Source organism: Zingiber officinale, chromosome 11A (assembly GCF_018446385.1).
Source record: "Zingiber officinale cultivar Zhangliang chromosome 11A, Zo_v1.1, whole genome shotgun sequence".
Classification (NCBI taxonomy): domain Eukaryota; kingdom Viridiplantae; phylum Streptophyta; class Magnoliopsida; order Zingiberales; family Zingiberaceae; genus Zingiber; species Zingiber officinale.
The window spans coordinates 23,819,606-23,891,694 of record NC_056006.1 but is presented as its reverse complement, the minus strand read 5'-3'; the positions used below and the strand labels follow the sequence as shown (position 1 = coordinate 23,891,694).

Here is a 72,089-nt window from a genome sequence, read left to right as displayed (position 1 = left end):
TTCTTCTCTGCCGAGGTCACACGGTCGTGTGGATTCACACGGCCGTGACCTTTCTCTCCTCTGGATCGTTGGCACGGCCGTGCCATTTGGCGCGACCGTGTGTTACTTGGCCACGGGGATAATGGCACGACCGTGTGGGGGCACACGGTCGTGGCTTTCTTTGCATCAGGTGCTGGCACGGCCAAGGCATGATAATGGCCACATAGTCGTGTGGCCTACACGGCCCAAGCTCCTGTGTGCATTTTTACTCCATTTTCTCTCCAAATAGCGTCCTATCAATCAAAACAAGTAAAGAGTAGATCTCCGAACAAAATATAATGGAAGTATGACATTATAATGAAATATGGTGCAATAAACAAAGATTATGTTAATGAAATATAAGTAGATGTGTGTCAAAGCATGCATAAATGATCATATAATCTACGCACATCACCCCCCAACCCCCCCCCTCCCGACCCCCCCCCCCTTCCAGACTTAAACCTTTGCTTGTCCTCAAGCAAAACCCGCAATCTAGATTCATGTGGTTAAATAGTGCATCATAATCTCTAGCAAATCAATCTAATTCTATCAGATGATTTCATTGGTGAGCAATATATAAAAATAGTTTGAGTATGACCTAAGTAGTAGCCCTCCATGCTCAGTGCGAAAGTGACCTAAATTTATCAAGTTTCAATCCCTAAGTCTAGTCAAGTCATCATAAAATTGTGTTCCTTATGCTTCCGACGATAGGCACTTACCTGCCACATGCAAGGTTCGTTCCCCACAAAAATGTTATGCATCATCTACATAAGGTCTCAAAGGTATACTCAGTATCAAGAGAAACATAGCATTCATTTTCCCAGTAACCTAACTCGGTCTCAAAGGGGTGAATTGCTAGTTTCTACTCACGACAACTATTTTTTTATCCCTTATTTTTTTTTCTTTGAATGTTTGCAAAGTATCAAACTTGAACAAACCTTCATTTTTTTTTATTTTTTTTTTATTTTTGGGATTGATTTTTCCAAATGAGCTTACATGATCTGAGTTTATCCAGTAACCAAAATGTAGTTGAGAGGTCACCATAGAAGCACAAGTACTAGTCCAATTCTATGAATCATGACTATTTTAGAGTTATCAACCATTAAAAATAGGCATAATGTATAGAGATCCTAAAATAAGGCCAATACTTAAAATCTTGTAGTAAAAACATTGCTCACTTCATGCTATCATAGATAGAAAAAGATAGATCACTAAACATAATAGCACCATAAGTAGCCAATAAATCACATGGAATCTAGAATAAACGTGCTAGTATTTGTAAAAAGGAACAAACAATCATGATGTGATGTAAGATGCAACTAGCAAAAATTTTATTAAGCAAAAATAAATAAGCAAAAATGGAACTAAACTAAATGCACCTAATGCATCCCCCTAGAATTAAACTTTTCATTGTTCCAATGAAAACTAAAAACAACGTGGAGGAGATAAAAAATAAGAGAAGTTACCAAATGATGTGTGCCAAATGCCCATGTCATTAACTTCTCCACCATGTGGTTGCCCTCCTCCTAATCTTTGAATCCTATAAAAGAAAGTAGACAACAAAAATTAAGTAGAGGATACATGTTTATTATAAAGAAATGAAACTAGAAAGAACTAAAGGCATGAATGAAAATGAAGAAAATTAACTTAGGTTGCCTCCTAAGAAGCGCTTGTTTAAAGTCATTAGCTCGACCACCTCATTAGATTCATCTAAATCTCGCTCATGGAGGGGTAAGATATTTCATCACCCTCTTACCAAGGGCTCTTATTATGGAGGGAGCTTTCATCAAAGGAGCTACAGAGTAAAGTATAACTCTCTCCATCTTCGTCTTCTATGAAGTTCTTTCAGGTGGTCGAAGATGGTTCAGATCGAGCTTCCAATTATAGGTCCCATGAAAATCTGCACACCCAAAAGAAAAACATACCTCTCCCAAGCATGCTATATTAGATAGAACTAGAACCTTATTAAGATGAACTAAGTATGTATCACAAATTGAATCACATCCAATAAAATCAATTATAGGTATCTATATAAAATTTTCCAAAAGATCACAAAGGATACTAACCTTGCTTTGCTGAGAGATACTTGAAAGTTCTAAACATGTGGATGTGACTTCTGAATCTTGTATTGGCTCTAGCTCTAGCTCAAGTAGTGGTGCCTCTAAAAGCGGTGATTCTTGGGGCTTTGCTTCTATTACACAAGTCCCTATACATTTATCATCAACCAATTCCATTCTTACAACTTCCCTAGCATCAATTGGTTGTGTCATCAAAGTAGGTGATTCTTGGGGTGTTTCCTCCATAGTACATGTCCCTACACTTTTATCCACCATATTACCATCAAAAGAATTGAAGACTCCACTAACATCAATAGCATCAATAGAGGAATCAACAACTTTATTAGAAATTTGTAGTAATAGTTGTAAAGCTAGCATCCCTTGTTGCACCATTAGCTCTTCAGAATCATGTGTTGTGGTCTTCATTTGACTTGGAGCAGGAATATTTAGGTTTCGAGAGTCCTCCAAGTCAATCAGCTCATTTGGTTGTGAATGATGTGGTCTGTCCAATGAAAAGTCATCCTGAAATTCTGACGAACTATGATACACATGGGAAGAATGCTCAACATTTTGTATGTATTTGTAATCCAAATCTTGATGGTTCACCCAAAATTGATTGTAATGTTGAGACGGGCCAGAGATCTGCTGCTGGAATAATAACTGCTCACTCTGCTCTTGAATTAGCTGAGGTTGAAGGTTCTGGATTTGATAATCTCCCCAGTCATAATCATAAGTATCAGGAGCTTTCTCATATGTATCTTGATGTTGAGGTTGGAATAAGTGCTGAAGTTCCGTGGAAGAGCTAGCAATATTTTGGAAGAAGTGACATAAAGCAGTTGGATGGAATGGACTGCCACAAGCCTTGCATATATTATCAGTCGGTTCTATGGGAGGACCATCTTCCTTTTGAAATAGGTGACATATGGCAGACGGATGAGACGTGCTACCACACACTCCACAAAGGAACTCAAATTCATCATCTTCTGAGTCATAATATTCATCAATGGAAGATCTTGCTCTTGCACTCATGGGTAGGAAAAATTCTCTTAAAGCCCTGCTTGACATGTTAGTGCTAAAATATCTAAAAAAAAAAGAAACAAAATGTAGAATTTAAATTGCAAGAAAAAAATGCAGAATTTAAAGACAAGAAAGAAAATGTAGGTTTTTTTTATTATGTATATGGAAAACAAATTGCAATAATTTTTTTTTGAATTATGAAAATAGAAAAATAAGAACTATTCACAAGTCTAGATTAACTAAATTGCTAATCTACTAATGTTAATGTGAACAATCCCCAGCAACGGCGCCAAAAACTTGTTATGATTCTACAAGTGCACGGATTCATCGTCAGTAATATATAAGATTGTCAAACCACATGGACTGTTGATTATGCACTAGAGATGTCGTAAAGTAAGTTGTCTAGACGGTCGAAAGTTAGCTTTGGCGCTTGCAAACTAATGAGAGTGATCGAAAAGAGGAAGAGAAGGATGAGAGAATCGATCTTGGAGAGAATTGAGCTTTGAGAAATGGATTCTAGGATTTCGGTTTCGTTCTGGTGGAACCTGATACATCATGTTCTATCTTTTACTCATCGTCAATCAATATACCGTCGCCGGAAGTTAAAGCTACTATCCTTAAGTACTAATAAGAGAAGATCCCTGTGAAATCCTGTTACGGTTAACCCCTATCACTAGGGTGCCTCGGTAGATCATAAGAATACAAATCTAATCGGTAACATTAGGGATAGAGATAGGGGTTTGGTTTGGTCTCTTACTTCCTTGTGGAGAAGTTGCTTCTCCTTTCAAGGGAATATCCTAGAAGTCCGTAAACGGGTTACCCCTGTCACTAGGACCCCTCGAGTGTACAATATAAGATCCTCTCTTTACGAAATTAGCAATTCCTACACAATCAATTAACATGACAAGGCAACAAGTCTCATACATATCAAATATAAACGAAGCAAGAGAAATCATCCAACGAGTAAAGGTACAAACATGAGTCTTACATCAAACCCTATCCAAAACTACTCCCTACATCCATAGAAAAGGAGATCTACTCCATTGTGAGGGAAGAACAACCCCAAAACATAAAGTAGAGCATATTTACTATTAGAGTGTATACTAAAAGTCTAGTTTTTTGTATAAACATATAAGAATCACATTGGTCAAATGCCTACAATTATGCTTAGTGTAGTTGTCCATTTAATTTATATTGTAGATAATATGGTGTGAGGTGACACACAGAAGATCATGTTATCAGATCCTTATAAATTATAAACAGTTGCTCACAACCAAGATGGAATGGGGTAAACCATTGAAGTGGTTGTAGTGTAATTAGATATTAGTTTATCTTGACTAATAAATTACACTAGTACACTATGAGTGTATTGAGCAGGACCAATTGAGGTTGTATCTTTTTATACTGACTATATAAAAGAATAATACCTCTGTTATTATGGAAGTGTGTACTCTTAATCATGATATAATAACAAGCACATATACTTAGTATTTATTTCTTTGATTTATCAAAGGGTGCGATTTAGCTCGTTAAATCAATAGGCCCGATAAGTTAGGAAATGATATTATTTATATGGTGTGTTATTGATTATAGAATAAAACTGTGTCCTAGTAATTTAGGTTGATGATGTCCCCTTGAGGAGCTCATAAGGATTGTCATGTAAACGCTGTAGGTGGACTTAGTCCGACATGATGATAAAGTTGAGTGGTACTACTCTTGGAGCTAGATATTAATTAAGTGAGTTGTCAGTAACTCATTTAATTAGTGGGCATTCAGTATCTTAAACACAGGGAGACTAACACACTCATGATAAGAAGAAGCTCATATAGTAATATGGGATTGGTGCGGTAGTGCAATAATAACTCTTTAGTGGAATGAGATATTATTGATGAACTTGAGTTAGGTGTTCGGGGCGAACATGAGAAGCTCAAGCTCATCAGGAGACCAAAACCAATTCCTCCTCTCGGTCCCTATTGTAGCCTCTTATTTATAAAGTCTTATATCCACCCAAACCCAACTTCTTACCCACCTTAAGGTGGCCGGCCAAGCCAAGCTTGGAGCCCAAGCTAGGGTCAGCCAAACCAAGGTTAGATGGGTTCAAGTTATGGCCGGCCCTAGCTTGGAGCCCAAGCAAGGGTGGCCGGCAACATTGAATTCAAAAGGAAGTTTTATTTTGTAAAATCTTTCCTTTTATAGAGGTCCATTAAAAGGATTTAAAAGGATGATTTTAATATAAAACTTTCCTTTTTTAGATCGGTCATAAAAGGAAACAAAAGGGAGTTTTTATTTTGTTGAAAACTTTCCTTTTATGTTGGTTTAAAAGAGAGTTTTAAATTTTAAAATCTTTCCTTTTATAGCTTTCTACAAAGGAATAAAAGAGATATTTGAAATCTTTCCTTATTTGTAGTTATCTATAATGTGAAAGAAATATTTTAATTTTTTGATAAAACTTTCCTTTCTTGAAACCATGTTTTATTTTAAATCTTATCTTTTATAGATATCCATAAAAGGATTTAAAAGAGAGAGATTTTAATTTATAAAATATTTCTTTTAGAACTATCCACAAAAGGGATTTTTAAAAGAGAGATTTTAATTTTTGTTTAAAATCTTTCATTGCTTGGAGAACAAGCATGTGGCCGGTCATTACAAGAAGAAAAGGAAGTTTTAATTTTTTGTTTTAAAACTTTCCTTTTTAGTCATTGGCAAGGAATATAAGGAAGTTTTAATTATGTTTAAAACTTTCCTTATTTGTCAAGACCAAGGAATATAAAAGAGATGGTAGAGGTGTCTCACCTCACAAGAATACATCTTTTATTCCTCTCCTCTCTTCCTTGGCGGTGGTCAGCCCTTACTCTTTCTCTCTTCTCCTTTGTTTTCCCTCTTGGTGGCCAGCGGCATATTGGTGTGGAGATCCATTGATGGTCGGTTGCTTGAAGGAGAAGAAGAAGAGAAGGAGGTTCTCTTGTCTAGCATCCATTGGAGAAAAGTTGGTGGCCAAACTTCATCATCTCTTGGAGAAAGTTGGTGACCAAAACTTGACAGGAAGAAGAAGGCTTGGGTAGATTCTCGTCTTAGTAGATCGTCGCCCACACGACGTCCAAGATAAGAAGAGGAATACAATAGAAGATCAAGAGGTCTATAAGTTACAAGAGGTATAACTAATTATTAGTTTCTGCATCATAACTAGTTCATCTTTTGTATAGATCTTGAAAAACCAAACACAAGAAGTTATCGATTTTAATTATCATTTTTGTTATTGATTTTTGTTTCAATTTCATATTTCGATAATGTATTTCTATTGAGATCTCTATTGTTAAACCTTGTTTACTGTGAGAAGTTTAAATATCCGATTTCTTTGAAAGACTTTGTCTAGGAAGTGGTGGATGATCTCATACCCAAGAAGGCCTAGTGTCTCACCACATTTGACTTGGAAGTCGATCCTTGAAATAGATATTTGATCAAATTCTGTAATATAGTTTAACTTAGGAAGATCACATCGGTTGAACTTGAAGTAAGAATGTTAAGTTTCATTACCAATTCAAGTTTAACTCCTAAAGGAAAAATTTGGATTAATAATGTTAAGCATCGTTTGCAATCCAAATTTAACTTTAGTAGAACACATGGGTAGCTAGGATAGTTTTATGTTTGTATAAATTTTTATACAGGAGAACTAGGATGGTATTCCGAGTAGCAACCAACACTTACAACCCTTGACGTGAGAAGAAGGGGAAGAAGAGATGTTTGCCGAGGTCTTCGATGTCTTGGGGATGCCTCCTTGCTCTGGAGATGGATGAAACATCAAGGGATGGCAGTGGATGAAGCTCTAGGGTTTCCCCCAAAGGGGAGAACCCTTTCCCAAGGAGAGGAACGAAGTCCCGAACCAAAGATGATCTAAGAATAGAGTTCTTGACCCTTTTATAACTCCTCCAAGCTGTCCAGGAAAACCAAGATTATAGGGGTCCGGTAAACTGAGTTCTTCACCCATTAAACCAGGTTTTCTTGTCATTTACCCTAAAACAAAGTTGTAGCTCTTGAAATTATCTTCAATATGATACCTAGATCGAGCCCTGTCTTCAACTGAGCCGAAAGTTATGGTGGTTCAAAGTTTGGTCTGCGGTCTGGGCGGAGGTCCAGTTGAACCCGTGGTTGGGAGGCATGGCCGTGCCATTTATCATGGGTAGACAATGCTTTCTCTCTGTTGGATTTGAAGAAAAGTTATAGATCTTGAAGTCAGCTACATTTCAGAATAAAGAACATCCTGAAACTCCAACGGAGCGCAAAATTATGGCCAAATTACGAACGGTCTGCAATCTGCCCAGGATTCAACACAACCCTGTTTTGGCGTGGGGCGGCCCGTGTTCTTCGTCACACGGCCATGTGGAATCCACACGGCCTCACACGGCTTCTTCTCGGGTTGAGCCACATGGCCATGTGGCACTCACACGGTCGTGGCCTTTTTCTTCTCTGTCGAGGTCACACGGTCGTGTGGATTCACACGGCCGTGACCTTTCTCTCCACTAGATCGTTGTGTTGGGTTTTTCGCGTCGCGAAAACCCCGAAACCCCCGCCACCGGATCTGTGCGAAGATAAAACTTTCGAAAAACTTATGAGTACGAGTTTCTAAACCTCGATCTACAATAGATCTATAAAGAAGAAAGGTTATACCCTTGATGCGAAGCCCTTCGCAATCCCGCTCGTCCTCGGTTCGCCGGATCTCGAAAGTGTCAAAGTAGACACTTCTCTATGTGTATCCACACAAGAAAGAGATGGAGAAAAATCTCTAAGAATGTGCTAGAAACCTTAGAGATCAGTAATGGAGGAGAGGGAGAGCAAGAAGAAAGCTAGAGAGGAAGAAGATGGGAGTTACCACAAAAAAAATGAAACTCACCACATGAAATCAAAGTGGTCGGCCACTTTAGTGGAGGTTGTAACCTCCATGGGATACCAAGAGTCACAACTCTTGGTAACTCCGATGAGGTGACATCTCACTTAAGTAACCATGATGATGTGGAGCATCATCATTGGCCCACTCAATGCCAACTCACCAATGAGGTGGCATAAAGTCAAGTCAAACTTGATTCTTCATCTTCCTCTCAAGTCAAGTCAAACTTGACCACTTCTCTCCCATGGTTGATCAAATCTAACCATTGGTTCAAGTCAATTTTAATTTAATGAATCTCTATTCATTGAATTAAATTGATTCAATGAGTCTAAGTCCAAATTAGGCTCACTTAACACATGAACTAAATTGAGTCCAACTCAATTAGCAAAATTTGGATTACTCTTAATTCAATTTGGTTCATCACATGAACCTAATCCTTTAGGTTCATCAAATGAACCTAATCTCCATCTAATTGCCCTTTGTGTGTGACCCTATAGGTTCTTATAACATTGGCAATGCTCCTAAACCCATTTAGAAGCATAAGTAATGAGCGGTATCTAGCAACACATCATTACTACCCAAGTTATAAGAATGTTGAGATCCAACATCACCTTGTGACTACTAATTATGACTCCTCACAATATATGACAAGTGTCTTTCTATCCAAGACATCTAGATTGATCAATGTGAGGCATAGACCGTGTCATCCTCTAATCAATCTAAATCTTGAACTCCAAGTAGACTCACTAAATCAAATGAGCTCAATATCTCATATTGACTCATTTGGGCATGACCATGCACTTCGTGGTCTCACTCTATCAAGAATATCGATGTCACTCCCATCATATAGGAGGAATATATCCCATCTACATCACTCACATCCCTCTGCATAATTCGTTACATATCCAGTAATCGCCTTTATAGTCCACTCAGTTACGTGTGATGTTTGACGAAACCAAAGTACATAATTCCTTATGTAGTGATCCATGGTGACTTCAGGTCTAAGGACTAGTAGTCATACTAATAGCCACATGAGAAAGTATATGACACTCATATAACGATCCATGATACTTTCTCATGGTGGGTCATTCAGTATACATTCTCTAATGCATACTCATGTGTCAACTTGATATCTCTATATCCATGACTTGTGAGATCAAGTGTCACGCCCTGGAGGAGTCCCTGTCCGAAGAAATTTCGGCAGCATCTCCCCTATATGGCGGACAATCTGAAACTTTTCTACAAGCACTATATACCTCAGCCACATGCGGCTGGAATAATAACAAAAATAAAACAATCATCACGCAGTTTAATAGTAGACAAACAGAGCAGTAATAAGATGACTCGAAAACAACCCTACTCAACTACACTCGTAAAGCTCAAAACATATTTCTACTCCACTACACTTGTAAAGCTCAAAACCGGTGATAAAACCAACTTACCTCTTCTGCCATCTAGGCAGGCATGTAGTAAAAGCAAATCCAAATAAAAGTCATCACAAGTAAACAATCCATACAAGATCCAAAGTATCCAAAACATAACAAGTTCAAAACATGGTCTAGTAAAGAAGAAAACCAAAAGATCCAAAAGACCCTCGTGGTCTGCAGGGGACTAGCAACTGGAACTCTCTCCTGACAGCATCAACCTGAAAAATAACAACAATGGAGGCGGGGTGAGTCCAACACTCAGCAGGTACAACTGATATGCAAAGTAAGGAAATAACACCTAACACTAATCATGCGTACAATCTCCTGATAAAAATAAAGATAAATGCAAACCGAAGTAGACAGGAGAGAATCTGTACTAACCAGGACCCGGTATAAGGACAAACAGTCCGAAAGGTATAGAAGACTTGTATGCATGTCAAACATAGGTATCCAAACAATATGCAGCATATAAATGCAGCAAACACAATCACAAACAATAAATGCATCATGCATATGATGCCAATGTCATGGTCACCCCTGACGCCAGTCAGCCAACTCATAACAAAAGTGGGACCGAGTGGGTAGAGCTGTGACAACCGTGCACTCTACATCACTACCCCTGATGAGTGACCGAGTGGACGGGATGCTGTCGGAGTACACACGTACTCCTACCCCAAATCATAAATGGGGGAGCGAAATGCTCTCATCTCCCAGTACGCTATGACGGGGAGGGATCTCTAACGTGCTACACGCTGCGTCACACTACCCATGAGCGGACCAACGGAGCACCGGAAGAGCCAAACTGACGTGCTACCCATGAGCGTCACAACGGAGCACCGAACAGTGATGAAACTGGCAATGTGCTCAACAATAATGGAGCAATCTATCGCACAGCATGCGATCATGCAAATGGTGCATGTCACTAAGCATGGTAATATACTAAACCAACCTCTGGACATATAACAATGGGCACCATATGTAACGCCCCGGCCCGGGCGGGCCCCACCCGGACCGAACCAGGAACGACACCAGAATTACCTATCGGTTTGATGACTAGCTCCACAGACCACCGGAGGTCCTTTCAACGTGCTTTGTCCTCACTCACACGCACCCTGGAAAACTTCCCAGGAGGTCACCAATCCTCAGATTTCTCCAAGCCAAGCACGCTTAATTTTGGAGTTCTTAAGTTTGGGCTTCCGAAAAGGAAGGTGCACCTTGGTGATATGGATAGTACCATCTAACCTTTTAAGTCATACTTAACCAGAATCTCATAACCGGGGTATTACAATCACCCCCACTTAAAGACACAACGTCCTCGTTGTGTAACCACAAATCACACCATAAACAAATCCCAGAATCTCCCTCGCTAGGTGGTGCCCTGGGTGCTCCTACCACAGGCGCACTCACGGTCGCAAGGTCGCTCTGATACCACTAAATTGTCACGCCCCAGAGGAGTCCCTGTCCGAAGAAATTTCGGCAGCACCTCCCCTGTACCGGTGACAATCTGAAGCATTTCTACAGACATAATATACCTCAGCCACATGCGGCTGGAATCATAACAATAAAAGAAAATAAACACCACGCAGTTAATATCAAATTCAGCCTCTGGCTGTCACAACCACGTAGTTAAAAGTAAAGCAGCCCACTAGGCTGTACCAAAACCAAAACACAACAAAAATTGACAGAAACCAAATACAACCAAACACAAAACTGCTAGCCGGCTAGGCTTACACAACCAACAACATAACACCCGGAAACAAAAATCAGAACACCAATCGAAATACAGAAATTTCATATACCAAGATAAAACAACAGAAAGGCAGCGAAATGTCTTCTGATGTGACGCGGGGACCAGCAGACAGGATGCTCCAAGCGACATCATAAATAACCTGGTACCTGAAAAGATAGTGTCAACGGGGGTGAGTTCAACAACTCAGCGAATACCAATGGACATGAGTAGTAAGATATATCTAACAACAACAAACATGGAATACAGCTTCCTAATCATAAATAGGGAATACGCAAAACTGAAAGGTAACTGAGGAAGCTGTACTCACCAGGAACTCCTATCCAGACAAAAGGGTCGTCAAACCGAAAGTGTCAATAATCCTGTATGTAGGTCAAAAGTATGTATCCAACCAAAATGCAGCAACCAAATGCAGCAAACACAATCATAAAAATATAAATGCATCAATGCATATGATGCTAATGATGCGTCCTGGTCACCCCTGACACCAGTCAGTCATCTCACACACAAATGGTGAGACCGAGTGGGTAGGGCTGTGACAACCGTGCACTCTGTCATCACTACTCCTGATGAGTGACCGAGTGGACGGGATGCTGTCGGAGTACTCCTGTCCTATGACCCCAAATCATAAATGGGGGAGCTCAATGCTCTCATCTCCCGGTACACGATGACGGGGAGGAAATCTCTGCCGGCTACCACGCTGAGTCACCTGACCAACGGAGCCAAACAGAGTCCACCGTCTGCCGGCTACTACACTGCTACACTAAATGCCAGCGGAGCCAAACAGAGCGGAACTGACTGTCGGCTACCACGCTAAGTCATATGACCAACGGAGCCAAACAGCAGAACCGCCACACACCTGCCTGATATACCACTAAACCATGAGTGGGGGTGTGTGCAGTACATGTAACTGGCGATGGGCTCAACCATAGTGGAGCCGACAATCGCACAGCATGCAATCATGATGCATGTCACTACGCCTAACAAAAACTGATCAACATAACCATATCCATATATACAAAATGGGTACTGTAAAAGCGATGGTCACATACCAAAATCTAGAATACACAGGTCAGATAGAATATAAAAAAAAACCTATATCCTGAACATAATAAGTATGGAATATCCTGATCAGCATAGAAAAATCCATATATACATAATATGGGTACCATAGTATCAGTAGGTCAATCCACGGATCTAGGGCATACAGGCCCTCTATGGTATAGCAACCTAGATCCTAAACATATCTCCTTCCATAACATATGTACCAACAATATGCACATATCAAGAATCAAGGTCTAGGTACACGAATCATATATGACATACAAATAGAGGTACACAAGCCAGTCATGGCATAAAACCTAAGTATCAGATAATCTCGATACACATGACTGAAACCAAAAGTCCAGAACCTAGTCCTAACCTCAGTAAAACATGGTATGTCACTTATTCTAGAAACTAAGATACTTATGGTAATACAGTACTCATGGCAATAAATCACATGATATAAGCACGGATACGTCACAGGCGATAAACCTAACATGCTATGGATATCAAACAGTGACATACCAAAGACAAACATGTTCATTGCTTGTAGTTATAAAATACTATGCATATCCAAAGACAATATCATAAAAGATAAGTCAAGAGGTACCCGCCTCAAATATCAGGTAGTATCACACCAAATCCAACGTCGAGACGCCTGTCTCGAATCCGAGTCCTGTATCAAACAATATATATATATTATTTAGCTAAATCCAAAAGAATAGCTAAATAAAATCCCTAATAACCAATTAGGGCAAAACCCTAATCACGTCACCATTATCCTTTCTAAACTAATCTAACAATTAATTAGGGTTAGTTGTCTAACCCCTAATCATCCATTAGATTAGATACAATCAACATCTACTACAACCTCTAATCAAACCTACACATAAACCCAATTCCATGCATTTACATCAAGTATCAACATCCCTTCACATACCTCGATTCACAACACCTATTGACTGTTGGATCAAAGATTGCTGTTAGGAATCACCTCACGATCACACTTCCAACACCACAGCAGCAGAACCTCACTGCTTTACTCAAGTTGCTGTTGAAACAAGGATGTTGCCGGATCAAAGAGCAATCCACAGCACTCAAATTGAAATCCACAAAACAGGTCCTCACTGGATTCAATCCTTCCCACTTCTGATGCAATAAACATCTCAAAGCGATCAAGAATCAACACCACAGAATAGAACAGAACAGAATAGAGCAACTTACTGAAATCAACCGGTTCAAGTAGGGATCAAGAGATCACAATCAAACAACACCCTTCAAGCCTCTGCCCGACAGCTAAAGAACACCACCATCATCAACCGAATCTCCCAATCCACCACAAGAATAGGAGGTGCAAGATCTGCTCAAGAGGAAATACCAGCACCAGAAGGATCAATGCCGGAAGAACTCTAACCTAACGAACCTTTTAATCCACCAAAGATCCAACGATGCCTTACCTCCAAGATCGCTGCTCGGTGGCGTCTCCCGATCCAAATCCGGCAAATGAAGGGGTGGATCGCACTGTGAGCAACGCGAGGAGAAGAAAGGGAAGGTCGATTGGCTAGGAGATGACACGAATCAAGCCCCCCGCCGTGCCCTAGTTGCCGTATCGCCGACGATCGGTCGCTGAATCCACCGAACCGCAACCCCTCGACCGAAGGAGATCTGTACTCCACCAGTCCCGTCGTGCTCCAGCAAGCTCCGGTGACTCCACTGGTTTCCGTCGAGGTCGACAGCCGCCGGAACCGTCGGCTTGCTTCGTCCGCAAGAGAGAACAGAGGAAGGGAGAGGGGAGGTCGCGTCGGGGAAGAGAGGAATAAGGGTCGGGATCGGCGTTTGGGGAAAATAAAAAGAAAAGGAAAATGTTTTATAAATAAAACATTTCCTCCATTAAACGGGTATCCCAAACAGGTTTAAATCCGAACCCGAAACAAAACCTGTCTTACGAACTCCGAAAAATTCCCAAAAAATTTCTAAACATTCCGAAAAATTCCCTTATCATTATTCGCCATTTTTTCGGTATTTTACACCATAGTGAATAAATCATATCAAGATATACTGATCAATAAGGTATCAAACCTAGGTCCTGAACATGTGAAACATGGTTATATCACTACCCATGAGCATGAAAATCAGGTACGAGATCAATACGAGATGCAAACAAACAACCAATCAAATAGGTAACATGTATTGGGCAGTGATTAACCGAAACAAATAAGAAACACAATTAATGCAACATGTTAATTTCATTACCAAGCATATCAAAGACAATAAATCAAAAGTACCCGCCTCCGAAAATAGAAATGTCCAATCTGACTCCAAGATACTCGTCTCGCGTCAAAGTCCTGTGTTAAATCACACAGTTTAGCTTATTTAATTATAAACAAATAGCTAAACTAATTTCTAATCCACTGACCAGTTAGGGTTAGTTTCATTAACCCCAACTACACTGTTATACAACTTCTAAACCTAAATCAATAATTATTGCTAACACAACTAGCAATAATCTAACACAAAGATCAAAACCATAAACCTTACCTCAATTCAACCGCTACTGGAAGTCACAAAGTTGTTGCCCAATTAGGATTGTTTACAGCCAGCAAAGATAAATTGCTGCTGGAACAAAACGAACAAACCAAAATAGTAATTAATCCACATTCTTAAACATACAGAATTTCCAACCAAGCTACACCTCACCGTGGAGTTGACCAAGGCAGAGAGCACTAGGGCAGTGGCGTCTGCTGGCACAGAAGTAGTGGCAACCGGCGCTAGGGCAGAAGCGATCGGAAAACTAGGGCTTGGATGTACTAGCTTCGTGCGAAAAGTAGGAACTCGGTCGACGGCAGATTAGGGCAGAGAGGAGTACACTGAGTGAGAACCAAGAGAAGCAACAAACTCGCACTCGGAAGTGGCACACCAAGGAAGAAATCGGCACCTAGGTCTCGGCTAGAGCACAAGCGTTTGGGGGTGAGCTTGGCTCACGCGACGTCGGTGCATGGACAGGAAGGAAAAAGAGAGGCACTGCTCCGTGCGTCGCCGACGGCTAGGGCACGAAGGAGGTCACTCGGCTGCGGAGAGGGAGAAAGGAAGTGCCGACTTCCCTTGGTCCGGGCTTATGCACGCGTGGGAGAGGCGGTTGGTGCTCCAGCGATTAGGGCTCGGAGGAGTCGGCGCGCGAAGGAGGAGTCGGGCACGCGAGGTTTCGGCGAGGCAGAGAAGAAAAATAGAAAATAAAGAAAATAAAAGAAAAAGGAAAAAGGGAAAAGAAATTAAAACTTTTCCTCATTAAAACAGGGTAGCCTAAACAGGCGTTTTCCTGGCCCCGTTTTTATCCCCGTTAACTCGTCCGTACAAGCTCCGGAAAATTTTCGAAAAATATCCAAAAATTCTGGAAAATTCCCTTATTAATATTCGCCTATTTTCGGTATTTTACATCAAGTCATCGAGTTGACCTACATGCTAGTCTTATTGCATTAACATTGTCCCTGAATGTTAATACTCGACTAGGAATGATTAAGAGTAGTGTTCCCTATATCATCTCACTATCGGTTCAACTAACCGATTGATATAGGTGAGAACCTTCTACTCAAGGACGCTATTATACTTAGTTTATTTGGCACCAATACAAGTAAGTATAATAACCAAAACATATGCCTTTATTTACATAAGAATATGATACAATATGTCCATAATACAATCATCAAATGATTGGCTCTAGGGCTCTAACTAACACGTTGGCACGGCCATGTGTTGCTTGGCCACGGGGATAATGGCACGGATGTGTGGGGGCACACGACCATGGCTTTCTTCGCATCGGGTGTTGGCACGGCTGTGCCATTCGGCACGGCCAAGGCATGATAATGGCCACAAGGCCGTGTGACCTACATGACCCAAGCTCCTGTGTGCGTTTTTGCTCCATTTTCGCTCCAAATAGCGTCCTATCAATCAAAACAAGCAAAGAATAGATCTCTGAACAAAATATAATGGAAGTATGACATTATAATGAAATAGGGTGCAATAAACATAGATTATGCTAATGAAATACAAGTAGATGTGCGTCAAAGCATGCATAAATGCTTATATAATCTACGCATATCAACATACCATTTATCCAGGATTTGTCAAGATGTACAAAGAAACATAGATGATCATTCTCCCATTAATGACTCTTTTCCAGATGAACATCTTTTATCAGTCACTAGCTTGAATGTCCCATGGTATTCAGATTTTGTAAAATATCTTGCTAGTGGAGTTCTTTCATCAAATCTCACCTCTTAGTAGAAAAAGTTCTTCAAAGATGTCAAGTATTACATATGGGATGAACCCCTACTTTACAAGAAGTGTGATGATATAATCTACGGCAATTTACCAAATGGCGCATGTAGAGAGTTAAATTTACCAAAAGGCGTACGTTACTTTGGTATTTACCAAAGAACGTACTTTTTTAAATGCATTTCCTATTTTACCCTTATGACAATTTGACCTTTTCTACCGTTTTCTTTTCTTCACTATATTTCTCTCTCTCTTCTCTTTTTTTTTACGGGCGGAACATATAAATAACATTAATCAATTTTTTAGCAACATTTTAATGCATTTGAAGAAGCAAAAATAAATAATGAATAGCATATTTGAACTCCTTGCAATTTTAGGAATCCACTGGAACTAAAATGAGTGTAATCGGAGCTCTCTAGGTCGATCAGTGGGTTTCGGTCAAAACTCACTGATGGACCTAGAGAGCTCTGATTGAACCCATTTCAGTTCCTATGAATTTCTGATGTTGCAAGGAGTTCAAATTTGGCGTTCATTATTTATTTTGGCTTTTCATAAATGTTAACATGCAAAATCAAAGAATCAGCAAAAACACTACGTTGGGCCTGATATGAGTCCATATCAGGCCCAACGTGTGGTTTTTTTGTCGATTCTTTGATTTTACATGTTAACATCTTTTAAAGGCCGAAATAAATAATGGACACCATATTTGAACTCCTTGCAACATCAGAAATCTATAGGAACTGAAATAGGTTCAATCGGAGCTCTCTAGGTCCATTAGTGGGTTTTGACCGAAACCCACTGTTGGACCTAGGGAGCTCCGATTGCATCCATTTCAGTTCCTATGGATCTCTGATGTTGCAAGGAGTTCAAATATGATATTCATTATTTATTTCAACTTTTTATTGATGTTAACATATAAAAATAAAAAATCAGCAAAAAACTCCACGTTGGGCCTGATATGAACTCATATCAGGCCCAACGTGGGCATGATATGGAATTATATCAGGCCCAACGTGGACCTGATATGATTCCATATCAGGCCCAATTGTTTGAGATCTAGGAGAAAAAGTACTTGCTCGCTACGCATAATGCATCATCATATGCCAGGAATTGTTTGATTCAAATACAGATAGTAGTGGAATGCAACAGAGGCCGAAGGAAAAACAATAGTGTGCCTCTGTTCGCAACTACACATTTAAATCTTTAGCTAATGCTTTATCCTTCTGCATTCAGAGTACAAAAATTTAGCCCGACCTTTTTGACAATTAAGACCTGAGAAAAATTATGCTCTTATTTACAAAGGAAGCAACACAAAGATGAAATTATTGTCTAGAACTACAGTGATCCATTTCCGGTGGTCAATTACTTAGCCAGCAATATTAACAAAATGATCAGATCCTTGTTTAAGGGCATGACGCTGCGGCACTTCAATTCTCTAAACTATTTTAGAATCATATCATTTTGGAAGCAATATTAACTAAATTATCGTGGTGTTGATGAAAATTGGGCCTGATATGGAATCATATCAGGTCCACGTTGGGCCTGATATGGAATCATATCAGGTCCACGTTGGGCCTGATATGATTCCATATCAGGCCCATTTTGGGCCTGATATGAGTTCATATCAGGCCCAACGTGGAGTTTTTTGCTGATTTTTTATTTTTGCATGTTAACATCTATAAAAAGTCGAAATAAATAATGAACACCATATTTGAACTCCTTGCAACATCAGAAATCCATAGGAACTGAAATGGATGTAATCGGAGCTCTCTAGGTCGATCAGTGAGTTTTGGTCAAAACCCACTAATGGACCTAGAGAGCTCCGATTGAACCCATTTCAGTTCCTATAGATTTCTGATGTTGCAAGGAGTTCAAATATGGTGTCCATTATTTATTTCGGCCTTTCAAAGATGTTAACATGCAAAATTAAAGAATCGACAAAAAAACCTCACGTTGGGCCTGATATGGACTCATATCAGGCCCAACGTAGTGTTTTTGCCGATTCTTTGATTTTGCATGTTAACATCTATGAAAAGCCAAAATAAATAATGAACACCAAATTTGAACTCCTTGCAACATCAGAAATTCATAGAAACTGAAATGGGTTCAATCGGAGCTCTCTAGGTCCATCAGTGGGTTTTGACCGAAACCCACTGATCGACCTAGAGAGCTCCGATTACACACATTTTAGTTCCAGTGGATTTCTAAAATTGCAAGGAGTTCAAATATGCTATTCATTATTTATTTTTGCTTCTTCAAATGCATTAAAATGTTGCTAAAAATTGACTAATGTTATTTATATGTTCTGCCCATAAAAAAAAAAGAGAAGAGAGAGAAGAGAGAGATAAATATAGTGAAGAAAAGAAAATGGTAGAAAAGGTTAAATTGTCAGAAGGGTAAAATAGGAAATGTATTTAAAAAAGTGCGTTCTTTGGTAAATACCAAAGTAACGTACGCCTTTTGGTAAATTTAACTCTCTACGTGCGTCCTTTGGTAAATTGCCGTATAATCTACCAAAGATTTGTACCTAAGGATGAAACTAAGCAAATCTTGCATCATTGTCACTCATCATCTTATGGGGGACACCATGGAATTTTAAAGATGACAACTAAAATTATACAAGTTGGATTCTTTTAGCTCCATTTATTCAAAGATGCATGGGAGTACGTGCTATCTTGACATCACTGTTAGAAACTATATAATATTTCTAAGCAACATGGATGCCTTTGAACTATATCCTTGAAATTGAACTCTTCAATGTTTGGGAAGTTGATTTTATGGGGTTGTTTCCTTTATCATGTGGCCATAATTATATCTTAGTTGTTATAGATTATATGTCTAAATGAGTAGAAGCTATAGCTTCTCCCACTTTCTATGCTAAAACCATCATTAAGATGTTCAATAAAATAATCTTTCCTAGATTTAGAGTTCCCAAAATAGTTATCAATAATAGAGGATCTCACTTTATTGAAAAATAATTTGAGAACTTACTTAATAAATATGTGGTAAACCATAAAATGCAATGCCATATCATTGGCAGAGAAGTGGGCAAGTAGAGATTTCAAATAGAGAGATCAAAAGCATATTGGAAAAGATGGTATCCACATCTAGAAAAGATTGGTCTCAAAAGTTGGATGGTACTTTATGGGCTTGCTGTACTACTTATAAGTCTCTAATTGGAATGACACCATTTCATTTAGTTTATGGAAAGCTTTGTCATTTTCTGATGGAATTAGAGCATAAGACCTATTGGACAATTCAACAACTCAATCTTGATTTGAAGTTGCCTGGAGAAAAGAAAAAATTTCAACTTAATGACTTAGATGAACTAGGGATGGATGCTTATGAATATGTCAAGACTTACAAGGAAAGAACAAAAAAAAGGCATAATAGACATATTGCGTGAAGAGAATTTCATAATCGAGACATTGTTTTGCTATTTAATTCTAGACTTAGATTTTTTTTCCTAGAAAATTAAAATCACAATGGTTAGGACCGTTTAGAGTTCAAAAGGTATATCCATTTGGAGCGGTTGGCATCTAGAGCAAGGAATTAGGATCTTGTAAAGTGCATGAGCAGAGATTGAAAAGATACTTCCTAAGGATGCCTTTTGAAAAGGAAGAAGAATAGTATTTTTTTTTAACCTTGCCCTCCGAATTAAGCCAGAACAAGGGCTTGCAACTCTCAAAAAAAAATTCATGACATGGTCATGCCATTTGACATGACTGTGTCTCGCAAACAAAAGGTTTCATATTGAGGTTATGTCTTTTGACACGACCATATTTCATAATCAATAGGGTTTATTCTGTGGCCCTATCATTTAACACGGTTGTGTCACACAAACAACAAGTTTCTTTATAAGGTTGTGTCATGTGACATGATTGTGCTTAACAAATAGCATGTTTCATTCTAAGGTCGTATCAAATGACACGACCATGTCTCATAAATAACAAGTTTTTACACTGAGGCCATGTCTTTTAACATGGCCATGTCTCCAATTCAATCCTCTTAAAAGTCCTAGAACACGGCGTGTCTTAAAACACATGGTCGTGTCCCCGCAAAACCCTTCTCCTTCTTTTACTTCTTTTTACAACCTTAGGTCTTCCTTCCAAGACAAGGTAACTCTTCCTCTTCCTCTTCCTCTTCCTTATTCAACTCTTTCAAAGCAGGAAATCTCTTCCCTTGCTGCCTCTTCCTCCCCAACCAACAAATCACCCCTCTTTGATTTATAGCCATACAAAATGATGAAGTGACTTTGAAAGATGGGTGGCTCTAGTGGAAGAGATGACTCTGATAAAGGAAAGGGGAAAGCAACTGACAAAGAAAAATATCAGGCATGAGACAAAGATAAATAAGAATTTTTATGGAATTATTTTTCATGATGATGAGCAAAAAGGTCATTTTAATTCATTAGTTAATCGTCCTTTTTTTGTACTAAATTTTTGAATTGTAACACTTTGGATATTTTGGGTCTCAAGGACGATGTTGAATGGTTGATAAAAATGATAGAATGGAAAAATTTTATTAATATGAGCTGGCCCACATATCCTAAGATTTTTTATAGAAATTTTAAGCTCTATAAATTTTCAAGATATTTTTGGGGTAGGAAATATTTCATTTTTCTTATTCAATGATAATTATGAGTAGACTCTTAATGACTTTAATGCATGCTTTGATTTATTATATGAGACAAAAAGAATAATTCCTAATAATTTCCATGACGTATATATGTGGAATTCACTTGCTGGTAATGCTAAATTTAAACCCTCAATTTTTACAGCTATTTGCATGGTTAATCCTGTTTTCCATTATGAGACTACAATATTTGGACGGAGTGATAATGAAGGAGTTGTGTGAAAGTATGTATTACTCTATCTATGGGCTATGCTTGAGGAAGTTAATATTAATACATGATTTTATTTTATCAAACACTTGATCAAGCTAGAGAGATCCTTTTCCACTATTCCTATCATTTTAAGTGGGATGCTTACTCGTATTGCTATCATCCTTGGTTGTGATTTAGAAGGTTTGGAAGTAGTGAATGGTACCCCTTAAATTGATATTGATTCATGTTTGGAAATACACATAATTCATAGAGAAGGTAATGGATTTAGTCTAATTTTGAAGGATAATTCCCCTTTGAGTTTGTCATCCTTCCCCTTTGAGTTTGTCAAATTATGATTTAACTATCATTTATATCAAGGAAAATAGGTTAATGAAAAACAAATATCAACACCAACTTCCCACTCAGGTAGAGCCATCCTCTCTAGTACCTTCACATGGGCATGCTTCCTCTACCCTTTAATCTTCCCTTTGCAGGTTTGACTTTTTTGAGTTTCGCTCCACACTAGATATGCTTCACTCTAATCATACTATACATACAGATCTTTTAGAGTAGCAATGTATTATGTCGGATGATTAGTTTTAATATTTGGGCAACATTTTAGGAGGGAGGATGAATTATTTAAGATGGCTACCGATTTCATTAAACTTTAAAAGAAAGAATGGGAGAAACTAGATTTAATGCGATTAACTTGCATGGAAATCAATACCATGTATAAATACCATTAGAATATGCATAAAAATGTATTGGTTTCCTGACCTTACTGGATTTTTAGGTTTCCTCGACTTTCCTCCTTTTCTACCTTATTAATTTTTGTTTTATTGGGACAATGAAATATCTAAGTTTGAATGAGTTTGTACATATGTACATATTTTTGTTTTAGTGCTTGTTTCATTTGTTTCATTTTGGGTTGCATTTGGTTTAGTTTGATTTAGTCGTGTTTCACCTATGGCGTGTCAGTTACATTAGTCATCACATTATTGTTGGTTTATCTTCATGCAAAAATGCTAGAATGTTAGTTCTAGACTTTAATGTGGTTGTAATTTAAGATGCTAGTATGTTTAGTGATTTACTTTTCTCTATCCATAGTAGCATGAAGTGAACATTATTTGTACTATGAGAGTTTGAGTGTTGGCCTTATTTTAGGATCTCTTTACATTTTATCTAATTTTGGTAGTAGATAACTTTAAAAATAGTCTTGATTTATATAACTGAACTTTAAAAATAGTCATTATTATTGGTTATTGGACAAACTTAGATTATGTCAACTCATTTGGAAAAAATAATATCCCTATGTTTGTTATAGTACTACATCTTGCAAGCACAAAAAAACTTGAATAAAGAATAAAAAATAATTATCATGAGTAAAAACTAACAAGTTATCCCTTTGAGACTAAGTTAAGTTACTGGAGAAATAAATATTATATTTTTCTTGATTTCGAGTAATCATTTGAGACCTTATGTAGTTTAAGAGGGATAAACTATGCATGTGACAAGTAAGTGTCTATCGCTGAAGGTATAAAGAACATGGTTAGATAGATGATGACTTGACTAGACTTGGAGATTGATACTTGAAAAGATTAGGCCACTTATTGATATGTTTAGATTATATATATTTTTAGACATTCTTTAATGCATATCTATTTATATTTTATGCATATAATCTATGTTTATTGCACCCTATTTTATTATTATGTCTTACTTCCATTCTATTTATTTGAAGATCTGCACTTTGCATGTTTTGATTGATAGGATGTCGTTTAGAGTGAAAAATGGAGCAAAGGAACGTATTGAAGCTGTTGGAGCAATCCCAATGGTCCGTGCGACCATGCATTTTGGTGTTTGGGCAAAGGGTTTAAGTTGGGTTCACCCTTGTATTCGATATGTGTATTTGAGTTGTGCAGGTTTACAGGATACACATATAACTCAGGTTGATGGCTTCGGGTCTAGTGAAGGATGGAGCATCTGAGGGACCGTGGACAAGGCGGCAAGGTCAAGGGCTAAGGGAAGCAACTTCGAGGCATACACTAAGGATGGAATTAGGACGAGCTGCGAGCTTGGGTGCATCTGAGGGACGAGAGACAAAGGAAGTAGGCTTGAAGGCAAGAGGTCAAGGCTGCAATGAAGAGTCAAGTGAGTCGTAAGGCTGAGGGTCTTAGTGTTGAGAGATTGTACTCAGGTAGCAGTCGACTGGTGGTTTCATTAGTCAACTGGTGTAGTCGACTGGCCAGTTGACTGGGAGTAAACAGAATACTTCTGTTTGCTCGGTCAGTGTGGAGCAATTGACTGGTACTTTTACCAGTCGACTGGTATCGAGATGTTGAGATGTAACGGTAGAATCTCCACAAAGGGCAATCGACTGATGGTTTTGGCAGTCGATTGGTAGGCGGGATTTTTCAAAACGTGGCCTATATAACCAAGGCTTTGGAGCTTGGTTAAGGCTAAGAAAATAGAGGTGGTTAACCCCTATTAGTATTCTACTAGTGCCCTAGCTTCTCAAGAATTCTTGTGAGAGTTGTGGTGAAGTTTCTCCACACACAAGGAGCTACGTGAGCTAGCCGGAGGTCTTCTGGGGAGTAATCCACCAACGGATAGGGATCGTCCATCTTACGGACAGTCATGGAGTAGGAGTCTTATCTCCGAACCACATAAATTGGCATGTGATAACTAGCAGTTTTATTGATTATTTTTGCTCTTATTATTGACATTTTTACCTTCTCACATACTTAATTTTATGGTTATATTACATTTTATGAGGAGAATTTATTTTGGACTTAATTATAAATTTCCTATAAATTGTGAAATTTAATTTCATATTTTTATGTGATTTTGTAGGAAATTCAAAGAACCATGTATTAGGGTCGAGCTGGATCAAATTTGGCCTGATTTGGAGATCAAATGGAGGAGATCAAGCAGAATTAATATGAACCATTGATCAAGATCCAGTGAGATCCTGCCCCTTCAGTCAGATCAAGTGATCCAGCCTTCCATCCTAATTTAAAGCCATCTGGATCGTCCATAGAGATCATCCTCGTCCAAAGAAGTAGAGCTCCAATCCCAACCTAATCCTTAAGCTCACTCTTAAAGCCCAACTCATCCAATTTGAAGCCCAATTTGAACTCTACTCTTAATGAACCGGATCTAAGATCTAATGGGTACCCTTTCCTTAACCCAAACCCGATCCACTAAGAAAACCTACACTCTCACCTTTTCTTACGCGCGATGAACAGAACCTCTTCCTCACAACTTCTCTGCTCGCGACTCGCGACGCAGCTAGGGCACGCGACTTCTCAACAGCACCTCCTTCCTTTCTTCTTCCTCACCATAGGCCGATGGTCACTCTTCCCTTACCCTTACCGCCTTTGGCTGGCCAACCCTTTCTACCTTCTTCTTCTCAATTCCAACGACGACGACAGCAACATTCTTAGCAGGGAAGCGAGCGATGGCGGCGATCCAGACCATATTCACCTCACCAGTGTCCTCCATCTTTCGTCATCCTTCAGACCTCTCCTCTTCTTCTGGGGTTCGGACGGACAGGCGATGAAGAGGGTGACGGCAGCCATCTCCATTTCTAGTCAACTTCCAGCGAGGGGGTTCTTCGGTGGAAGATTCATCTCATCCTCATCGTGGCGAAGCTAGCAGCAAGTCTAGAAGTGAGCTATTGTACACCGGCTTTGGGGGTTCCGCAGCCGGGTCTTCGTGTGATGACGAGGGTAGTCGTTGGTATTTGAAGAAGTGTGTGGATTGTGGTTGGAATTCTTAGTTTATTCCATGTTCATTGCTTATATTTTCTTGTGTTGATGCTTATGATTGAATGCTTGTATCAAACTTGATTCCCCATGTTTAAATTGCACATATTATGTTTAATTAGTTTCATGCACGCAACGTGTTTGATCAATTGCTTCAACCATTAGTCAGGTTTAATTTAATGCATTCTACTTTGTTTAATTCTTGTTTGTCTTTTTCTTTCAATTTCGTTAAATTCTAGTTTTGATTGAATGCAATTATGTTAGGTTAGATTAGATTTCTTTAATGCTTTAGGGTTCATTAATGCTTACTTTATTTCATGTTGCCTTTTATTTTCTGCAATTGTAGTTAGGTTATGCTTAGCTTTATTACTCGCATTGTCTTTCATTTATTAGATTAGGTTTCATTTAATTCTTTTTCATTTCATTCCTTTGTTTAATTGTGTTGACAGTGAAGCCCATAACGTAGAGTAACAATGCGTTGTGAATTAATTGTTGACACTTAGTTAGATTTTATTCCAACATTAGATTAGTTTCCTACTTGCTTTTCTTCTCATTTGTTAGATTTAGAATCAAAATCCAAATCTCAGTTTCATATTAAAAATCCCAAAAATAGAAATAACATACAATCCTAAGTTTATCACTTACTGTTACATTCGTTGGGAGATGACTCGAGTCATTTCTATGCTACATTAGCATAGGAGGGGTTTGGTACTTCATTATTTGATGCTCATTTCATGAAAAAATTGGGTCATAATTAACGTGTCGATTTGTTTGCTTGTTCTTTCCTTTAGTCTTTAGCTTTCGTATTTGTATTTAGTATTAGATTTTCGCTGCGCAACTAATAAATACGTAGAAAGAGATTTATTTGGTGGAACCGTCTATCCAACCCCCCTTCTAGCTGGCCACAAGATCTCCTACAAGTGGTATCAGAGCGAGGCCGCTCTCCATTGGACTAACCGCCAAGGAAGCAAGGATGGTCGGCTTGATAGAACCGCCAAAGTTCGAAGGAGGAAGCTTATGGGGCATCACCTTCTGGATGGTGAAGATGAAGAACTTCTTTGAGACGGATTGGGACACAATGATGGTGATGAAAGAGTCATTTGAAGTTCCGAAGGACAAGAAAGGGAAGAAGCTTCGACCATGACATTAGACGGAGGAGCAAACCACACGATCGGAGACAAATTCAAAGGTAATATCAATTTTAATTGATATGTTGCCTAATGACGTTGTGAGTCGTGTAGGCAAATATGAGAACACCCATGAATTGTGGAGCAGAGTGAAGAAAGTTATATGAGAGGAACTTTTTCCTAAACATGAAGAAGTAGAGCCCAAGGAGATGAGTTTAAGTACTCAAGCAGAGGAGGAGCAACCGGAAGGTGATGAGCATTCAACTTCTAAGGAGGAGAAGGAGGATGAGGAAGTATCATTAACATCCTCAAGGGTTGAAGAAGAGTCCAAGACAAATGAAGAATAAATCTTGGAAGAAGTCAACCTAGTGAGCACCTCCATGGAAGCAAAGTCAAAGGACCACATTGTGTGCTTCAGGTGCAATGAGAAGGGACACTACAAGAGTAGGTGGCCACTGGGTAAGAAAGAGGTATCTTCTAAACTCAATTCAATTTCTTTAGAATCTAATTTGAGTTGTAGGAAGAAGAAGGAGAAGAACCACATTAGATGCTTCACATGTGATGAAATGGTGCACTACCACACCAAATTCCCAAAGAAGAAAGAACTCAAGAAGTTGGTGCATTTGAAGAAGTGGGAAAAGAAGTGGAGGAAGAATGGAGACTCATGTCAAGGGGAAGCTCCAAAGGTAAAGTGTAACGTAAATCCTAATTTAAATTTGAAGTCAAATTTAAATTTCTTCATGCATGCTAAGAAAAATAATGATTATCATTAAGTAGAAATGAAAAATTTTAGATTTAGGTATCATGATAGGAATAGGGTAATTGTAGATCATAACCCTAGGAGAACCATTCATGATAAACCTAGGCATGAAGACCTAAGGAGAACCAAGGCATTAATCCCAAGAAGGGGAGACACATGCCTAGAAAGGGTAGGTCTAGGAATATCCATGGTGGACATGTTGACTCTAGGTTTAGGAACCTAGAAAGGGAAAAATCAAGCTTTGAAGGCAAAGCTTGATAAGTTGGAGAAAACCCTAGAAATATTCAATGTTGGGTCTAAGGGTTTAGGTATGGTGTTGGGTAGTCAAAGACCCAACAATGATAGATCTGATTTGGAATTCCGATCTAGTCCCTCCAAGGCCAATGAGAGATTATATTCTAGGGTGGCAAATGATCATCGCAAGGGAGGATTCTCCAAGGCTAAGGGAAAGTCTTATGCTAGGGTTGCATATGACTATAGCAAGGAGAAGCCAATAAATGACAAGAGAAATCCATTTAAGGGTAAGGAAAAATTAACCAAGGACAAGGTGTCCAAGCTTAAGAAGGTTAGGTTTGTAGGCCAAGTATCACAGGAGGTACACCGATGTGACCTAGCAATTATAGATGAGTCACCTAGGGAGGTGACTAAGGTTAAGAGCTCTAGGGGAAACTCAAAGAGTCAAATTGAGACCCATGACCAATGAATTTCAAGTGAGTTTTACTTGGGAGTGTAGGTTGGGTCATGGAATGTGTCAAGTGGTTTAGAGACAGACTTGAGTCTCAAACCTAGGGATTTAGCACACATTGGATTGTGTTTCATGCAAGGAAATATGACATTGGGGTCATATGACATGATAATTGGTTTTGGATGTATATATGTCATATAAACCAATGCTAGGGATGCATTGTGGGTTAGTATGAACAAATACATCAAGAGTAAGTCAAACTAGGACTTTAGGTCAAGGTTCAATTGAACCATTTAGCTAGTTTTGGATTTTGTATCAATCTTTGGATTGATGATAGATACATTTTGTAATATATTTTTTTTTCAAATAGACATGGGTAAAACAGACCTCTCCATAAAATTTGGAGATTTTTGGATGTTTGTGGAATTATTAGTGTATTTCTGAAATCGGGTCAGAAATGCAGGATAGGCTGAAAATAGTGTGACAATCGACTGGTACAGTAACCAGTCGATTGGTAATAATGTATTTCAAGCACAAAATGATTTTGTGTTGAATTCGATAGGAGCAATCGACTGGTGATTCTGCCAGTCGACTGATACCAATCTAAAATTATTTTCAGCATTGGATTCTGACCGAGTCAGCTTATATATGTGTATGAGATCCTAGGGAGATAAATATATGAGTTTAGGGTCAGTTTGGATGATAAGTTTTGACAATTGGGAGATTGTTGGAGTTTTTTGGATGTTAGACAAAGGGGGAGAAGTAAGGTTTAGTTGGGAAAACCTTAGTGCCTTTGCGTAGGGGGAGCCTTGTGATAGGTTATTAAATAGCCCTGTGGTAAAATCCTAGCTCAATTGGGGAGCTTAGGTGTAGAGGGAGCCTTGTGATAGGTTCTTAAATAGCCCTGTGGTAAAATCCAGCTCATTGGGGAGTTAGGTGTATGGGGAGCCTTGGGATAGGTTCAAATGCATGTTGCATGTCCATTCGGCGGTGTAAGCCCAAGTGTGTAGCCTTGGTAACGTAAGTCCATTCGGCGGTGTAAGTCCAAGTATGTAACCTTGGCAACGTAAGTCCATTCGACGATATAAGTCCAAGTGTGTAGCCTTTACAACGTAAGTCCATTATTTTTAGCATATTATTTTGCTATTATGTTTTCCCTAATTTAATTGTATTGTCAAACATCAAAAAGGGAGAGATTGTTGGAACAATCCCAATGGTCCGTACGACCATGTGTTTTGGTGTTTGGACAAAAGGTTTAAGTTAGGTTCACCCTTGTATTTGATATGTGTATTTGAGTATGCAGGTTTACAGGATACACATATGGCTCAGGTTGATGACTTCGGGTTTAGTGAAGAATGGAGCATCTAAGGGACCATGGATAAGGCAGCAAGGACAAGGGCCAGGGAAGCGACTTTGAGGCATACGTGAAGGATGGCATTGGGATGAGTCGCGGGCTTGGGTGCATCCAAGGGACGAGAGCCAAAGGAAGTAGGCTTGAAGGCAAGAGGTCAAGGCTGCAACGAAGAGTCAAGTAAGTCATAAGGGTGAGGGTCCGAGTGCTGAGAGATTATACTCGGGTAGCAGTTGACTGGTGGTTTCATCAGTCGACTGGTATAGTCGACTGGGCAGTCGACTGGGAGCGAACAAAATGCTTCTGTTTGCTCCGCCAATGTGGAGCAATCGATTGGTAATTTTACCGATCTACTAGTATCTAGCCATTGGATGTAACGATAGAATCTCCACAGAGGGAAGTCGACTGATGGTTTTGGCAGTTGACTGATAGGAGGGATTTTCCAAACTGTGGCCTATATAACCAAGGCTTTGGAGCTTGATTAAGGCTAATAAAATAGAGGTGGTTAACCCCTATTAGTAGTCTACCAGTGCTTTAGCTTCTCAAGAGTTCTTGTGAGAGTTGTGGTGAGATTTCTCCACCCACAAGAAGCTATGTGAGCTAGCCAGAGGTCTTCCGAGGAGTAATCCATTGACGGATAGGGATCGTCCATCTTACAGACAGCCGTGGAGTAGGAGCCTTATCTCTGAACCACGTAAATCGACATGTCGGTTTATTTGCTTGTTCTTTCCTTTAGACTTTAGCTTTCGTATTTGTATTTAGTATTAGATTTCCGTTGCGTAACTAACAAATACATAGGAAGTGATTTATTTGAGGGGGGGCGTCTATCCAACCCCCCTTCTAGCCGACCACAAGATCCCCTACAAAAGCAACTTGTGAAAATCTAGCAGCCTGCCCGTGCTCCCTGGCAAGTCATGTGACTCCATCAGCACCACACATGGGTAGGTCATGCCACACAAAAATAGCCATGTTCAAGCAGCTGCAAAGAAGTAGGGGCAAGTTGTGCTTAAAGGTACGACTTTGCCTCCCACCAATTGCCAATTAAGGGTCGACCGTGTGAAATCACACAGCTGCACCCCCTTCTAGAGCCGAACCGAGGTTGAGCCATGCCAAAAACACGGTCGTGCCACATTTCCAGAGAGGATTCAGAGGTTGGTCATGCCAATTGGCATGACCATGCCTCTCCACCCGAGTAGCTTCGCACCTTGGCCATTCCAATTGGCATGGGCATGCCTCTCGGGACATGGTGATGTTAGAGTGTATACTAAAAGTCTAGCTTTTTGTATAAACATATAAGAATCACATTGGTCAAATGCCTACATTTATGCTAAGAGTAGTTGTCTATTTAATTTATATTGTAGATAACTTGGTGTGAGGAGACACACAGAAGATTATGTTATCAGATCCTTATAAATTATAAAGAGTTGCTCACAACCAAGATGGAATGGGACAAACCATTGGAGTGTTTGTAGTGTAATTAGGTATTAGTTTATCTTGACTAATAAATTACACTAGTACACTATGAGTGTATTGAGCAGGACCAATTGAGGTAGTATCTTTTTATACTGACTATATAAAAGAACAATACCTCTGTTATTATGGAAGTGTGTATTCTTAATCATGATATAATAACAAGCACATATACTTAGTATTTATTTCTTTTATTTATCAAAAGGTGCGATTTAGATCGTTAAATCAATATGTCCGATAAGTTGGGAAATGATATTATTTATATAGTGTGTTATTGATTATAGAATGAAATTGTGTCCTAGTAATTTAGGTTGATGATGTCCCCTTGAGGAGCTCATAAGGATTGTCATGTAAATCCTGCAGGTGGACTTAGTCCGACATGATGATAAGGTTGAGTGGTACTACTCTTGGAGCTAGATATTAATTAAGTGAGTTGTCAGTAACTCATTTAATTAGTGGGCATTCAATATCTTAAACACATGAAAACTAATACACTCATGATAAGAATGGGCACATATGGTAATATGGGATTGGTGCGGTAGTGCAATAATAACTCTTTAGTGGAATAAGATATTATTGATGAACTTGAGTTGGGTGTTTGGGGCGAACATGGGAAGCTCAAGCTCATCGGGAGACCAAAACCAATTCCTCCTCTCGACCCCTATTGTAGCCTCTTATTTATAAATTCTTTTATCCACCCAAACCCAACTTCTTACCTACCTTAAGGTGGCCGACCAAGCCAAGCTTGGAGCTCAAGCTTGGGTCGGCCAAACCAAGGTTAGATGGGTTCAAGTTATGGCCGGCCCTAGCTTGGAGCCCAAGCAAGGGTAGCCGGTCACATTGAATTCAAAAGGAAGTTTTATTTTGTAAAATCTTTCCTTTTATAGAGATATATTAAAAGGATTTAAAAGGATGATTTTAAAATAAAACTTTCCTTTTTTTAGATCGGTCATAAAAGAAAATAATGGGAGTTTTTATTTTGTTGAAAACTTTCCTTTTATGTTGGTTTTAAAAGAGAGTTTTAAATTTTAAAATATTTCCTTTTATAGTTTTCTATAAAGGAATAAAAGAGATATTTGAAATCTTTCCTTATTTGTGGTTATCTATAATGTGAAAGAAAGATTTTAATTTTTTGATAAAACTTTCCTTTCTTGAAATCATGTTTTATTTTAAATCTTATCTTTTATAGATATCCATAAAAGGATTTAAAAGAGAGAGATTTTAATTTGTAAAACATTCCTTTTAGAACTATCCACAAAAGAGATTTTTAAAAGAGAGATTTTAATTTTTGTTTAAAATCTTTCCTTGCTTGGAGAACAAGCATGTTGCCGGCCATGACAAGAAGAAAAGGAAGTTTTAATTTTTTGTTTTAAAACTTTCCTTTTTAGTCATTGGCAAGGAATATAAGGAAGTGTTAATTATGTTTAAAACTTTCCTTATTTTCCAAGACCAAGGAATATAAAAGAGAGGGTAGAGGTGCCTCACCTCACAACAATACATCTTCTATTCCTCTCCTCTCTTTTTTAGTGGTGGCCAGCCCTTACTCTTTCTCTCTTCTCCTTTGTTTTCCCTCTTGGTGGCCAGCGGCATATTGGTGTGGAGATCCATTGATGGCTGGTTGCTTGAAGGAGAAGAAGAAGAGAAGGAGGTTCTCTTGTCTAGCATCCCTTACAGGAAAGTTGGTGGTCAAACTTCATCATCTCTTGGAGAAAGTTGGTGGCCGAAACTTGAAAGGAAGAAGAAGGCTTGGGCGGATTCTCGTCTTGGTAGATCGTCACCCACACGACGTCCGAGATAAGAAGAGGAATACAATAGAAGATCGTGAGGTCTATAAACTACAAAAGGTATAACTAGTTATTAGTTTTCGCATCATAACTAGTTTATTCTTTTGTTTACATCTTGAAATACCAAACACAAGAGGCTAACGATTCTAGGTTTCGAATTTATGATTTGATTTTGTGTTTCTTTTATTTTTTCGATCTTTTGATTTGATTGTTCTTAGTGGTTAAACCTAGGGTTACTATAAGGAGATTAAATATTGAATTTTGTTGAAAGGTTTTGTCTAGGAAGTGGTGGATGATCCCATACCTAAGAAGGCCTAGTGCCTCACCATGTTTAACCTAGAAGTCGATCCTTGAAATAAATATTTAATCAACTTTGTAACATGAGTGGATTTGGATTAATAATGTTAAGCATCATTTGTGATCCAAGCCTATACCTCTAAGAACAGATAAGTTGAATTTGGAATCAATAATGTTAAGTTCTGTTTGTGATTCCAAATTTAATTTCTAAAGAACACAATAGGTTGTTAGGAAAGGTTCGGGACTTGTACAAAATTTTTGTATAGGGAAACCAGTACGATATTCTGAGTAGCAACCAACAATTGGTATCAGAGCTAGGTTTTAACCTCTGTGAGCTTGGTTTTAGTTTAATTATGCACACGCCGTACATATTTCAGGTAGGATAATAGTAGGATGTGCAAATAGATTAACTCTGTGGTTGTAGGCTCCAACTATTATGGCCTATTGTGATTGTGTGTGATTAGACCCTCGGACATGTCGAGGGCATTTTATGTGTGTGCATGACTGTACTTATTAAATACAGCAGGAGCTGTATTAGTTTTAGGATTTTACATTTTTGTTCGATCTAGACTTTATGTATATTCCTTTCAAGAATATAGGATCGATATATGTAAAACTCTATTTTGTCGTTGATCGTATCTGAAACATCCCGTGTTCTACCCTCAAGTTTTTTTTTTTTTTTTTTAGCAACCCTCTCGACCTCTGCTATGTAGATAACCGTAGTGCAACACCATCATAATGATTTATCATATCCAATGTAAATGATATCATCCCAATCGGAGCTTAACAAAAAGTAACAATGAATTCTCAAATCTCTCCCTATACTAATGAAGAACCTCTCACAATGGAACGAGTATACTTTGCACTCCTATACGTCTGGACAGTGTCGTGCGTCCATCTCGCCTCCTCGCCTACTCCGTCCGCATACTCCTAGGAGACGTCCTCACCTGTAACGTAAATGTGGTGAGTCAACGACCCAGCAAGTACAGACCAATATGAATATGAAGATATCTATAAAGTAGTAGAAATAGCAACTAGAAGCTTTTAAAAGAAACCATAACACAACCCAAGTACGATATAAGAATGATATAACATGCAACAGTGATCCTACGTAGCTAATAGGGTGAATATGTCACATATCCGATAACCACAGTTAGAGCCAGTCAATAGTCCCATGAACCTAGAGGTACCTCCTAGAGAACATGCAGTCAGTCATATAGCCGAAGCTACCATATATAATTTACCAGTCAAGTTTGGATGGGCCCTTCCCGGAGCTCATCCCGGGTCACCCATCCCGTACTGCTACCACATATGCTCATACTCATCCAATTATCTATATAAGAAAACATAATATATCCGCGTTATACTGTAACAATCTATCACACATATCCATTTCATTCATTCAGTAATCATTCCCATTCATAGAGACCTTTCCATTTTCGAATCATACGTAACATAGAATACACAATATAAATCATGCGTAACAAAATTGAGAAACGATCACAATATAATCATACATATCCGTATAAGAATAGACCACAATGTAAGATATACAAAACCAATAATCGGAACACCAAAGAAATCCGAAGAAAAGAAAACACCTTACACTGGCAAAAGAAATCCGAAACCTTCACATGAAACTACAGTTAACCTGAGAACCAAACAAGTGCGACCACAAAATGAATAGAACACCATACACAACAATCAATTTCCAAGCAAAACACACTAAAACCTCAGCTAACCAAAGCCACTGGACACTTCAAGCTAAATCCGCAAGAAAATCCATGGCAATTCATTCCAAATCATTCCAGCATTTCATGAAAATTAGAGAAATAAGAACAAAAACATAGTATCTCCAATCCGTGCCTAAAGCACTTGTAACCAATCCAAGTCCTTCAAAAGCAACAGAAAACAGAACATCATCGATCCCAAGCTAAATCCGGTACTTAAATCAAGTATATCAAAGTAACGGAAGATCACAAGTAGGGAAGCTAACGTGTAGTCATATAGGAAGATCACAAGCATACACAATTTTATACAGCACTAACCACAACAGAACCACATCAATCTACAATGACTACACCCTATCATCTACTTGATTAAACCACCAATTTGAAACCAAATCGATAGAAACCCAAAAATCACCAATGCAGAAATCTCCAACCAATTAATACCATTTTGAAAATCTAGAACCCATCAAGTACTTGTAACCGCCATAGCAAATGTATTAAAATCTGTTGGATCAATTGCGAAAAACCTTGATTATCATAGAGGCAGATCAACCCCGCTTTAAAACCAAACAAGTCCACAACTACCGGAGCAAAGCAACATCGAATTAGTTCTACATATTCTAAACCAATCCAGCAATGCTACACATGAAATCCAAAGAATATGGCAAGAAACCAAAACGAAACAAAGAATTGCGAAGCATCCACTACCCACCAAGTTCACCCGTCCTGTGAATAGGTACAAATAGAGAACCCGATGGAAACATTAAAAATAGCATAGAACCTCAAAGAAATCGTATCAGCAAGCCTAACCATAACTAAACAACATTGAGACCACAAATTGAACCGCAAACACCGCTGTAATCGCAAACCAAATCAAGAGTCCTCACGAAATCTCAAGATCGGCTCAAATACCTCATGGAAACCTTAAACCAAATTTAGAACTTCTCAAGAAACTCAACCACAACTCATTCCACAATCGATATCTCAGTCAAACATTTAAACAAACAAGTGTCACACAGAAAAAAACTCGAAACATCATCTTCATGGAAGAATTCGAATCCAAACTCAATCACTGCCTATCGAACACCTGAAGAACCACAGGAAGAACACTCTGAGGAAATCGAAGTCCATCAAAACATAATGCACCGGTAAGAATCCAGAAGCAATGCAAATCGAGCAAGAACATCAACGGAACCTCAAGCCGAATCACAACTCTACAGGGAAGAAATCAATCGCAAACTATACGACCGATCCGATCACATAGAAAAACATTTCACAACTTCTACGTTCCTATCCCATACCTCATAGATCTCGCATAACCATAAGGATATGAACTTGCCTTTCCCTTCTTGCGTCGCCGTCGGAAATCCCTAGCACTGTGATGTCGTGCCGACGGGGAGTGTGTGTAGGCCATCTGTGACTGGTCGACGTGTCCTCCGCCGCTCGCCGACGTGGGAAGGCGTCTGACCAGATCTCACAGCCGGTGACGAGGTGGGTCGAAGACCACAGTGGAGGAGAAGAAGAGTAACGGCGATTTTGGGAAGCACAGTGAAAAGAATCGGCTGAGAAATTTGGGATTTATAGTTAGGTTAATGATTTTAACTTAGGGTAATTAGATTTATCAACTCCTAACTTAATTAGGTATTATCTTAAACCTCCTCACCGTTAACTATTCTACCCCTGAAACATGTGTAGAAATTCTTTTTAACTCCCAAAAATTCCTCAAAATTCATAATTAATTAATATAATTTAATTTTTAAATTAATTTCCTAATTACTGTTCGTAGGTCCTTACAATTTCCCCTCCTTAAAAAAATTTCGTCCTCGAAATTTAATTTACCAAATAGTCCCAAATGACAGTTGCGCATATCCAGTTCAATTTCTTAGATAGCTTCCTCCACCAGCTGACTTCCCCACATAACCTTCACCATTTGGTCTCTCACTTCAAACTCTAAATCTTTCTGCCTCTGACTCACCGTGTGAGTCAACATGTCCAAGCCCTAAATCATGTAGATGCAAAATAATTTCCAAGTGAACTGAATCCAAAGGCAACATCAGAGATCCTTACCCCACTTATAATTCATGAATTTTAGCTAAAAGGAAAGAGTCATGATCAAATAAGTGGCCTAATTACTCCGTCTTAGGAAAGTATGACAACTCAATATTAGGAAAGTCTTGTGACAGCACTTAGAAGAGTCTTTTAAGGAGGTCTTGGATGAGTCCCTTAACAATGCAAGTCTTAGGGTAATCTGATATTAAGTTACCTCCTCAGAGACTCACCAACTCAATATTAACCATAACTCATGCTCTTAAAACTCATCTCATTCATGCTATCCAGAGAAACCCAATGAGCAAATTGAACAGAGTGAACATATGGTGTAGTAATACCAGGCACCAACTAAAAATTTGTCATATAACTTAGGTCCTCTTATCTTTAATTATCTTCCAAATATCAGTATGTGTTATGTTCCTTAAATCATAATTGTTATGACATCTTTTAATCATTTTTTTTTAAACAATTAAATATGAACCCTAAACCTAATACTAGGGTAATATATAAACAGTGGTTTAAGAGCTTCCAATGAATTAGGAAATTTAAAGCTACTAAGTATACTTCCAACCATATCTATCAATGCTTCAATTCTCCTTTCTGTAATTTCTTTACATATTAAATCATTTTAATGAAGTGGTCTTTAACTTCTCATTTTATTTAAAATGAACATAAACTACATCGTCATCTAAATATCTATATTACTAAAGACATTAAATTGGGTTACACTCTCAAACACTGACTAATTCAATGAAACTGAGATAGGCGATAGAGATCGAGGTTACTTTAAATAAAATAGCAAAAACAATTTACATAAATAGATCAAGGAATTTGCATATATAAGTACTTGGGGCTTCTCTAAAAGCTAATTAAATAAAATGAAGCCAAGCTACAACGTTCCCTTTCTTACATAAATTGATACCAATAAACATAAAAATTATTATCATTTAAAATAAAAACTACAGAAAGTGCTTAACTATGGGAATGGTAGAAAGGAAACTAGGCATTCGAGAAGGCATGAAGAGGTATAGGGAGCAAAAAGAAATAGCATAATTGAATATATAGCCTTCATTTATAAACCAGGTGCAATTGTGTCATGAGGCACAATAGAATGCAATTAGTTTAAGTAGCAAAACACATTTCGGATGAATTCACGAGTAATTATGCGGGAATTGTCATGATGAGGAGTACCATATATCATCATCCAAACCATGTTTGTCCCAACTATTTAAGAGCTTCTACATCAGTCTTATCCATTTGTTGATCGCTATGAGAAGTCTATCATTAACAATACCCAAATTAATTAGATCATTTCTTGCCAGTCACACAATTATAAAAATAAAAACTATCTTCAAAATATGATTTATTTCACAATTGGTCTCAATGGCACAATAGCATGCAACCATACTGGTAAGGGTGAAACTGCATAAGACATTAATCTCATCAATACACACTACTAATAACAAGGGTCAATAGTCTAAAATAGCAAATTTCTGCATCTAAAAACTTAGGCTTTAAATTACTCATATTATACTGCATAGAAGATATCTTTGCAGTAGATTGTAGGTATCTAGCAAACTGTATGTTGCCCCAAAAGAATGGTAGCTACAAGTCATAATTTTAACTTGGAAAAGACAAATAACATTAGTTGGGTGTACTTGAAGAAGAACAAAAAATGTATTGGGCTCCATTTTATATAAAGTATGGACATTATCAATTTTTATACCACATTGTTTATTGATGACTTGAAAGTGGGGATCTCAGTCAAAAATTATTGCAAAAGACGTAACAAACAAAAGGATCAAAATCAAGGATACAGGTTAATGACTTCAAAGGGTAAGATTTGGCGGTGCCGCTAGGGTCAATCATACAATGGAAACTAATATAACAACTCAAGTTGATTTGTTCCTATGGTTGCTCTCAGATCACTTACAAAATTCTTAAGTTCATTACAAACTATCAAGAATTCCTTAGGTATCTTATCTTTCCATTTGGTCCTTGCATTGTTCACTTACGGAAATTACCTGAACACATTTTGTTTTTTTTATCTAATGACAAAGGACCTCTAGACATAAGCTAAAGTTATGTATTTAAGCACGTTATAATTCACCATTCAAATTTAGAACTATCATGAAGGAAATCTTACAAACTTATGGACAGAAGTAGCCGAGTTCCTGACGAGATGGCGTGTGCACACTGTCCTTTAGGAGTGACTGCTCTGATACCAACTGAAACATCCTGTGTTCAACCCTCAAGTTTTTTTTTTTTTTTTAGCAACCCTCTCGACCTCTGCTATGTAGATAACTGTAGTGCAACACCATCATAATGATTTATCATATCCAATGTAAATGATATCATCCCAATCGGAGCTTAACAAAAAGTAACAATGAATTCTCAAATCTCTCCCTATACTAATAAAGAATCTCTCACAATGGAACGAGTATACTTTGCACTCCTATACGTCTGGACAGTGTCGTGCGTCCATCTCGCCTCCTCGCCTACTCCGTCTGCATACTCCTAGTAGACGTCCTCACCTGTAACGTAAATGTGGTGAGTCTACGACCCAGCAAGTACAGACCAATATGAATATGAAGATATCTATAAAGTAGTAGAAATAGCAACTAGAAGCTTTTAAAAGAAACCATAACACAACCCAAGTACGATATAAGAATGATATAACATGCAACAGTGATCCTACGTAGCTAATAGGGTGAATATGTCACATATCCGGTAACCACAGTTAGAGCCAGTCAACAATCCCATGAACCTAGAGGTACCTCCTAGAGAACATGCAGTCAGTCATATAGCCGAAGCTACCATATATAATTTACTAGTCAAGTTTGGATGGGCCCTCCCCGGAGCTCATCCCGGGTCACCCATCCCGTACTGCTACCACATATGCTCATACTCATCCAATTAGCTATATAAGAAAACATAATATATCCGCGTTATACTATAACAATCTATCACGCATATCCATTTCATTCATTCAGTAATCATTCCCATTCATAGAGACCTTTCCATTTTCGAATCATACGTAACATAAAATACACAATATAAATCATGCGTAACAAAATTGAGAAACGATCACAATATAATCATACATATCCGTATAAGAATAGACCACAATGTAAGATATACAAAACCAATAATCGGAACACCAAAGAAATCCGAAGAAAAGAAAACACCTTACACTGGCAAAAGAAATCCGAAACCTTCACATGAAACTACAGTTAACCTGAGAACCAAACAAGTGCGACCACAAAATGAATTGAACACCATCCACAACAATCAATTTCCAAGCAAAACACACTAAAACCTCAGCTAACCAAAGCCACTGGACACTTCAAGCTAAATCCGCAAGAAAATCCATGGCAATTCATTCCAAATCATTCCAGCATTTCATGAAAATTAGAGAAATAAGAACAAAAACATAGTATCTCCAATCTGTGCCTAAAGCACTTGTAACCTATCCAAGTCCTTCAAAAGCAGCAGAAAACAGAACATCATCGATCCCAAGCTAAATCCGGTACTTAAATCAAGTATATCAAAGTAACGGAAGATCACAAGTAGGGAAGCTAACGTGTAGTCATATAGGAAGATCACAAGCTTACACAATTTTATACAGCACTAACCACAACAGAACCACATCAATCTACAATGACTACACCCTATCATCTACTTGATTAAACCACCAATTTGAAACCAAATCGATAGAAACCCAAAAATCACCAATGCAGAAATCTCCAACCAATTAATACCATTTTGAAAATCTAGAACCCATCAAGTACTTGTAACCGCCATAGCAAATGTATTAAAATCTGTTGGATCAATTGAAAAAAACCTTGATTATCATAGAGGCAGATCAACCCCGCTTTAAAACCAAACAAGTCCACAACTACCGGAGCAAAGCAACATCGAATTAGTTCTACATATTCTAAACCAATCCAGCAATGCTACACATGAAATCCAAAGAATATGGCAAGAAACCAAAACGAAACAAAGAATTGCGAAGCATCCACTACCCACCAAGTTCACCCGTCCTGTGAATAGGTACAAATAGAGAACCCGATGGAAACCTTAAAAATAGCATAGAACCTCAAAGAAATCGTATCAGCAAGCCTAACCATAACTAAACAACATTGAGACCACAAATCGAACCGCAAACACCGCTGTAATCGCAAACCAAATCAAGATTCCTCACGAAATCTCAAGATCGGCTCAAATACCTCACGGAAACCTTAAACCAAATTTAGAACTTCTCAAGAAACTCAACCACAACTCATTCCACAATCGATATCTCAGTCAAACATTTAAACAAACAAGTGTCACACAGAAAAAAACTCGAAACATCATCTTCATGGAAGAATTCGAATCCAAACTCAATCACTGCCTATCGAACACCAGAAGAACCACTGGAAGAACACTCCGAGGAAATCGAAGTCCATCAAAACAGAATGCACCGGTAAGAATCCAGAAGCAATGCAAATCGAGCAAGAACATCAACGGAATCTCAAGCCGAATCACAACTCTACAGGGAAGAAATCAATCGCAAACTATACGACCGATCCGATCACATAGAAAAACATTTCACAACTTCTACGTTCCTATCCAATACCTCATAGATCTCGCATAACCATAAGGATATGAACTTGCCTTTCCCTTCTTGCGTCGCCGTCGGAAATCCCTAGCACTGTGATGTCGTGCCGACGGGGAGTGTGTGTAGGCCATCTGTGACTGGTCGACGTGTCCTCCGCCGCTCGCCGACGTGGGAAGGCGTCTGACCAGATCTCACAGCCGGTGACGAGGTGGGTCGAAGACCGCAGTGGAGGAGAAGAAGAGTAACGGCGATTTTGGGAAGCACAGTGAAGAGAATCGGCTGAGAAATTTGGGATTTATAGCTAGGTTAATGATTTTAACTTAGGGTAATTAGATTTATCAACTCCTAACTTAATTAGGTATTATCTTAAACCTCCTCACCTTTAACTATTCTACCCCTGAAACATGTGTAGAAATTCTTTTTAACTCCCAAAAATTCCTCAAAATTCATAATTAATTAATATAATATAATTTTTAAATTAATTTCCTAATTACTGTTCGTAGGTCCTTACAATTTCCCCTCCTTACAAAAATTTCGTCCTCGAAATTTGATTTACCAAATAGTCCCAAATGACAGTTGTGCATATCCAGTTCAATTTCTCAGATAGCTTCCTCCACCAGCTGACTTCCCCACATAACCTTCACCATTTGGTCTCTCACTTCAAACTCTAAATCTTTCTGCCTCTGACTCACCGTGTGAGTCAACATGTCCAAGCCCTAAATCATGTAGATGCAAAATAATTTCCAAGTGAACTGAATCTAAAGGCAACATCAGAGATCCTTACCCCACTTATAATTCATGAATTTTAGCAAAAAGGAAAGAGTCATGATCAAATAAGTGGCCTAATTACTCCGTCTTAGGAAAGTATGACAACTCAATATTAGGAAAGTCTTGTGACAGCACTTAGAAGAGTCTTTTAAGGAGGTCTTGGATGAGTCCCTTAACAATGCAAGTCTTAGGGTAATCTGATATTATGTTACCTCCTCAGAGACTCACCAACTCAATATTAACCATAACTCATGCTCTTAAAACTGATCTCATTCATGCTATCCAGAGAAACCCAATGAGCAAATTGAACAGAGTGAACATATGGTGTAGTAATACCAGGCACCAACTAAAAATTTGTCATATAACTTAGGTCCTCTTATCTTTAATTATCTTCCAAATATCAGTATGTGTTATGTTCCTTAAATCATAATTGTTATCACATCTTTTAATCATTTTTTTTAAACAATTAAATATGAACCCTAAACCTAATACTAGGGTAATATATAAACAGTGGTTTAAGAGCTTCCAATGAATTAGAAAATTTAAAGCTACTAAGTATACTTCCAACCATATCTATCAATGCTTCAATTCTCCTTTCTGTAATTTCTTTACATATTAAATCATTTTAATGAAGTGGTCTTTAACTTCTCATTTTATTTAAAATGAACATAAACTACATCGTCATCCAAATATCTATATTACTAAAGACATTAAATTGGGTTACACTCTCAAACACTGACTAATTCAATGAAACTGAGATAGGTGATAGAGATCGAGGTTACTTTAAATAAAATAGCAAAAACAATTTACATAAATAGATCAAGGAATTTGCATATATAAGTACTTGGGGCTTCTCTAAAAGCTAATTAAATAAAATGAAGTCAAGCTACAATGTTCCCTTTCTTACATAAATTGATACCAATAAACATAATAATTATTATCATTTAATATAAAAACTACAGAAAGTGCTTAAGTAACTATAGGAATGGTAGAAAGGAAACTAGGCATTCGAGAAGGCATGAAGAGGTATAGGGAGCAAAAAGAAATAGAATAATTGAATATATAGCCTTCATTTATAAACCAGGTGCAATAGTGTCATGAGGCACAATAGAATGCAATTAGTTGAAGTAGCAAAACACATTTCGGATGAATTCACGAGTAATTATGCGGGAATTGTCATGATGAGGAGTACCATATATCATCATCCAAACCATGTTTGTCCCAACTATTTAAGAGCTTCTACATCAGTCTTATCCATTTGTTGATCGCTAGGAGAAGTCTATCATTAACAATACCCAAATTAATTAGATCATTTCTTGCCAGTCACACAATTATAAAAATAAAAACTATCTTCAAAATGTGATTTATTTCACAATTGGTCTCAATGGCACAATAGCATGCAACCATACTGGTAAGGGTGAAACTGCATAAGACATTAATCTCATCAATACACACTACTAATAACAAGGGCCAACAGTCTAAAATGGCAAATTTCTGCATCTAAAGACTTAGGCTTTAAATTACTCATATTATACTGCATAGAAGATATCTTTGCAGTAGATTGTAGGTATCTAGCAAACTGTATGTTGCCCCAAAAGAATGGTAGCTACAAGTCATAATTTTAACTTGGAAAAGACAAATAACATTAGTTGGGTGTACTTGAAGAAGAACAAAAAATGTATTGGGCTCCATTTTATATAAAGTATGGACATGATCAATTTTTATACCACATTGTTTATTGATGACTTGAAAGTGGGGATCTCAGTCAAAAATTATTGCAAAAGACGTAACAAACAAAAGGATCAAAATCAAGGATACAGGTTAATGACTTCAAAGGGTAAGATTTGGCGGTGCCGCTAGGGTCAATCATACAATGGAAACTAATATAACAACTCAAGTTGATTTGTTCCTATGGTTGCTCTCAGATCACTTACAAAATTCTTAAGTTCATTACAAACTATCAAGAATTCCTTAGGTATCTTATCTTTCCATTTGGTCCTTGCATTGTTCACTTACGGAAATTACCTGAACACATTTTGTTTTTTTTATCTAATGACAAAGGACCTCAAGACATAAGCTAAAGTTATGTATTTAAGCACGTTATAATTCACCATTCAAATTTAGAACTATCATGAAGGAAATCTTACAAACTTATGGACAAAGTAGCCGAGTTCCTGACGAGATGGCGTGTGCACACTGTCCTTTAGGAGTAACTGCTCTGATACCAACTGAAACATCCCGTGTTCAACCCTCAAGTTTTTTTTTTTTTAGCAACCCTCTCGACCTCTGCTATGTAGATAACCGTAGTGCAACACCATCATAATGATTTATCATATCCAATGTAAATGATATCATCCCAATCGGAGCTTAACAAAAAGTAACAATGAATTCTCAAATCTCTCCCTATACTAATAAAGAACCTCTCACAATGGAACGAGTATACTTTGCACTCCTATACGTCTGGACAGTGTCGTGCGTCCATCTCGCCTCCTCGCCTACTCCGTCCGCATACTCCTAGTAGACGTCCTCACCTGTAACGTAAATGTGGTGAGTCTACGACCCAGCAAGTACAGACCAATATGAATATGAAGATATCTATAAAGTAGTAGAAATAGCAACTAGAAGCTTTTAAAAGAAACCATAACACAACCCAAGTACGATATAATAATGATATAACATGCAACAGTGATCCTACGTAGTTAATAGGGTGAATATGTCACATATCCGGTAACCACAGTTAGAGCCAGTCAACAATCCCATGAACCTAGAGGTACCTCCTAGAGAACATGCAGTCAGTCATATAGCCGAAGCTACCATATATAATTTACCAATCAAGTTTGGATGGGCCCTCCCCGGAGCTCATCCCGGGTCACCCATCCCGTACTGCTACCACATATGCTCATACTCATCCAATTAGCTATATAAGAAAACATAATATATCCGCGTTATACTTTAACAATCTATCACGCATATCCATTTCATTCATTCAGTAATCATTCCCATTCATAGAGACCTTTCCATTTTCGAATCATACGTAACATAAAATACACAATATAAATCATGCGTAACAAAATTGAGAAACGATCACAATATAATCATGCATATCCGTATAAGAATAGACCACAATGTAAGATATACAAAACCAATAATCGGAACACCAAAGAAATCCGAAGAAAAGAAAACACCTTACACTGGCAAAAGAAATCCGAAACCTTCACATGAAACTACAGTTAACCTGAGAACCAAACAAGTGCGACCACAAAATGAATAGAACACCATCCACAACAATCAATTTCCAAGCAAAACACACTAAAACCTCAGCTAACCAAAGCCACTGGACACTTCAAGCTAAATCCGCAAGAAAATCCATGGCAATTCATTCCAAATCATTCCAGCATTTCATGAAAATTAGAGAAATAAGAACAAAAACATAGTATCTCCAATCCGTGCCTAAAGCACTTGTAACCTATCCAAGTCCTTCAAAAGCAGCAGAAAACAGAACATCATCGATCCCAAGCTAAATCTGGTACTTAAATCAAGTATATCAAAGTAACGGAAGATCACAAGTAGGGAAGCTAACGTGTAGTCATATAGGAAGATCACAAGCATACACAATTTTATACAGCACTAACCACAACAGAACCACATCAATCTACAATGACTACACCCTATCATCTACTTGATTAAACCACCAATTTGAAACCAAATCGATAGAAACCCAAAAATCACCAATGCAGAAATCTCCAACCAATTAATACCATTTTGAAAATCTAGAACCCATCAAGTACTTGTAACCGCCATAGCAAATGTATTAAAATCTGTTGGATCAATTGCGAAAAACCTTGATTATCATAGAGGCAGATCAACCCCGCTTTAAAACCAAACAAGTCCACAACTACCGGAGCAAAGCAACATCGAATTAGTTCTACATATTCTAAACCAATCCAGCAATGCTACACATGAAATCCAAAGAATATGGCAAGAAACCAAAACGAAACAAAGAATTGCGAAGCATCCACTACCCACCAAGTTCACCCGTCCTGTGAATAGGTACAAATAGAGAACCCGATGGAAACCTTAAAAATAGCATAGAACCTCAAAGAAATCGTATCAGCAAGCCTAACCATAACTAAACAACATTGAGACCACAAATCGAACCGCAAACACCGCTGTAATCGCAAACCAAATCAAGAGTCCTCACGAAATCTCAAGATCGGCTCAAATACCTCACGGAAACCTTAAACCAAATTTAGAACTTCTCAAGAAACTCAACCACAACTCATTCCACAATCGATATCTCAGTCAAACATTTAAACAAACAAGTGTCACACAGAAAAAAACTCGAAACATCATCTTCATGGAAGAATTCGAATCCAAACTCAATCACTGCCTATCGAACACCAGAAGAACCACTGGAAGAACACTCCGAGGAAATTGAAGTCCATCAAAACAGAATGCACCGGTAAGAATCCAGAAGCAATGCAAATCGAGCAAGAACATCAACGGAACCTCAAGCCGAATCACAACTCTACAGGGAAGAAATCAATCGCAAACTATACGACCGATCCGATCACATAGAAAAACATTTCACAACTTCTACGTTCCTATCCCATACCTCATAGATCTCTCATAACCATAAGGATATGAACTTGCCTTTCCCTTCTTGCGTCGCCGTCGGAAATCCCTAGCACTGTGATGTCGTGCCGACGGGGAGTGTGTGTAGGCCATCTGTGACTGGTCGACGTGTCCTCCGCCGCTCGCCGACGTGGGAAGGCGTCTGACCAGATCTCACAGCCGGTGACGAGGTGGGTCGAAGACCGTAGTGGTGGAGAAGAAGAGTAACGGCGATTTTGGGAAGCACAGTGAAGAGAATCGGCTGAGAAATTTGGGATTTATAGCTAGGTTAATGATTTTAACTTAGGGTAATTAGATTTATCAACTCCTAACTTAATTAGGTATTATCTTAAACCTCCTCACCGTTAACTATTCTACCCCTGAAACATGTGTAGAAATTCTTTTTAACTCCCAAAAATTCCTCAAAATTCATAATTAATTAATATAATTTAATTTTTAAATTAATTTCCTAATTACTGTTCGTAGGTCCTTACAGTATCATTGTGAGGCGTGGTGCTATTTGAGGACCAGAGACGCAATGGAAAAGGAAGCTCGATGGACGCAACGACATGAGACCTAGGGTTGGCGGCTAGTTTTGACGACTGCTAGGGCTGGCAGTACACAGAGGACAATGATGGAAGAGGTCATAATAGTTGGAAAATTATTTTTTCCATATTTATTGCTTTTTATTTATTGTGATGTGTGTGTGTGTGTGCATGTGATGTGTGCTTGCATGATAAAATCCTCATTAAAAAAAAAAACTAAGTGGGAGAGAGATTAGTAAATAAATTCCACGGTCTCCTTTATTGGTTTGTAAGTGATGCAAACAAACTTATGTGTTGGCTCTGAGTTCCTCCCTCCACAACGGATGAGTTTGTTTGCAGATCACTAGATCAAATTTCCTAAATGGATGATTATAGGAAATTATTTAGGAGCGTGTGATCTTCTCTAAATGAAGGGATATAATCCTATTTAATGGACTAAGTATCAAGTAATGGTATACACTTAGGCGCATTTAATAGTATCCTCCCCAACGGAGTCACTGCTATTATTTGTGTGACTAAAGGAATACCAACTATTAATTTATCATAAAGCTAGTAAAACCCCCTCTTACAAATGTTTGAATTTGTATACGTCCACACTAACGTGGCATACAAAATTCATGGTGTTTGAGGTAATTTTATTTGTCATAAAGTTAGGTTGACAAAATAAAATGGGTAAAACCTCCTCTTACAAATAATTGAATTTGTATACGTCCACACTAACGTGGCATACAAAATTCATGGTGTTTGAGGTAATTTAAGATTGACAAGATAATTAATGGGTAAGACCCTTCTCTTACAAATGTCTAAATTTGTATACGTCCACACTAACGTGGCATACAAAATTCATGGTGTTTGAGGTGTTGGTGAATTTAAATAATATTGTTTTGAGGAATCAATGTTATTTTAAATTCAAAAGTTTTGACTAAATATTTGATCGAAGATAGACCTATTAATTTTATTTGTCATAAAGATAGGTTGACAAGATAATAAAATTAATGGATAAAATCTCCTCTTGCAAATGTTTGAATTTGTATACGTCCATACTAACTTGGCATACAAAATTCACAGAGATTTTGAGGTGTTGGTCTTGACCAAAATTTTTGTGATTCTTAGGATTTCAAATGTTTTTCAATTCCCTAGCTGTTATACTAAAGAATAGACTTAGTAGTCCCAATTATAATGATTGGAAACAAAACTTGGACACTAAGGTGGACTGTTCTCTCAGAACTGAGAACAATAAAGGTGTATTTTATTTATTAGTTGTTGAAACATATTTAGTGGTGTTATCTACCGGTACCTGGTGTGTAGATACGGGAGCCACTGATCATGTTTGCAATTCATTGCAGGGGTTCCAAGAAACCCGGCAACTATATGAAGGGGAAATCACCGTCTACATGGGCACTGCTGCAAAAGTAGTAGCTGTTGCAGTAGGAGATGTTTATCCTCTGATAGGAATAAAACATGGATTTTGATAAATTATCTTTACGTACCAAGTTTTAGAAAGAACTTGATTTCGGTTTCTAAACTATTCAAAGAACTTGATATTCTGTCTATTTTGATAACAAAGTTGTTATCAAGAAAAAATAGGGAAGTTATCTGTTCTGGTACGTTGGTTGGTAATTTATATATTCTAAACCCAAAAACTCCCACGATGCAACAAATAGAAATTAATAACACATCTTCAAACTCTAATAAGAGAAAGCAACCTTCAAGAATGAACCAATCATATCTTTGGCATCTAAGGCTAGGTCATATTAACTTGAGTAAGATTCAAAGGATAATAGCCGATGAACTTTTGGGTTCATTGGTGGTGGAAAACTTTCCAACCTGCGAGTCTTACTTAGAAGGAAAAATGACCAAGAGGCTTTTTAAGACTAAGGGGTATAGAGCCAAAGATGTGTTGGAATTATTCTGATTTGTATGGACCTATGACTATCCAGGCAAGAGGTGGTTTCGAATATTTCACCTCTTTTATAGACAACTATTCAAGATACGGGTATATTTACTTGATATGTCACAAGTCTGAGTGCTTTGATAAGTTCAAAGAGTACAAAGCTGATGTGGAGAAACGTCATGGTAAAAGTATCAAGACACTATGGTGAGATCGTAATGGCGAGTACCTCTTAGGAGAGTTCAGGAGTCACTTATCAGAAGTCGGGATTCAATCCTAACTGACTGCACCTGGTACACCCCAACAGAATGGTGTGGTAGAACGAAGGAATAGGACTCTTATGGAAATAGTTATATCAATGATGAGTTATTCGGAATTACCAAATTTGTTTTGAGGATATACTCTGGAAACAGAAGTGAACATAGTACCTTCTAAGTCAGAACCCTCTACTCCTATAGAATTGTAGAATGGGCATAAGCCTAGTCTGAAGCATATTCAGATTTAGGGTAGTCCAGCATATATGTTGAAGGGAGACGCTGAACAGGAGTTCACTTGTTTGTGGGTTATCCTAGAGAAACAAAAGGAGGTTTATAGTCCTAAATATCAGAAGGTCATTGTTAGCACCAATGCCCGATATTTAGAAGAGGACTATGTAATGAACCATAAGCCCATAAGTAAATTTATTCTTAAGGAAATAATAAAGGGCACGTCTAATCTAGTACCAATAGTACAAAATGAGATACCACAAGAAACTACAACACGTGTCACAAATGATACACAACTACAAACAGTGTCTCGTCGTAGTGGGAGGGTTGTTAGGCAACCTGAAATATTCATGTTTTTGGGAGAGTCGTCGGACTTGATCCCAGGTAAACATGAACCTGATCCCCGTACATATGACGAAGCACTCAAGATAAAGATGCAGCATCTTGGCAAAGAGCAATGAATTCAAAAAAAGAATTTATGTATTCTAACAAAGTCTGGGAGCTAGTAGAACCTTCAAATAGTATAAAAGCTATTGGATGTAAATGGATCTACAAAAGGAAAAGAGGGACAGACGGGAAGGTGGAAATTTTCAAAGCAAGGCTTGTTGCGAAGGGGTATACTCAGAAAGAGGGAATTGATTTTGAGGAAACCTTTTCGCCAGTAGCTATGCTTAAGTCTATCCGGATACTCTTATCTATCACTACAAGAAAAACCCTCATAGACATCGGTGGAACAACAGCGGTTTTAAGTAAAAAATCGATGTCTTTGAGTATTTTACACCGGTTTTTCCAAAAATCGGTGTCTAAAAGCGTAGATTTTCGCTCATAGACATCAGTTTTTTAAGTCGGTGTCTATGAGCACCTTTTTTCGTTAATAGACACCGATTTTAACAGCGATTTTTAAAACCCGGTGTCTATGATAAAATAAAATAATTTAATTTTCCCACCAATACTTAGCCGAAATTTGCAACACTTCACTCTTCCCTCCAAACCTAAACCTATATCGCGTCGTGCACCGTATACCGTCGCGACGCCACCACCACTTTCCTCCTCACCGCAGGCCGTCCAACCATCTCTCTCAGCTTCATCTCCCTCTTCCCCTTCTTAGATTGACGCCTCTTCCTCTCTCGATCAGGATTGACTCACGACGCACCTCCTCCACCTCCTCCCTTTGGGTAAGAAGAGGAACCCTTCTTCGCATTTCGAGAAAGGAGAGGTGACGAGTTGGTCTTGTTTTCTAGGGTTTAAGAGTAGTAGTGGCGGAGGGAGGCAAGATGAAGATGACTAGGGGGAAAGGTGATACTAAGTTCCACCGATCCGATGAAGACGACTTTAAATAGTCATCAAAGAAAATGGAGAAGAACCTCGACTACAGCGGAGCTTCCCCATGGATGCATCGACGTTAGCACAGATCGACCCGCTCCGCTGGATCCTTGACATGAACTCCCTCGTCGGTGATGCCTACCGTGACGTTAGAGAACTCTGTGTGTTTCTCCTCCCAGCTGCGGCTTCCTCCTTCCCACCCGGCAAGGCCCTCGCCGTCTACTTCCAGCCCCTGGTCATCCCTTCCTCTTTTGCGGCGTCGTCCACCCTGCACGCCCATCTGACCTCCTCTCCCTCCCCTAGCCTGACCCTTCCGAAGAACCCACCATTCCTGACCCTAACCCTAATCCCCTCCAGCTCACGCTCACCTCCGCCAAGATCGGCGTCTCGGACGAGGACCTCGCCTCCTTGCCACCCGTCGCTTACGCCGGCGCGGAGAAGAAGGCTGAGTGACTCGCTCTTAGGGTTGGCGAGAACCTCTTCTGTAAGATATCAGAAAATTAAATAATAAATATTATTGGACGAAAAATCTTATTGGATTTTTCAGGAATTTTTAGAAATTTTTCGGGATTTAAACGGAGTCCGTATGATCCGTTTTGAGGTGATGGATTCGGGATACAGTGGAGGCCTGTTTTGAAATACCCATTTAAGAGGGAGTTGATTTGGAAATGTACTTAGGCTTTAATTAATCTGACCTAGGTTTAATTTTTCGATTTCCTTAATCTTTCCCCGATTCCTATTCTTCCTCCCCGATTCCCTCTGCCCGAAACCCCTCCCTCTCCGGCGATTTCTCTCCCTGCGAAGGCAAGCGCGCCACCATCCGCCGGTGTAAGCCTGATCAAGCCTCTCCTCTCCCGATTCTCTCTTCTTTCCTTTCCCTCCGTTGCATAGACGACCCATTCCTGTTTTCTTCCTCTACTCTCTCACGCAGACGACCCGACGCCGACGGCGAGGGTTTTTCCACCGCGATCCTGCCTTCATGAGTCATTGGAGAGGAAGTGGCATTGGATCTCGACGGTACCCGTCATCCCCGGCTGTGCGACTTCATCTTCAATGTTTTCTTGCTCACGATCGGTCGTTGCTTCGTGGCTAGGGCACGGCGGAGAGGAGTCTAATCGCAGCGTCCTTGGCTGATCAAGTCCTGCCCGATTCTCATTCTCGAGCGGTTCACTGGAGTACATTTTGGATCTCCGAATACTGGATCGGATTGGACGACATCCTCGGAGGTGACCGATCAAGGTAAGCTTCATCCGGAATTTGTAACTTCAAAGATCAGTTTTCCTTTGTGATGCTTGCTATCTGAGCTGAACTAGGAGGAGTTGGATCGGTATGGTGGATTTTCCCCTGTGCCAACCACTATCCTTCTCCAATTCTTATGGCTTCGGTCTTGGGTAGCTCTCGGGTGAAAAAGGTAAGGGTTCAATTGAGGTAATTGTGGTCTTGTTTGTTAGGGTTCCAGCAAATTCAATGCTGTGTAATTGTTTCCTGGACTGATCTTGGAAAGAATTGATGTAGGAGTTCTTGGTGGTTGTGTGCAGAGATTGGTAGAGGGCTGTTGAGCTACTGGATTTGTTGTCATACCTCAAGGTGAGTGTTTTAGTGATGTACCTATGATATTCTCATTAGTATGATGCTAAATTAAGCTTTCTAAGGAATCTAGGGTGTTATGCTTGCTTAGATTATAAGTGGTGAGTGGATGTATTGATTTAACTCATAGTGATATTAGATTATGGATTTTTGGATTGGATGAGTTATGGGTTAGATAATTGAAACATGTTAACAAGAAGAGTTAACTAATTGAATTGGACTAATTCACGAGGAGTTTTGAGTGGATTAATTGATGGTTGTGGATTGTGTTTGGTTTAGAAGGGATTGGATTAAGGGTGGATTTAATATCATATTGGATTTGGATCACTAGGTGGAGTTAAACATGATCGTTATTGGTATGTGTTGGGTTGATTGAGGGTTGTTTGGAGGATTAATTAGAGATCAGATTTAGTTGGAGTGATCCTAGTTGGGTTAGGGATTTTATTTAGCTATTTAATCCTATGAATTTAGCTAAATGAAATATATGTATTGATTTATGCAGGACTTTGATATGGGATGTTCATTTCGATATGGGCGGTTCTGTTGATACGAGATATATCAAGGCGGGTATTTCTTCCTTTACCTCTATGTAGATTTTCTTGTACTTAGTGCATGGTTGTTATCCGATGGATTAGACTGCTTTACCTTATATCATATCTGTTTGTTGACTTCCTGCTAGAGACTTATGCTTGATCTTTGAGGTGTTCCATTTAATTCATATACAGTCTCAACTCTTGATATCTACTCTATGGTGATTACACGTGTAGAGTATGTCCTGTAGGGATTGTCGGGTGGCTGGTATTATCATGCTGATTGGGTATATGATGTGGACTGTACATAGGTGGGTATGTGTAGAGGAGTCATCTGGTTGACCGTGCATTTACATGTGGTGTGTATATCTGTATTTGTTATGTACTTTTGGAGGAGTGTGTTGATTGCACGTCTGCGGTTTATACACGTGTCCGATGTGTTTTTATTGGAGGATACATTTTGATTGTATATGTGGGGTTGTCCATGTATGTCTGATATGTTCATTGGCGATTATTGGTTGGTTATACATGTGTAGTTGTATACATATGTTTGGTGGGATATGTGGAGGTATCATGACGATTATACTCATGTTGGAGGTATTTATGAGGTTTGGGGTTGTTGCATGGATGATGATTATATATATATATCATGTTCATCATTCATTGCATCTGATGACCATTGTCTCCCTTGTGGTGAGAGAGTCATCGGTTTGGTTTAGCACCGCCCACTCGGCCACTCATGGGTAGTGGTAGTTGGAGCAATTGTTGCTAGTCTGTCGTGCCACCCGGTCACGAGGTTTAGTGAGATCCGGTGTTGTGAGCAGTCAGGGACCCCGATGCTATGTAGTTAGATAGCTACTAGCGGATCGTCCGCCTCGACCACTATATAGTGGGTTGGAGGGTAGTACAGTCGTCACCCCAAGCCTCTCGGCCATACAGGGGTCGTGGTGTCCGGAGAGGTGGCGGGGTGACCATGGAGCATGCATACGCAGCTATTATTCTTGCATTTGATGCGTGGTGCATCTAGATTTGCATACATGCCTAGTAGATACTAGTTGCATGTGATTGTCGTTGTTGCACTTGATTGAGATATGGTTGTTGCATTTAGTTGCCATGCTGCATACATGTCATTTATTTTACATGTATATGCAATCGTACTTATATTGCACATGTGTCACGGGTATATCTGTTGCAGATCCAGTGAGTTTACCGATCTTTGTACCTTGCGTCGATTTCAGATTGGGTATGTATTTACCATTATGTCAGCAGTGGTTTGTGCAGTTTGTAGGTTAGTTATGATTATGTCTGGTTATTACGTCAGGTATGTTCAGATGCATTGATTATGATAGTATGATCATGTTCTTTATTCCCTACTGAGACTGTATACTTGTGATCTCCATGTTTTATGTATAGACCATGCACTATCTTTTCTATTACCCGCTGAGTTACCTATACTCACCACCGCATGTATATATTTATGTTTTCAGGTAGATGGTTGGAGTGTCGCTCGGAGTATCCTGTCTGCCGGGTCCTACGTCACATCCGAAGATCGTGATTGTTTTCTTTTGTATATTCTTTTCTTATTTTTGGCATTGTATTTGTGTATAGCCGTGTGGCTATCTTATGGTTTTGGTGTTGTATTTGTTGTATAAGCCTAGCCGGCTAGCAGTGTGTTGATTGTGTTGTATTGGGCTTTCCGTTTTCGTTTTTCCGCTGTGTTGGTTTTTAGTACAGCCGTGTGGGCTGTTTTATATATAACTGCGTGGTTGTGATTGTTTCATTCCAGCCGTGTGGGCTGTTATTATAACTGCGTGGTTGTGTATATAAATATTCCAGCCGCATGTGGCTGATGTATTTTGCTTGTAGTGATGCTTCAGATTGTCACCGGTACAGGGGAGGTTCTGCCGGATTTTTGTCTGACAGGAACTCCTTTGGGGGCGTGACAATTTAGTGGTATCAGAGCGGGTACGATACCTGTCTTGCTATGTATTCTGGTTTTTCGAGATTTATCTGATACCAATTTAGTGGTATCAGAGCAGGTACGATGCCTGCTTTGTTTTGTTTTGGATTTTCGAGATTTATCTGATACCAATTTTTGGTATCAGAGTAGGTACGATGCCTATTATTCGTGTTTTGGATTTCGTGATTCGGTTTTCTTGATGTGACTTTTCGAGTTTTGGGACCAGGCAGCAGCAGGACTTCTCCAAGCTATAGGAGGTATGTATGCATATGGTTATCATACATTTCTGTTGGTATATGTACTGTTGTCCATGATAGTTTCTTATGACATGTGTTAGTACTTTTCTGTTAGTACCTGCTTATTTGCTTGTACCATGCATTTCATGTGTTGGGTCAATCATTGATCACGGTTGACCTACTGGAGATCAACGTTTTACAGTCTCAGGGGATTCGTCATATCATACTACTAGTTGTTTTAGTGTCTACTACGACTAGTTGGTTGAGAGTTAGGGTCACATACCAGTCTAGGGTATTATTAGCTGGATAGTGGTTGGTATTTATATACTCATATTGACCCTGTTGGTAGAGTATCGGTTTGCTCCTATTAGTTCAGTCAGTTTAGGATTGATTTACCTGGTTGACTGGTGTAGTTGTTGGTTGATTTATCTTAGTCGGTTTCGTACTCCTGTTGTTTCGATTAGTAGAGTATTGATTTACTCCTGTTGGTTAGGTTAGTAGATTATCCTCGTTGACTTGGTAGTGGTGGATCTATTTTACCTTAGTCGCTTTTGATGAGGATTGATTTACTCTTGTTGGATCAGATAGTAGTTGATCGATTTATTTGGTTAGTCCGACCAGTAGGGGACTGACTTATTCTATTTTTAGAGATTCCTATCTTTGGGATACTCGTGCTTGGTTAGATATTTTGGGAGACATACTTGAGTACATGACTTATATAGTCATGGGAAGGACTGAGTTAGCCGTATACCATTGTTGGCTTGGTCAATCTGTAGAGGATTGATGTATCCTATTCTATGGGGACTTGACCATGGACTGTCTGTACCTGATTTGATGATTTAGAAGGTACATTCGGATAGGATACTCCATTGATGTGGAAAAGTGTAAAGCTACATGCTTAACACTTATGAGATATAACCATTATTATGGTGTATGAGTTGGAGAGTACTTTCGGTCATATGATTTGTTCTGGCGGGAGAGAGTTGAAGTTAGCTGCTTAACCTTTACATGACCCAGTACCACGTGAAGGAAGAAGTCGAAAATGTTTTTTTGGAGATCAGGTCATCACTTAGTGATTTCCTTGAGGTGTTTGGAGAGAGAGTAGTTCTCTACTTCTTACGTCAGCACGATGGATTTTAAGGCGATGACTAGTAGACTCGCTTAACGCTGTTCCATGGGAGATCCTGACTCATGGAACTATTGGGTATGATTAGATATCCATGATGTACTTAGTGATATATACTCCGCAATGGTGCGGAGGAAGTGATGTAGTTGAGTAATACCTAGGAGGTCAGACCGTAACTAGGTATAATTTCAGATGATGATCTTCGAGGGGTAGAGCGTCGATTGACAGATATTTTGATCAGTTGTTTAGTTGTAGCGTTCCTCTATCCTTGTGTTCATTGCTCGATACTGGAGGTTGCTGAACCTCGGGGTGGAGCAATCACAGTATGATGGGATACAAGACAATGATTAGACGACTTAGCTAACATTGTCTATATCAGGTGGCTTAAGACCTTAACCATGTGACCATTTTACCAGATCTTGTAGTCTATATCTCATATTAGAGGGTTTGACCTTTTATCGATATTTGTCGAGGGATAGGATGATTATGAGAGTGTGGAGATATCTTCTGGATGGGTAGACTCTTAGTCAGAAGGTTGTGTGACCCTTTGACTTTGGATTGACCTTCTTTTACTATGGATATATGAGTATCTAAGAGGATGAGATGATGAGATTTGGTAGACCTTTTGGATACATTTAGTATGTTGGTAGTGGGTGTGGAAGATTGGATGCTTTCCTTTTTCTCTATCTGTGTTTAGGAGACTATCTGGTATGATTGATTGATGTTGAGGATGATTTGGGATTGATAGATATTAGGAGATCAGGTGTGGGGATAGGCTGTCTTTTGATGATCTATTAGTGGGTATTTGACTTGATGGTCTATTATTTGGTGTTTGATGTTGTTAGTGACATGGAGTGATATGTCTGTGATATTTATGGATTTGGTGATTTGTAGTTGGTGATTTGATCATAGGCTTGTTGTTGGGGATCCTACGGTTGAGTGCGCCTATGGTATGTACATTATGGGTCATTGGTGTTACCATTTTAGGCATACCGTGCCCTAGACGTTTTATGGATTCGATGTACTTGATATCATTAGGGTGTTTGGATCAGTTTTCATTGTCTTTATTGGCGATGTTGTGATCTATTCCCGATCCAAGGTGGATCATGTACACTAGCTTCGCATAGTTCTAGAGATGTTTCGACGGGAACATCTATATGTGAAGTTAGTAGTACGTATTGTGATTGTCTTTTACGAGTTTCTGGGACGCATTATCTTTAGTAGAGAGATATCGGTGGATCCACAAGAGATAGAGGCTGTTATCAGTTGGAAGTAGTCGTAGTCTATACAGGAGACTCGCAGTTTCCTTGATCTGTCTAGATATTAGCGGAGATTATGTGTGTTTCCGAGTCACTTCTTATCCGGGAGGAGTTACTGCAGGAAACACATTGATCGAGATTTGTGATACATTCGGTTGACACCTGATGTATGGAGACTTGGAGTATTCTTATTGGTGGAACGATATGAAGAAAGACATCGCGGATTTTGTAGCTTGATGTCTATTATGTCAGCAAGTGGAGGCTGAACCGTAGTGATTAGTAAGATTATCTCTGTTGATTTGGATACTGAAGTGGAGTGGGAGTATGTTATGATGGATTTTGTTGTGGGATTACCCAAGACTCGGAGAGGATATGATGGTTTGGATAATCATTGATTTGTTGAGGACTATGCTCCCTAGCTATCGATTTGTAGGACAGATTCTTTTGGATTGAGTGGTAGGATTATACTCTAGAGGGATTACCGGACTGGATGATGTATCTCGGAGTATGGTTTTGGATGGAGATCAGTGATTTCATGACATGGGTTTGATTATGGTTACAGTAGACTTTGGATTAGGAGTTTCACTTTAGTATAGATTTTCATCTCAGACTGATGGATCGTTTGAGCGCTTTATACCGATGTTGGAGGATCTGATGATAGTAGATTTTGGATTTCCGAGGTAGTAGATTTTAGCTATAGTTGGTCAGACAGTAGTGTGGGAGCAGTGGATTCACTTGGAGGTGAATCATCACGGTTGAGAGTTGTTCATTATACCTGGATGGATTGGGATAGGAGTATGTTGTTTGGTGTTACCCTTGGATGAGGATCCCTGAGTTTACCAGTAAATTTGGGGACCAAATTTTTATTAGTGGGGGAGAATGTAAGATATCAGAAAATTAAATAATAAATATTATTGGATGAAAAATCTTATTGGATTTTTCAGGAATTTTTAGAAATTTTTCGGGATTTAAACGGAGTCCGTATGATCTGTTTTGAGGTGATGGATTCGGGATACAGTGGAGGCCTGTTTTGAAATACCCATTTAAGAGGGAGTTGATTTGGAAATGTACTTAGGCTTTAATTAATCTGACCTAGGTTTAATTTTTCGATTTCCTTAATCTTTCCCCGATTCCTATTCTTCCTCCCCGATTCCCTCTGCCCGAAACCCCTCCCTCTCCGGCGATTTCTCTCCCTGCGAAGGCAAGCGCGCCACCGTCCGCCGGTGTAAGCCTGATCAAGCCTCTCCTCTCCCGATTCTCTCTTCTTTCCTTTCCCTCCGTTGCATAGACGACCCATTCCTGTTTTCTTCCTCTACTCTCTCACGCAGACGACCCGACACCGACGGCGAGGGTTTTTCCACCGCGATCCTGCCTTCATGAGTCATTGGAGAGGAAGTGGCGTTGGATCTCGACGGTACCCGTCATCCCCGGCTGTGCGACTTCATCTTCAATGTTTTCTTGCTCACGATCGGTCGTTGCTTCGTGGCTAGGGCACGGCGGAGAGGAGTCTAATCGCAGCGTCCTTGGCTGATCAAGTCCTGCCCGATTCTCATTCTCGAGCGGTTCACTGGAGTACATTTTGGATCTCCGAATACTGGATCGGATTGGACGACATCCTCGGAGGTGACCGATCAAGGTAAGCTTCATCCGGAATTTGTAACTTCAAAGATCAGTTTTCCTTTGTGATGCTTGCTATCTGAGCTGAACTAGGAGGAGTTGGATCGGTATGGTGGATTTTCCCCTGTGCCAACCACTATCCTTCTCCAATTCTTATGGCTTCGGTCTTGGGTAGCTCTCGGGTGAAAAAGGTAAGGGTTCAATTGAGGTAATTGTGGTCTTGTTTGTTAGGGTTCCAGCAAATTCAATGCTGTGTAATTGTTTCCTGGACTGATCTTGGAAAGAATTGATGTAGGAGTTCTTGGTGGTTGTGTGCAGAGATTGGTAGAGGGCTGTTGAGCTACTGGATTTGTTGCCATACCTCAAGGTGAGTGTTTTAGTGATGTACCTATGATATTCTCATTAGTATGATGCTAAATTAAGCTTTCTAAGGAATCTAGGGTGTTATGCTTGCTTAGATTATAAGTGGTGAGTGGATGTATTGATTTAACTCATAGTGATATTAGATTATGGATTTTTGGATTGGATGAGTTATGGGTTAGATAATTGAAACATGTTAACAAGAAGAGTTAACTAATTGAATTGGACTAATTCACGAGGAGTTTTGAGTGGATTAATTGATGGTTGTGGATTGTGTTTGGTTTAGAAGGGATTGGATTAAGGGTGGATTTAATATCATATTGGATTTGGATCACTAGGTGGAGTTAAACATGATCGTTATTGGTATGTGTTGGGTTGATTGAGGGTTGTTTGGAGGATTAATTAGAGATCAGATTTAGTTGGAGTGATCCTAGTTGGGTTAGGGATTTTATTTAGCTATTTAATCCTATGAATTTAGCTAAATGAAATATATGTATTGATTTATGCAGGACTTTGATATGGGATGTTCATTTCGATATGGGCGGTTCTGTTGATACGAGATATATCAAGGCGGGTATTTCTTCCTTTACCTCTATGTAGATTTTCTTGTACTTAGTGCATGGTTGTTATCCGATGGATTAGACTGCTTTACCTTATATCATATCTGTTTGTTGACTTCCTGCTAGAGACTTATGCTTGATCTTTGAGGTGTTCCATTTAATTCATATACAGTCTCAACTCTTGATATCTATTCTATGGTGATTACACGTGTAGAGTATGTCCTGTAGGGATTGTCGGGTGGCTGGTATTATCATGCTGATTGGGTATATGATGTGGACTGTACATAGGTGGGTATGTGTAGAGGAGTCATCTGGTTGACCGTGCATTTACATGTGGTGTGTATATCCGTATTTGTTATGTACTTTTGGAGGAGTGTGTTGATTGCACGTCTGCGGTTTATACACGTGTCCGATGTGTTTTTATTGGAGGATACATGTTGATTGTATATGTGGGGTTGTCCATGTATGTCTGATATGTTCATTGGCGATTATTGGTTGGTTATACATGTGTAGTTGTATACATATGTTTGGTGGGATATGTGGAGGTATCATGACGATTATACTCATGTTGGAGGTATTTATGAGGTTTGGGGTTGTTGCATGGATGATGATTATATATATATCATGTTCATCATTCATTGCATCGATGACCATTGTCTCCCTTGTGGTGAGAGAGTCATCGCTGGTTTGGTTTAGCACCGCCCACTCGGCCACTCATGGGTAGTGGTAGTTGGAGCGATTCTTGCTAGTCCTGTCGTGCCACCCGGTCACGAGGTTTAGTGAGATCCGGTGTTGAGCAGTCAGGGACCCCGATGCTATGTAGTTAGATAGCTACTAGCGGATTGTCGCCTCGACCACTATATAGTGGGCCGGAGGGTAGTACAGTCGTCACAGAACTCTCGGCCATACGGGGTCGTGGTGTCCGGAGAGGTGGCGGGGTGACCATGGAGCATGCATAGCAGCTATTATTCTTGCATTTGATGCGCGGTGCATCCATTTGCATACATGCCTAGTAGATACTAGTTGCATGTGATTGTCGTTGTTGCACTTGATTGAGATATGGTTGTTGCATTTGGTTGCCATGCTGCATACATGTCATTTATTTTACATGTATATGCAGTCGTACTTATATTGCACAGGTGTCACGGGTATATCTGTTGCAGATCCAGTGAGTTTACCGATCTTTGTACCTTGCGTCGATTTCGATTGGGTATGTATTTACCATTATGTCAGCAGTGGTTTGTGCAGTTTGTAGGTTAGTTATGATTATGTCTGGTTATTACGTCAGGTATGTTCAGATGCATTGATTATGATAGTATGATCATGTTCTTTATTCCCTACTGAGACTGTATACTTGTGATCTCCATGTTTTATGTATAGACCATGCACTATCTTTTCTATTACCCGCTGAGTTACCTATACTCACCACCGCATGTATATATTTATGTTTTCAGGTAGATGGTTGGAGTGTCGCTCGGAGTATCCTGTCTGCCGGGTCCTACGTCACATCCGAAGATCGTGATTGTTTTCTTTTGTATATTCTTTTCTTATTTTTGGCATTGTATTTGTGTATAGCCGTGTGGCTATCTTATGGTTTTGGTGTTGTATTTGTTGTATAAGCCTAGCCGGCTAGCAGTGTGTTGATTGTGTTGTATTGGGCTTTCCGTTTTCGTTTTTTCCGCTGTGTTGGTTTTTAGTACAGCCGTGTGGGCTGTTTTATATATAACTGCGTGGTTGTGATTGTTTCATTCCAGCCGTGTGGGCTGTTATTATAACTGCGTGGTTGTGTATATAAATATTCCAGCCGCATGTGGCTGATGTATTTTGCTTGTAGTGATGCTTCAGATTGTCACCGGTACAGGGGAGGTTCTGCCGGATTTTTGTCTGACAGGAACTCCTTTGGGGGCGTGACATCTTCAATTTCATGCAGTCCTTCTGCGGGATTGATGGAAGTCGGCTTGTCGTGCCCATGGATATCTTTGACCGGTGGTTCAAGGAGTTCCAGGAGCGAGCCCGGAAGGATCCCAGTTACCTCAAAGATTTCGCCTTGTGACGGACATGTGAATGCCCAATCCCAAAGGTGCTGCTTTTTGCAAGGATCTCTTTCCTTGATGGTATCACGTTTCATATTATATTTTGGTTGCATCTGATTTACTTGAATTGTATGATACTTCCTCTTTTCACACCTCTTCATTTTTATGTCTCTCTCAATTAATCCAGGCGGATGATCTTTGATGTCCACTTTAACGGCCCACAATGTGTTTGTTGATTGCCCCCAACCAACTATAAAACAATTTTGACATTGTTTGAAGTGAAGTTCTCAAAAAGTAATAGGATCTCAAGATATTATATATGGCAAGAGAAATAAGCTAGATTTTTCAGTAATTATTCCATTTTGGATTATTCATCTCATTGAAGTAGTAGCGTCTTTCTAATTTTCAGTGACAATCTAGAAAACATCAACTAGAGCATGCATCAAGAAACACTAAAAGATATCTTAGAACATATTCTATGTGATCCAGATTCTCTAGAGATCATTTGCCTCATAGAGGTCCAAGTCATTAAGCAATGTGACATACGATTAAGATAACGATAAACATATATATACGTTCAAGTGTTTTTCTACTCTAACTCGGTTTCACTTTTGGAGCATGACCCATTGTAAAAGAGGTGTGAATAGTCTGCTATTGTTCTTACAACTCTAATAAGTTCACAATCTGTAAAAAACAAAAAATTCTTCTCTTGTGTGATCTTATTTAAGCTTATGTGTTATCTATATTTTTTTTAGCTTCTTGTAGTGTGTAGGAGAGTGATTTACTCGAAAATTAGCTTATGATTGGAAATTGTTGCATCTCATCTCCTAAGGACCATGCCAAAGTATTGGATAAAAGGGGAAATTTACAAATAGATTTTCATCGAATATCAGTATTGTATGCCAATCTTAAGTATAGTTCATCTTGTTGGTGCAGATAGCACTAACGGTCTAACCCAGGTTTTGATGAATGACAAATAGGTTAAGTTAGTTGTGTTGTTGTCTGACACTTTGATCAAGTGTGCAGGAAAAGTCCAGACAGGTCGACGGGCTGACCGGATGTCTGGCACGAAGTCCAGCTAGGTCGACGGGCTGACCGGATAGCTGGCGAGAAGTCCAAGCGGGTCGACGGGCTGACCGGACGCTTGGCGAGAAGTCCAGCTAGGTCGACGGGCTGACCGGATAGCTGGCGAGAAGTCCAGACGGGTCGAAGGGCTGACCGGACGTCTGGCAGGTAAGTAAGGTAAGTCACTGGAGGGGAGTGACTGTGAGGACGCGTTCCCGGGAAGGGGACATTAGGCGTCGATCCGGCTTAGATCCATTTCGGATATCTAAGTCGAGATCGTGACTAGATTCCGGTCTCGGAAAGACGGAATCTAAGTCATACTCTTTCTTATCCATCTATTGAACTTTAACTGTGCTAACAATCTGTTTTACAGGATACATATTTGCCTCGGACTAACCCTGTTTTGCAGGAAAAAGGAGCTTTCTGAAACAAGGTGGTCCGGGCGCCCGGAGGTCCGGGCGCCCGGAAGGGATCCGGGCGCCCGGAAGGCAAATTCATCCAGCCGAGTCGTGGTTCGTGCAGCTACGTCACGTTCCAGGCGCCCGGAAGGGATCCAGGCGCCCGGGACAGCATATAAAAGAAGCCCCAGGTAGGAGCTTCAAGAAAATCAAGTCTGCACTGAAAACTTACTGCTTGCTCTGCTGCTCTACGCTCCTGCGACGCCACGAGGCTATTCCGACAAAGCGCTTTCTTAAAGTCTAACTCTTCTTCTCTTGTCGGTATTTTATTTCTGTCAATTCTTGTACTTATTTGTAATCTTCATTCGAATTGATAGTGATTGCCCAACGAAAGTACTCACGGAGTACGGGCCTTCGAGTAGGAGTCGTCACAGGCTCCGAACGAAGTAAAAAACACCTGTGTCTATTTTAGTTTTCCGCTGCGTTTATACTCATCTTTATCGAATCGATATTCACCCCCCCCTCTATCGAATCCAACGGTCTTACAAGTGGTATCAAAGCAGGTACCGCTCTGATTTGGTGCAACCACCAATCAGGCAAAGGGGGGACTTTTTGAAAGAAAAATTAAATATCGTTTGTCTTTAAAATAAAACCTTACGCCTTTCGTTTTTTTCCCTCCAAAACTGTTTTTGAAAAATACATCGTCATCTTTTTACTATTATTTAGTATCGACAAAATATTACATTTTCAAAAATTTGAGATAATATTTTTTATTAATATTTTATTAATATTTTATTATTTTTTTAAAAAAAATTAGTGAAATATTATTTTTTCAAGCACTGCTAATCCAAGACCAAGTCTTGGGATTTTGTCTTTGTTTCATTGTGTGCAAGAACAATGTCTTTTCAAGAAGGATGGAACCCCAATGAACCACCACCGTACGATGAAGATTTCAACTACTGGAGGCGAAGAATGGAATGCTTCTTAGGAAGCGTAGATATCGATTATATGCTAATATTGAAAAAACCTTCTCAGAACTCGGAACTGAATAAAAACGTAAGTAAAATTATTTGTAATATTTTACCTAACAATATCATATGCAGACTAGAAAAATACAAGAATGCATATGAGCTGTGGACCCAGTTGATCAAGCTTCACGAGACGCCAATGGAGCTAGAAGATCAAGTTAAAGTCGAATCCGGACTCGAGTCAGATCCAACGGAGAAGCCTGCTGAATTAGGGGTTGCGCTCAAGGTTAGTAATATTTACCAAAACACCCTTGCTAGTAGTAGTTTAAAATATGTGCATGTTAATTTGGATATATCTGAAAGTATATGTGAAAATAGTGTACAGGATCACAATACTTATGAAAATACCCTAGGACATTTTCTGATAAAACAAATATAATTAATTCAGAAAATACAGAAAATACCCTAGGATATTTTCTGATAAAACAAATATAATTAATTTAGAAAATACAAAAAATCTGAAAATAATTAATAAATCTAAAAATTTGAATTTAAACCTAAACAAATTTGAAAATTCAAACAAAAAGGATGACAAGGTCAATATCAATCTAGACACAATTAATAAATTGTTTAATAATCTAGACAATATCAATCTAGAAAATTCTATCCAAACCCAAGATAATTTAGTTAACAAAAAATTAAATTTTAATGATAAGACTTATTTAATAAATTCCACTAATTATATCAACTTAAAAGGTAAAGAAAATATAAGGATAAAATCAAACACTTTGATAAAATCAAAACGGAAGTTAACAAACTTAAAATTAAATGTTAAAGATAACATATTAAACAAAAATAATCTAGAAAATTCAAAATTAACAATTAATAAAAAGTTAAAAGACAAACCCTTAAAGAAATATAATTCAAACAATTTAATTAACTCAAAATTAAATAAAAACCTAAACTTTAAAAATAAGCTACTAAAGAAAGATAAGTCAATTAACCCAATACAATTAAAATTGAAAGAAAATTTAAATATTAAATATACTCTTTTAAAGAAAGATAATTTGACCAATTTAATTAATTCAAAATTAAAAACTTAAATTTAAATTACAAATTAAACATTAAAACTTAACTAAAACTAACTCTAATTATACAAGAAATCTTAAAAATAAAAATCAACAATTTAGGGGAGGCTCCAGAATAGCTGGCACCTCCAAAAATAATTTACCCGACAGGGTAACCGAAACAAACTTACCCGGTAGGGTACCCAAAAACCAACCTACCTGGCAGGGTAGTTAGGAATAGAATAAACAGGGACAAAAGTTTAACTTGACAAGTAGTACTGGTGAAGTTTTGGATGATAGTACGTTGGGAAGCTTGGGCATCGCATGTCTAGAAAGATATGGCTTCGATCTGGTGCATTTGGCCAAGTGGAACTGACCGAAGCTACCCCTTACGGATCCTAACTAGGTAGACCAAGGTTTGGTACTAAGCTCCGTGGATAGGACTATTCGGAAAACATCGAAGGGTTGGTTACTTCTAATGATGTCCAGGTGACTCACCAAGCTTAGAAGTTTATCCGAAGAATGCCTATTTGTTGAGACCAAAGCTAAACCTGAATCTAACACAAGTTAAACCAAACTCTATAATTAAATCTAATTCATCTCACAAAATTATAGGATTCCCTGATTGATAATCTAGATCGGGTGAGATGAATAAGGATTAAATTAAATAATTTTCAAATTAAAATTAATTTTCAAATTTCAAATTAAATTAAAATTAATTAAAATTAAATTTCGAATTTCAAATTAAATTAAAATTAAATTTCAAATTTCAAATTAAATTAAATTTAATTAAAATTAAATTTCAAATTTCAAATTCAAATTATAATAACTTTAAAAACCATTTTAAAAATTCTTTAAAAACCATTTTAAAAATTCTTTAAAAACTATTTTTAAAAATCTTTTAAAAATTTTTAAAAATTCTTTAAAAACTATTTTAAAATTCTTTAAAATCTATTTTAAAATTCTTTAAAAACTATTTTAAAAATTCTTTAAAATCTATTTTAAAATTCTTTAAAATCTATTTTAAAATTCTTAAAAACTATTTTAAAAATTCTTTAAAATCTATTTTAAAAATTCTTTAAAAAACTATTTTAAAAATTCTTTAAAATATTTTAAAAATTCTTTAAAATCTATTTTAAAAATTCTTTAAAAAACTATTTTAAAAATTCTTTAAAATCTATTTTAAAAATTCTTTAAAATCTATTTTAAAAATTCTTAAAAAACTATTTTAAAAATTCTTTAAAATCTATTTTAAAAATTCTTTAAAAAAACTATTTTAAAAATTCTTTAAAAACTATTTTAAAAATTCTTTAAAATCTATTTTAAAAATTCTTTAAAAAACTATTTTAAAAATTCTTTAAAAACTATATTTAAAAATTATTTTAAAAATTCTTTAAAAACTATTTTAAAAATTCTTTAAAATCTATTTTAAAAATTCTTTAAAAACTATATTTAAAAATTATTTTAAAAATTCTTTAAAAACTATTTTAAAAATTCTTTAAAATCGATTTTAAAAATTCTTTAAAAACTATATTTAAAAATTATTTTAAAAATTCTTTAAAAACTATTTTAAAAATTCTTTAAAAACTATTTTAAAAATTCTTTAAAAAAAAAACTATTTTTAAAATTCTTTAAAAACTATTTTAAAAATTCTTTAAAAACTATTTTTAAAATTCTTTAAAAACTATTTTTAAAATTCTTTAAGAATTATTTGAAAAATTCTTTAAAAAACTATTTGTAAAATTCTTTAAAAACTATTTTTAAAATTCTTTAAAAACTATTTTTAAATTTCTTTAAAAAACTATTTTTAAAATTCTTTAAAAAACTTTTTAAAAATTCTTTAAAAACTCTTTAAAAATTCTTTTAAAAATTATTTTAAAACATTTTAAAAAATTATTTTAAAAACTCTTTTAAAAATCATTTTAAACGTTAAAAAAAAAATTATTTTAAAACATTTTAAAAACTATTTTAAAAATCATTTTAAACTTTAAAAAATTCTTTTAAAAAATTATTTTAAAACATTTTAAAAATTATTTTAAAAACTCTTTTAAAAAATCATTTTAATATTTTTTTTTAAAATTATTTTAAAACATTTTTAAAAATTATTTTAAAAACTCTTTTAAAAATCATTTAAAAAAAAAACTTTAAAAATTCTTTTAAAAAATTCTTTTAAAACCTTTTAAAAATTATTTTAACTTAAAAATTATTTCAAAAATTATTTAAAAAAAAAAAACTTTTAAAAATCATTTAAAAAATATTTTAAAAATCATTTTAAAACTATCTAAAAATTTTGTATCATTTTGAATGAAATTTTGTTAACTTAAAAATAGTAATAATAAATTATTTCTATAGATTATTTTCACTTTAAAAATTATTATTTTGACTTTAAACTCATTTTTAATCTTAAACATCATTTTAACCTTAAAATTAATTTTTAATTTGACTTAACTAAAAATTAAATCTTAAATTAAAACTTAATATTGAAATTAAAATTAAAATTAAAATTTTTAACTTAGAACTTGAAATTAAACTTAAACTTAAAATTAACCACTAATATTAATTTAAATCTAAAATCAAAACTGAATCAAACATATGTTAATTGACATAAAACATATTATAAAAATCATTTTAAATTCCTTTTAAATGCTGTTTTAGTAATCCCTTTAAATTTTTTTTAATAATCATAATTATAACTAACACTTTCGTTGACCAGCTCAATCAAGTAATATGAAATTTAAATTATTTCACTAAGTATTAAATTATTAAATCAAGTGAAAACTAATCAATAAATTATTGATAATACTTAACTGTTATTGAATTAATAAAATCTTATCTTATTTAACCTTAAACTAAAGTTAAGCACCTGAATCTAAAATTAATTAATAATTGATTAATCAAATTCAAATAAACAGTTATACCAAGGATACAGAGATAATAATATATGTATTACTAAATTAGACAAATGTGTTAGGGCTTTGAAATTTAACACAACCAAACCTTAGTATTAAAGGGGAGATATTAAATTAAGGGGAGTAACCAATTCAGGGGGAGGTTCAATTTCTTTTAAATCCCCTAGAAAAATTAATAAATAAGGAGGATTAATAAATTAAAGGAATATCAAATTAAAGGAATATCAAATTCAGGGGGAGGTTTATTTTTTAATTATCTCCTTAAGCGTTATTTTTTTTAATCTTCTCTTTAAAATCTCTCTAGAAAATTCTAACCCATTTAAAAAAAAAAAATTTACTTTGAATATTTTTAGCAAATATTTTCAAACTTTTAAGTATCAAGTTCAGGGGGAGAAATTAATTAAAATTTTGTGTGTTTGAAACATACTTTTTTACATCTATTTTAAAACTAACTTATTTTTAAAACACCAGTTTTCAAAAAGTTAAATTTAACTAAGTTTAATCCCACCTAATTTTCAAACCTGATTTGAAAAATTAACTATTTCCAAAATTAGCCTTAAAAATTAATTTTGGCAAAAATTTTATTTCTTGAAAAGTTTAATTTTTGCTTTGTTTGAAAAAATCGAAGTTGAAAAATTTACCTTTTTGAAAATTAAATGTTACTTAAACATAAAAAGTAAATTTGAAAAACCTGTCTTGAAAATTTCTACACGCTTGAAAAGTTAAACTTGATTAACTTTAACTTTTCAAAACTCAACTTGTCTACCCCAAGTCAACTTGACTATTTTTTAACTTGGTGTTAAAAATTACACTTTTATCTTTCAAATTTTGAACCAAACTTAGTTATCTTTCAAAAATTGATTACCAGTTACAGTAAGTCTTCACTATGATTATTTACCTTTGTTCATTTTTTGATGAATGCCAAAGGGGGAGGAGGGTTAGGTGGTTAAGTTATCTAAACCAATTTGAAAATACATACTAACAAACTTTAAAACCACATAAATGCATGTTGTTTCTTGCATATGTTTTCACTAACTTAACCAGGTTGTCATTCTATCAAAAAGGGGGAGATTGTTGGTGCGGGTAGCACTAACGGTCTAACCTGTTTTGATGAATGACAAATAGGTTAAGTTAGTTGTGTTGTTGTCCGACACTTTGATCAAGTGTGCAGGAAAAGTCGAACGGTGGCCGGATGTCAGCACGAAGTCGGCTAGGTCGACAGGCTAACCGGATAGTGGCGAGAAGTCCAAGCGGTCGACGTGGCCGGACGCTTGGCGAGAAGTCCAGCTAGGTCGACGGGTGGCGGATAGTGGCGAGAAGTCGAGGCAGGTCGAAGGGTGACCGGACGTCTGGCGGGTAAGTAAGGTAAGTCCTAGAGAGGTTGGACGCGTTCCGGGAAGGGACATTAAGCGTCGATCCGGCTTAGATCCATTTCGGATATCTAAGTCGAGATCGTGACTAGATTCCGGTCTCGGAAAGACGGAATCTAAGTCATACTCTTTCTTATCCATCTATTGAACTTTAACTGTGCTAACAATCTGTTTTACAGGATACATATTTGCCTCGGACTAACCCTGTTTTGCAGGAAAAAGGAGCTTTCTGAAACAAGGTGGTCCGGGCGCCCGGAGGTCCGGGCGCCCGGAAGGCATCCGGGCGCCCGGAAGGTAAATTTCATCCAGCCGAGTCGTCGCCACGTGGAGCATCATGGTTCGTGCAGCTACGTCACGTTCCAGGCGCCCGGAAGGGATCCAGGCGCCCGGGACAGCATATAAAAGAAGCCTCAGGCAGAAGCTTCAGAGTCAAGTCTGCACTGAAAACTTACTGCTTGCTCTGCTGCTCTACGCTCCTGCGACGCCACGAGGCTATTCCGACAAAGCGCTTTCTTAAAGTCTAACTCTTCTTCTCTTGTCGGTATTTTATTTCTGTCAATTCTTGTACTTATTTGTAATCTTCATTCGAATTGATAGTGATTGCCCAACGAAAGTAATCACGGAGTACGGGCCTTCGAGTAGGAGTCGTCACAGGCTCCGAACGAAGTAAAAAACACCTGTGTCTATTTTAGTTTTCCGCTGCGTTTATACTCATCTTTATCGAATCGATATTCACCCCCCCTCTATCGAATCCAACGGTCTTACACATCTTACTTGTGATTTCTTTTTTCATGAGATATTCATATCTTTAATCCAACTAGGAAGAAATGTTCTTTTGCAAATTGTAACATTAACTGGCAGTCATCGCATAGAGATATTATATTACGTTTGGTTAATTATATGATACTGCTTGCTGATGGTTATTAATTCTGTTCTTTTGGAGTTGTTTTATGATCTTTCATTGGTTATGTTTTTTTTGGGATTGGCTAGTCGAAGGATAAAAGTGTTTCTTTTTGTTGTGGAGTTTTGCTGGAAGATAGTTTTGAATATGATACAGAAGTAAAAGCTGGAGTCTTTTGAAGAAATGGCTAGTTAGCACAATTTGCAAACAGTTCGTTTATGCTTTCTTCTTAATTATCTATGAAACTACTTCATTATTGAAAAAACATTATATTTTTTTTATTGCTCTTTTCAGAGCCATTGTAGCAGAAGTTTTAACATGTGGATTGACATCATTAGTTCAAAAGTAATAACTCCTTTAGGAGACAAACAAAAAATGGGAAGAAAAACTTCTCATTTGTTTACCTTCAATCCTTATGTTATGCTTTCTTTTGGCTGCAAAGGTTTATACTTGATATGGTTATGAGGTGGAGAAACTGCCTGCATTCTATAAACCATCAAGCATTCAAATTGATTCGTATAAATACCTTTGTGATTTATACTAAATGTGTGCTTTCTCTCAAAATCTCAAATTAATACTATCCATTATGTTAGGCTGCACACAGTGCTGGCATTGGACATCTACAGCGACAAGATCAAGCACCTATTCGACGCGGTGGAGGGGCAAGAAGCCGCGCACCGTCCTTGGGGTGGTCGGATCTAGTTCCACTACCTCAATATCAATCATGACTCCAGGCTTGAATGCCTCATCAAGATGTCGGATTAATCTGGCATCAATCTGCACTCCTGCTGATTATCACACCCGCCCACTAGACACCATCTTCAGTAATTTCATTGATGCTCTCCCAGTTGTTAGTTTAGAGAACCCTGGGCTTGTTCATTTCTAGTTGGATTTTTTTGTACTCTTCTTTGGTATTGATTTAGTTTATTGTGGCATGTACAAGTTAGGTATTGCTCAGAAAACAACAAGCGCGTCATTCACTTCTCAACATGTGAAGTGTATGGGAAAATGATAGGAAGCTTCCTACCCAATGATCATCCTCTTAGAAAGGTATCATTGGCATTTCTACATTTGAGATGCTATAAATTAATGAAACCATTTTCTTGATGATACTTTTAATTCTCCATTTCTTAATAACATTGCTTCTCGATGGTAATTCTCCATTAATATTATAACTTTATTAGATGAGTTTAATATCTTGTCGTACATGGTTATTCCTACTTAGTATGCATGTAGATTTATATGTACATATCTATATATGTGATTTTTCTATGGTTGAGTCCTCTCTCGACTTTGTCATTTTGTTTCATTTGACTTTATAGTAGTGTGGACTGTGATAAACAGTCATCTTTTAAATCCTATGATTGTGTTTATTTTTCTAACCTTAACATATTTTCTATGATAGAACAAGAAAGAAAGGAAGAAGGTGTGTAAGGTTGACATCTTGAAAAAGGATCCTGAGGCTATTAGAGAGCAAATTGAGAAGCTAGAAAGAATGAGTAAGAAATTTGGCCAAGATCCTCTTAAAATTCTTTTTTCACTGATATTGAATGTGGTCTTTTGATCTCATTAGTCTTCAACGTAACAGTTTTGTTTTTACTTTTTTTC

The 72,089-nt window shown here is 37.8% G+C and overlaps 1 pseudogene; it reads left to right on the top strand.

Moving 5' to 3' along the window:
- The first annotated feature begins 50,486 nt into the window (after positions 1–50,486).
- LOC122031299 lies at positions 50,487–61,844 on the top strand (annotated as a pseudogene).
- The last annotated feature ends 10,245 nt before the right edge of the window (positions 61,845–72,089 follow it).